At 40.8% G+C, this 71,882-nt stretch overlaps 4 protein-coding genes across 9 annotated transcripts in view; 1 reads left to right on the forward strand and 3 right to left on the reverse strand.

Moving 5' to 3' along the window:
* Positions 1 to 664: 664 nt before the first annotated feature.
* Positions 665 to 2,750, reverse strand: LOC129173618 (progranulin-like). Its single transcript, XM_054764674.1, has 5 exons — positions 2,607 to 2,750; positions 2,399 to 2,536; positions 2,145 to 2,327; positions 1,000 to 1,137; positions 665 to 884 (listed from the first exon to the last, which is right to left on the reverse strand). Exons 2-5 carry the CDS (start codon positions 2,534 to 2,536, stop codon positions 756 to 758), a joined length of 588 nt encoding a protein of 195 aa, XP_054620649.1. The 5' UTR covers positions 2,607 to 2,750; the 3' UTR covers positions 665 to 755.
* Positions 2,751 to 3,429: 679 nt separating this feature from the next.
* On the reverse strand, positions 3,430 to 9,855 carry fam133b (family with sequence similarity 133 member B). Of its 3 annotated transcripts, none has more exons than XM_054764673.1 (11): positions 9,677 to 9,853; positions 8,613 to 8,710; positions 8,396 to 8,474; positions 8,007 to 8,093; positions 7,899 to 7,931; positions 7,693 to 7,767; positions 5,342 to 5,440; positions 5,226 to 5,264; positions 5,048 to 5,134; positions 4,846 to 4,896; positions 3,430 to 3,577 (listed from the first exon to the last, which is right to left on the reverse strand). In XM_054764673.1, exons 1-11 carry the CDS (start codon positions 9,698 to 9,700, stop codon positions 3,485 to 3,487), a joined length of 765 nt encoding a protein of 254 aa, XP_054620648.1. In that variant the 5' UTR covers positions 9,701 to 9,853; the 3' UTR covers positions 3,430 to 3,484. The 3 variants fall into 3 exon arrangements, with proteins under 3 accessions (XP_054620648.1, XP_054620647.1, XP_054620646.1); XM_054764672.1 differs by having other exon boundaries at positions 5,226 to 5,267; XM_054764671.1 differs by having other exon boundaries at positions 5,226 to 5,267; positions 7,899 to 8,093; positions 9,677 to 9,855.
* Positions 9,856 to 11,315: 1,460 nt separating this feature from the next.
* On the reverse strand, positions 11,316 to 46,300 carry cdk6 (cyclin-dependent kinase 6). 3 transcript variants are annotated; one of them, XM_054764297.1, is made up of 8 exons: positions 46,006 to 46,300; positions 44,633 to 44,974; positions 39,830 to 39,965; positions 35,165 to 35,332; positions 21,850 to 21,959; positions 14,820 to 14,870; positions 14,613 to 14,748; positions 11,316 to 13,905 (listed from the first exon to the last, which is right to left on the reverse strand). In XM_054764297.1, the coding sequence occupies exons 2-8, from the start codon at positions 44,854 to 44,856 to the stop codon at positions 13,753 to 13,755; spliced, it is 978 nt and encodes a 325-aa protein (XP_054620272.1). In that variant the 5' UTR covers positions 44,857 to 44,974; positions 46,006 to 46,300; the 3' UTR covers positions 11,316 to 13,752. The 3 variants fall into 3 exon arrangements, with proteins under 3 accessions (XP_054620272.1, XP_054620270.1, XP_054620271.1); XM_054764295.1 differs by lacking the exon at positions 46,006 to 46,300 and adding an exon at positions 45,738 to 45,994; XM_054764296.1 differs by lacking the exon at positions 46,006 to 46,300 and having other exon boundaries at positions 44,633 to 45,706.
* A 17,969-nt stretch (positions 46,301 to 64,269) lies between these two features.
* The window catches only part of hepacam2 (HEPACAM family member 2), a 14,540-nt gene continuing 6,927 nt past the window's right edge, over positions 64,270 to 71,882 (forward strand). Inside the window, exons 1-2 of one of the 2 annotated variants that reach the window (XM_054764640.1) lie at positions 64,270 to 64,736; positions 71,729 to 71,848. In XM_054764640.1, the coding sequence (XP_054620615.1) occupies positions 64,679 to 64,736; positions 71,729 to 71,848 (178 nt within the window). In that variant the 5' untranslated portion in view covers positions 64,270 to 64,678. The remainder of the gene's footprint in view (positions 64,737 to 71,728; positions 71,849 to 71,882) is intronic. The other variant, XM_054764641.1, reaches the window with a different exon arrangement.

Raw genomic sequence — 71,882 nt, forward strand, 5'->3', positions numbered from 1 at the left:
AGTAGCGAGACATTTTAGTTCTGTGTATAATTTACCATATGTAAAATGTTTATGTAATTGAACTTGTTTTTAAATGTTAATTCAGACTGACATGAACCAATGAGTGAACATTACCGTTGATAGCTCCAAGAGGGCGCGCTAGGCTTGGGACAACAGAGGATGAAATATTCTATGGATTCAGTCATGTTGAACGAGATCAGGGGCTTGGTGAACTGGTTTACCGGTAAATCGCTTGTTGGACTCACTGGCTTGTTTTGTTAATTTAGCCTATTCAGCCCCCCAGGTAAGTTCTTTATGCTATTGTGTAGCTGAATAACTGTTACTGTGTTACGTTAACGTACCGGACACCTATTCAGCCTGCATTTTTTTCATTATCCAGACGACCAAAAATGTCAATGTTTTCGCGGAAGCCCCCGCGAAACCATACCGGAAGTATTCTATTTGGTAAAATGTCGCCGTTTTTTGCATTCAAGCGACAAGTTTGCTTTTCGTAAGTTGTTACCGTTTTTCCGACAGCACAGAATATTTCCGAAACAGCGTCAAGCCACTCGGACATAAATTCATTGAGCAAAGTACATGTATGTAACTACAGCACTACTATATACAAATTACTCTATTACAAATTGTAATAAGAGTCCCGTTGTTGCTAAATTAATAGACCAGATAGAGACAAAACACCTTTTTTTAAATACATCAAATGCTTCATGAAGGTTATTAGAAAGGCCAAGAAATAATTGTAGAAAAGAAATAAAGCGTTAGTCATTTTGAGCATTTTCCTGCATTGCTGGTGGAGTCATGGGGTTTCTTGGTTTGCACGACAAAGGGGAGATGTTGCATGTGTATCCATATTCGCAGCAGTGCTGACCATCCATACAACACTGGCCCTGAAATCAATGATAATCAGGTGTTAGGAAAATACACTCCTCAGTTGCAGTGTTACCGTGGTTAGTTGCCATGGGATAATACATTCATGCAAAACTGCACAAACAACATTTATACCAGCGGGTAGGGACAGCAATTCCAAGAGCCTGATGAAAGTCCTTTGCAGCAAGATGTGCCTTTCGGGCAGTAGAACTTAGAATTGCAGCGAATGACTTCAACCTCCTGCCCGCTACCACTGGCCTCTACTACAGGCGTCTGCAAAAAGATGGAACAAAAAGGTATACATTTAACAAGCTGTTATATTGTCTTACTAGTATATAAGAAAATGATACTTTTTGTAGCTCAAGTTCACCAAACTTTACTACACTGACATGCATCATAAACAATCATATGAGATGACAAGATGTCATTTAAATATCCTCACTCATTTGTCCCTAATGACAAAAAACTCCATCAGCTGCTCTTTTTTCCTACTTTAAATCAGTCACATTTAAAAATATATACATAAAATAATATTGCTGGCATTTTAATACTTCAAAAGGCTAGTGTGTTTTACATAGTGCCACAGTTTTTCTAATCCAAAACAAAAATAATTCAAAGTAAAATAATAACACACACTTCAACCTACACACCATTATCCATCATTAATAGCAATGCACGCATCATTTCAGTAACAAGACACCACTGCAAAAAAACTGAAATGTGTGAAATTTTGCTGCATGGGGAATGTGGAAAAGTAGCACCATGTGGAGGACAAATATAAAATTACACACAATTGGATATAAATAGTAATTCTCTATAAGGAGTCTGAATTGAAAACTTAATATAATAGGATTGCATTTTAATGTTTAAATAAAAATAGGATTAAAAAAAAATCATTTTCCAATAGGACATTTTTTCGTTGCTAGGAATGTTTTTTGTGTAGCTTTGTTTTTTCCTTAATTGAAGGAACAGATTTGACAATTCTAAACATCGTTTATCAACCTCTTTAACACGTGTTTGGAGGCGATAGGTTTAAAAATATAACTTTTTAGCCATCACAACCACTAACAAAGCTAGAAGCACTGTCGTTGTGGTGTTTAACATGTTTATTACTGTGGTTGTTATTAGTTTGTGCAGGTCCTCCGAATGTTCTGAACACGTTAAGTGCTTTAATCAATATTGTGACAAGGAAATATTACGATAACGCCAAAAATCGATCAATAGCTCAGACTTCTAGTTAGGTTGCCCCCTGCTGGTCATTAGAAATAATGAGCACTTACCTTTTTCAGGTTATTGGGGCGATACACTGGTAGAAGTGGGGTGGCCTGGGGCTCCGAAGCAGCTTTTCTTGTAAGTAATGGTGGGTTCTTCCATGAGTTAGTGCCTCGCTCACACTGTTGAGTGGTCAGGTTGCAGTGAAAACCTTGAGGGCAGCAGTGGGCCAAGTCGGGGCAACACACAGCCTAGAGAACACAACAATGTCGGATCAATGAAGCAGGAGCAACGCTTTCAACAACTTCATGTGTGAATTTACTTTAGGGTATGCACAGCAGCTGTATCCCTGCTCGGTCTCACAGCAGGTTGTGTGGTCAGAGCAGGTGCTTTTGTCAGGACATGTGAGTTTAGAGGTGACAAGGGCTCCAAATGAGAGCCACACAGAGAATCTCAGCATCTGGAGGACACAGCAGCCACATGTAATCTCACATGACAAAAAATTAGGCTACGCAACTTGCAATACTTACTGTGGTGCCTCTTCGTGCTTCTACAGGTTCCTTAATGAGCAAATCAGCACACTTCTGTAAATCGTCTCACGTCATCAAATTTTGAAACCAAATTTTACACCACACCCCCTGCATCCTGTGACTAGCAGGCATTAAACAAGCATATGTGGGAGTTTCACTTCACACTTCATTTTCATGTTGCTTCACCACCTCCTCAGGACATTTAAGAACATTATAAGCCAAAGTAGCAATATGTTCATTATTGAGGTAGGTTGCAAAAATGTAAACTCGAAGTTCATCCAACCAACATTTATCTACACGAGAGAAATAATAGAAAAACACTTCTTTACATGAGGCTAATTCTGCAAACACAATTAACATGTATAATCAGAAGACTGTAGCAGTTTAATTAAAAAACAGGGTAACAGTAAAAGCACACCAATGTAGGCGGAGGTAGTTGGGCTAATCTACTCGGAAGAAATAAACTGCACACTGTCAAAATGTTGTCCCTAAGTAACCGCACTGATGGCTAAAATGTGATTTTATTCATGGAGTTTCATACATTGCACTGCTGTTCTGCGACAAGGAACGGAGGTGTGTTTTATCTTACAAGTCCAACTTCAATATGAGGCTGGCGTGACATCAAGTTTTCGGCGTGCGGAGCAACTGGCAAAAAGGAAGCAGCAGCAGCAGCTAGGAAGCGAAGTGGAACTCCTCAAAAGGGACAGTTCAGTCAGTCAGATCCGTTCTGTCAGTTCTGTCACTCAATCAGCTACAAAAAAAAAAAAAAGAAAAAAAGATATGCACATGATTCAGCAAGCCGTATGAAAGTTGCCACTGATTTCATCCCATCGTGTCTTGTGTCCAAATCTGGTCGTCAAAAAGCAGAAGTTACACAGCTAGTCAAGCTCAGGGTCGGATTGAGACGCCGCCTTCTTCTTTTTCCTGCCGTGCTTCTTGTGCTTCTTTTTCCTCTTCTTCTTGGATCTGTCCTGTGTTTTTAGAATAATGTGTCAACCAAAGCAGATCGTTTCAATGTGCTGCTGCTTATGCCACCTTGACACTTGCATGAATTTCACAATACACACGTCGTGGCAATGCGTGTCATTTAGATGGTACAGTCGCCCCTCACTACATCGCGGTTCGAACACAGCTCCTGTGCTCCATTGCGGTTTTTCAAACATTAATTAATAAATGATTGCAGTTTCGTAGTTGTCTATGTCCTATTATTAGTCACTGGGCGTCCGTAATGTTACATTGATGAGACATTACCTTAATGCATGTAGTCAGCCGACATGATGATAAATACTAAAAAAAAGTTCTCCTCCCAATCCATGTGGAGGTGGTGCGTTTTTGACTTCTCACTTTGTCCTTCTTCCCCACTTTATTTGAAACACTTTTTATATATAATAATAATTTTGGGGGCTAACTAGTTAGCCCTCAAAATGGTGGTGGCCGTCACTTATGTCCTTGCAGTGATCCGTGGCCTGTGCATTAGTATTGCGCAATACGGTGTAAACAAAGAATAACAGGAGTGTAAAGGTGACTATAGGGGTGTTATTTCATGTCAACAGGGCTCTAATGATGGTAAAAAAAAACATTCAGAAAGTCAATTTCTATGCTCTAGCTACAAAAATATTTGAAAATATTCCCTTTATTAATATCGAATCATACTTTGAGGAAATTCATTTATCACGGCTGGGTTGGGAACCAATTAACCGCGTTAAACGAGGAGCAACTGTATTCCTGAAAAGCGTGAAGACTAGTTTGCGCGCTGTTTACAAACTTGGCATACAATTCGTGACTGAAAATGGTGCACATTGGCACAAAATGGCATGCTCCTGCACGACTCATTAACACTTAGGTCAAGCACTGTTGACATCTACAGTAGTGTACAACATAGTACGCGCAACGCGCAATGTTCCCGCATGGGTATGCATTGTCACCACCACTTCCCGCACCTGTGAAGCAGTCGTGGCATTATTTGGTCCCGCCTGACGTCCACTACAGCAGGCATCATCTCTACCTTCATTAATTCCTCTATTTGTGAGGCACCTACAAAATGTTGAACTCCAGAGAAGAAGCTTTCATTGCAGAAAAGAAAAGGTGTCTATATTACCTTGTAGCTGCAGTACTATCACTACTTACTGAAGACAAGGACAGTATGCAGAAAGAAGAAGGCATAACCCTAAGTAGAACACTGGGACAAAATCCGTGCAAGTGTCAAGGTGGCATTAGTTGATGCAATTCTAAATCTTACTGGGATTTTCTCCTTTTCTTCACTACTTCTCTTTTTCTTTTTGGCTTCAGCCTGAGTAGGTGACAGAGACAAATTAAACCATGGAAACAAGGAAGTCTTGCAATAAAGCAAAAAAACCCAAAAAACCCTTTATTTCACAAAAACAGAAATTCATAGTGCATGCCAAGTTTCTCAAACACACTTAAACAAAAAAATGACTTACAAACTCTTCTCCGCCCGACTCTGCAGAAGACTTGGAGGAGGAGTCTTTGCGCTCAGTTTTTATTTTCCTTCGACGGTTCTTGTCATCCTAGGCAACACAACATTCAGCACCTTTATCAATGAGGAAGCAACGACATTTCAAATTTACCTGCAAATGATGTGAACAATATTTTCATTACCTTATCATTATCATCCTCCTCTTTGATTCTTTTCTTTTTCTTCTTGACGGGAGAAAAAAAAGCATTCCCGAGTGAACTTAACGGTCTCTTGTTTATTTGATTAACAAGTACAAGACCTTTCTTTCTGCCTCCGATTCTGCTTCAGAGCCATCTGATGCTCTCCTGGCTGACGACCTCTTTCTTTTCCGTTTTTTCTTCACCGTCTTCTTCTCATCCTGTACAACAAATACACACAAAATGTTCAGATGAGGTTAGTGTTCAAAATGGTCAGGTTTCCCATTCATTTGTGCCATTCAAGCTAAAAAAAATTTTTTTTTAGAAAAATTGTATAACTTCCATGCATTAGACGTCACAAAAAAATGGCCAACAAAAAGAAAAAGTTACCACCTGGATTTAGTTAAGCAAATAGGGAAGATTCTCCCATTAGATAACTACTGCATCGGTCATTATGTCCAAAAATTGGGACAATTTTGTCATGAAAATGAGGTATTGGTTCGTATCTGTATAGTCTTTTTCTGCCGATAATGATGTGGGTGTACGAAGTGATGACATGCTCCACACAGTAACAAGCTTGCTAACTCAGTATGTCTGTGGTCTGGAATTACATCCATGTTTCACCTTTGGATTATAAATATGCAATTTGCAGTGAAAGTGCTGGTTACGCAATGAAAGTGCTGGTAAGGCGTCTTCCTTTAATACTTCTAATCTAATCTGTTTCATTCATGCTGCTTTCATGTGTGATGTGCTGAATGAGCCCCGTTATAACAATTTCGGTCACTGTATTAGTCCAGCGTTCCATACTTTGAACTTTACTTTGTTCTTATACGGCTGTTTGTGCCACATAGAAATGTGCAACGTTACAAATTGTATTGTTACCAGCATTATTGAATTGGATTCTTAATTGTGAATTTAAGATTAACTTGTTGTCTGGAGGAGAACATCTTATTTTAGTTCACTAGTCGTAGGTCTGTCACGATAATCAACAAATCAATTAACCCAACTTGATCATTTTGCCGGCCTCGATAAATTGACATGTGCATGTGTGTTTGTTTTCCTCCTTTATCTCTACCAAACAGGCTGGATGACAAGAGGGGTCACTCAAGGGTGCATCTGTGTCAACACCCGGGCGTGTTGGTTGTATGGTGGAATAAACGGAGTAAGTGAACCCTCCTGTCCTTCAGTCTCTTTGCTACGCACTAGCGAGTGTGTTGTGTGATACATGATCAAATACTTTCTTTGTGACCGTTGTGTATACCTAACTATTGGTCATTATTTTTAAATGACCATTTTGTTGAAACAAAAATAAATATGGCACTATTTCTATCACTTACAGTACACATTGAAGTATTTGCCTTATTTTGCACAAACTGTGTTTATCTGGGAAATGCATCCAGTGGCATCACAGTAAAAGAAGCGTACTAATGTGTTCATTACACAATTCATTTGCCTGACATGAGTTCGAGCACAGCCCTATCTGTACATCAGAGTCTATGTTGGTATCGGAAATGAAGTGCTGGACAATATTGGTATATCGGATATCGGTATTAAAAAAAATAATAAAAAAAAAAAGCCTATAACTGTTGCAGTGAGGTGCTTGTTAAACAACTATGTTGAAAGACACATGTTGTGGTCATGAAAAAAATTATTATCTGTTTAAGAAGGATCAATTTATTGGCAAAACATCTAATGAGATTGCGAAACTACTAAAAACTACTCCTGTCCAATATTATTAAAAAGTGGAAGAACATTGGGTAAACAGTGGTCCGAATCTACCGTTATCAATACAAGATATTGGTGAAAAATAAACACAACTCTGGACACAAATAAATGTTGTGGCATTGCAGACGTTTGTGGAGATTAGTGTGTGTTCTTTTGGCAAGGCAGTATATCATATACACCTATGTGCTGTGACTGCCCTCTACAGGCAAAGGTTATTACTGTAGTTCCCATCTTGCAGTGAGAGTCAAGCCTGGATTATGCTTGTGATGTGCAATTCTCTGTCTAAACGCTAGGGGGGGGGAGTGGTTTCCAGAAAGTGGGCTCTTTGAGCACCCACAACTCTTGTACACCATTCGCTTGTTAGTTTCCTTCGCCGCAAGTGAACAACGGTGATTAAAAAGAGAAAGGAAGTGTTACTGCAGCTGGAACTAATCGATATGTTACAACAATCATTTTTATTGCAAATGTTGATCTGAAATCGGGAGGTGAAGGGGTGGCTCTCAAGATGTACTGTATACACACAGGAAATAATGTGAAAAAAGTCGACCTAGCAAAGCCTTTACGGTCCAAATTGCTGCAACAAGTTAGATTTTTTTTGGAGGTGCACGACAAGCTCTGGAGCAAACGCTGGTACCTCGACGCAGGAGCATACATCTGGCTTCAGGGTTGCAGTGCATTCTACTATTCTTTAGATACATCATTTATTCACTCATTCATTATGAGTTATATTTAAAGGGCTGCGACTTACTTCATCTTCAGATTCTGAAGAGGAGCTGCTGGAGGAATCAGAACTCGATGAGGAGGAGGAAGAAGATGAAGAATGCTTGACCAAAACACAATGAAAGCAGGGTTCATTAGATTTGAGGGAACTTGCTTGTTTGGCTGAAAGTGTCACTACACAGAACAAAAATAGAAACAAGCGCAGTGACGAGGATACTGAAGGTCTCCCCTCACCCTACTGGACTTCTTCTTCTCCTTCTTCTTTTTCTGGAGACAACAAACCACAGCATGATTGATAAAGAATAATAAAGTGAGATGGTTGTCATGTGGCGCATCGCATACCTCGGTTGCCTTTTTGTCTTTTTCTTTGTCCTTGTCGCTGCCGCCCATCAGCTTTTCACGGTTCTTTGCCAGCTCTTTCTTCCATCTCTGTAAATGAGCACAAATTTCAACAACAGTTAATCTACAAGAAAAGACCAGCAACACTCTGATCCAACGGTAGCTTCTTTTTGACCGTACATAATCGCATATACTGTAACATATACTGTATGCTATTTTTCATATTCCCTATATAAACCTTTCCACATTTCAAACTCTCTTTTTTCTATACTGTTGCTGTAATTGCACCGTGGAAGGATGAAAAACATGATTTTGATGCTCTGTGCATCTTCGATGCATCGTGAATTGACAATAAAGATCTCAAACAGACGCAAAGAAAAGTGGACGCACACCTCATTCATTTTGTCCTCAAAGTCAGCTAAGGCTCGCGAGCCCTTCTTCTTCTTCTCCAGCTGCTCCTTTAACTCTTCCCTGATGAAAACACAATCAGTTATATCAACCGTGTTGTCATCTTTAATATACAAATACTTCACTACTTACTTCAATATTTAATTTGGCAAAAGTGTTACATCGAATACTTAAGAGTGGAAGTCTTTCACAAACACCCACCATGTTGGCCGAGGTCTGCTTAAATAATCCTGGATGGTTGGGCCAGAGTTCTGTACCGGGCCCCTGGATCGTGCAGCAGCAATAGGATTAACGTAAGCCTGGAATGGCCAAAACATCACACACTGAACATATCTTATTGAGGTAACAGAATATAAATACAAACGAGTGCATTGTTTTCTTATGACACAGTTGGCAATGGCAATGACAGTGGACTAGTGTTTAGCACTTAAGCCTCACAGTCTGGGAGATCCAGGTTTGAATTCCTGTTGGAGCATGTGTGGAGTTAGCATGGTCCTCACAAACCCCCAAAACATTCCTGTTTGGTTAATTGGTGACTCTCAATTGTCCATAGGCATGAATGGTTACTCGTTTATGTGTGCCCTGTGATTGACAGGTGACCAGTCCAGGGTGAAGCACGCCTCTTGCCCAAAGTCAGCTGCGATAGGCTCCAGCTCAGTGATGAAAAGCGGTATAGAAAATGAATGAACCATTCATACAGCTCGTAATAACGTACTCTGAGCTCTAAAATAAACACGTTTCAATACCATCACGCCTGAATTCAAATAGTATAACAGTAGCCTGAATTAGATGCAATTTGAGATTGACAGAAGAGACGCCCTGGTATTTATGGAGGGCCACGCCTGTCAGTGAAACAACACATGGCATACATTTACCAGTAACAATATCTTATTATGCTTGTTTATTTGCCAGTGTCTTGCAGGGGCTATGTACTGTATAGAGCACAAAGCTAAAAATATGGATGGTTATGACACGCGGTAAAGAACCCCACTGTACAAGACAGAAAGCTAATGTTAGCATCATCTGCAGCTATGCGCATCAGTGCTTGAGCAAGTACTCACATCAACATGCAACATTGCCATTACATGCTTAACAGCATGTTTAAAATCAAAAATAAAAGTTTAAATAGTTTCATTTCGATAAGGGCTGGCGGCATTTGGTTTCATTTATCGGGACAACGACTAGGCCGAGCATTAGCTAGCCAACTGCGGGGCTGTAGTGAGTTTAGCTCAGCTCATCATAGGCTAACTTATCCGGTAACTCACCACGCGATTGTCTCTCTTGCCCATTTTTGACTCATTTATGGGAAGTAAAACCAGTAAGGAAGAGAGTCATTTGTATTTTCCTCCTAATATCTGTCCACATCGAACAAGGGGTTTTTCTTTCTTCTTCTGAATCGAAAATGGACAAGCTCGAGGTCCTCAGTCAGGCACTGCTGCACCCGTCAGTTCAATTTTATACTGCAACCAGTAGATATACCGTAGATACAGTATACAGTATACAGTAGATATACAGTAGATATACAGTAGATATACCGTAGATACAGTATACAGTAGATATACAGTAGATATACAGTAGATAGGGGTGTCCAAACTGAAAATGAAAGAATGAAAGTACCACTTGCATATTTTGCACATATAGATACGCTAAGGTGTTCTATATATTTCAGGAGAAAACAGCATCTTAGCTTTGCGATATAGGTGAAAAAGCACATTATTAGTATGAACTGCCATTTTGGCCCTTTTTTCCCATTTTTGCTGTTTTTTTTTTTTTTTTTTTTTACATTTTCCAAATATTTAAACTTTCTTCCTATATAATCTTTGCAAATTTTCTTCTCGTAATATGATGATTTTATTTCCACAATATTATGACAGCCTTTTTCAACAACCTAATTTTCTAAAATAAAACAACTTTATTTTGTTTTGTTTGTTTCTCATATTATAACTTAAAAAAAAACATTTTTCTTTAATATTTCAACTCTACTAAAATGACATTATTTTTCCTCATAATTTTACAAGTTTACTGTTCATATTGTTTATCCTGTTAGAATACAATTTTTTTCTCTTAATATTTTGACTTTATTCTTATAAAATTACAGCTGTTTTCCACATTTGCAGTTGTTTTGGTTTTTTTTTTTTTAATTTTCCACTTATTTAAACTTTCTTCTTGTAATAGTATGACTTTATTCCCACAATATTTATAGCTTTTTACCCAACCTAATTTTATAAAATGTACAACTTTATTATGTTGTTTGTTTCTCATATTACAACTTTTTTTTAAACTTTTAAAAAAAGTTTTAATATGAGCAATAAACAAAGCAAAATAAAGTTGTACATTTTTTTAAATCTGTTTCTTTAACATTTCAACTTTACATTACTCGAATGACCTTATTTTTCTTCATAACATCATTCTCGTAAAATTATGACTTTGTCTCTTTCATGACAACTTTTTTCTCATAATAGTTTGACTTCATTCTTGTAAAATTACTACAGATTTTTACATTTTTTCTGCTCTTGTTGTTTTTCTAGTGACCTTGTTAAATTGTATTTTTAGAATGTGCCCCCGGGCCACACCTTGGACACCCTTGATATAGATAGATGACCTCACCGGACACTGTGTCACAATGCTGCCTGCAGATGATCATCATTGTACAAGCACAACATTCAATATGGTATTAAATTTAAACTCTGACCATAAGGTAAAAACTTCCCATTGTTATCTATTATTATCATCAGAGTAAAGGCAGATTTGTAACATAGGTCTTGTACTATAGTCGAGCAACAGTTTCATGCAACAAACCCACATTTTGTGTAGACCTTTTCCTACTCTTGTTTTCTTTGCACAGTGTTGGCTTCTTTTGTGCGTCATCTAGAATTCAAATCCAACATGTTAATAAAAAGCGGCTTTTTATTCAACTGGTGCAACACAATAATAAGACACCAATTCCTGCATTCATACAATTATAATACCATGATTGTTTTGTTCCTAGTCCCAATTTGATGTGCTAGAAAAAGTGACAAAGGAACATGTGTGTGATTTGAGTTACATGATGGACCAAGCCTGTTAGTTCCAAAACAGTGAAACCTCTAAAAGCTCAACCGTGGACTTCAGTTGTACATACATTTGAAATGTGATACTGTTACTGGCTAAAAAAATAATAAAAATACAGTGATTGTATCAAGTTTAAAAGACTAAAGCAGTCATTACCAAAAACTGTAAACGTCTATGCCTAAAATATTTTTGAGCTTTCATTGCATTGTCACCGACACCGGATATGAGTCTTTTCCAAAGAGAAAGTTCACACAGTGCTTTAGTCAAGCCGATAATGATTCGTGGATGTACATTATGGTATGCCACCATAGCAGTTAAATGTTGCTGCTGTGGCTAAACAGTTCATACAGGCAGTTATCTTCAGACAGTAATGACTACAGTAACATATCTGATAAATAGGAATGGCAGTAGAATATGATCAATGGCGTGATCATTGAACAGCTTTAAGAGAGAACCTGAAGAAGTTGTGATGTGGTCAGTTAGTAGCCAGAGGATGTGCAAACATGTGCGAAAGGTTTGGACATCCATACCAAGAACCTGAGAAAGTGTGTGTATATGTATGTGTGCTAGCAGCACTACCAGTTAAGAGAAAGTAAACCAGTGTTATATGTTACTGTTCTGCGAGAACTACTACATAGAAAAATACATCTCTGCTTTTCTTTTATGCTGGTGTAAAAAAATAAAATTGAATATGACGGGACATGCCTGCAAAATAATGGAGAAAAAAAAGTTTAAGATATTTGTGCATTATTAAAAAAAAAAACAAACACAAATTTGATAAAGGAAATTCAACAAGCACCCGCAAAACCCGCCAAAAATTTTCAACAGACAAAATACTCTTGCCATACAACATTCCACTGACCATCACTACGCTACAGCTATCCATTTTTCAAAATGACAATTCTATGGGCTTTTCTAGAATTACTGTTGCACTACAAAACAGTACAAAACAGTCATCTACCCTTTTATACATTCCTTACATTGTCAAACCATCCTTACACAGGTTCTGCAATCCTCTCGAGTTGGTGTAAGGATATTTCATGCCCCAGCATCTTAAAAATCAAGCACTCAACTTGATAAAAAAAACATGCATATAAGACTTATCAATAACATTAAAATTAAATACAGAATATTGGTAGAATATGTCTAAGCCAAATGTATTGATGAATCGTGCTGGTGGGACTCAAGCCACCTATTGCAAGCATATGCATTACTGAGAGTATTAATGATTATAACAGGCCTTAATGGCTGACTAACAGCATGTCAGGGACATCAAGGGAGTGGCAAGAACTTTTCCTGCTTGTCATCATTGCCTCAGCACCATGATGATGATGATAAGTGTGCTTGACCCCAAAGTAATTAGAGTTGCAAAAACCATTAGAATCCTGCTACTGGTCTGCAGTTGCTCAGCGCATCCTCTGGGTGGCAGTAAAAGAATTGTAAGAGCTGCAATGACGTTGGCAGTAAGTGGCAGTTAGTCATGACTCATTGTTTGGAGCATCAGTGGACACACTTGGTGTGTTCATATCTGTGACCACTGCTTGGGTTTCATAGCGGATCACAAGTTCAGGGTGCTGGTGAGATCCATGTTAAGCATCCAGGCTCCCGCATGGCCGCCGCTTCATGGAGTCGACAGTCTGTTCACTGATTCGTCCCAGTCAAATCTGAGACACAAGTGTCTTTGCATTGATAATGTAGTCAATCATCAACATTTTCAGAACCTAAAAGCAGCAATTTCAATCCATCAGTTCATGGAAGGAGGATAGCTTTTTGTGCATTTCCAAGGCGGGGTGTACTCTTTCCTAGCACTGCCTCTTTCCGAGCACACTCCGAGAATGGTTTGTGAAGTACACCCACCACCTGATCTTTCATGTTTAGTTCACATATACCGCAAGGAATCACAGTGAAAAAGTGACAATATAAAACACAAAATGATGCATCCAGACACCTGTAGGATGAAAAGTCAAGGTCACGGCAGAATTTGATGCAGTGATAAGTTAAGAAGCGACAGTGATCAAATACGGGTATTTCAGACTGCCATTATAATTTAGACTCTGTAGGCATTGGCGCTTTTAAAGGTACTTAAATCATGGTAGCTTGCATCATTTTGTGTTCTACAAGTATATTTCAATCCAACGCACTTTACAGGCAATTTCAATGTGCTACAAGCAAAAAAATATATAACTAAAGCACTTTCATTGTACAGTTAAGCATGATTAAGATCAAAGAGTGGCTGGGTGAATACTTTTTTTTTATGGACACGGGAAAGGAGACAGCGAGGACAGTCCTCTCAGGCAGTCCTCTCCTCAATAGTGGGTTTGTTGGTGGGGATAGGCTGCGCGGCATACACACTTCTACTGAGGCTGTCCACACTTTGAAAGTAAGGATGGGTAAGTGCGGCGAATGCAGATATCCTCCTGGAGGGGTTGAAGGCGAGGAATTGCTGCATGGAGACAAGAAGAGGGAAAATACTAACCTCAGCTTCTTCCTATTCAGACATGTGAAATAACGCAAGCGTAAACATGTGATGTTTCTTAATGTAATTTTGTTAAGCACTAAAGGCTCCACCCTATCATGGCTTTTCAAAAACCATTTCATTGGCCATGGGGCGCTGCAATGATTCATTCAGGCTCCCTCTGGTAATGCACGATGGGAAGCCGTTAAATGGTTGTTGTTTTTTATTCCAAACTCGTATTAGTACTTGTTTGAATGTTAAGTTGCTGTGTGATGATTTTAGCATTGTTTCTAAGAAGTCACCGTGAGTGGGTTTTCTCAAAGCTCATGATTGGCTCCTGACAAATAAATAGCGACCTGGTTCTCACAGACTTGTACTTGGACATGTGCGGTTTATAGTCCAGTGCAGCTTATATATGTACAAATCTGTTTTTCTCTCTTAATTTAGTGGGTGCGTCTTAAACGCCGGTGGAACTTATACAGCGGAAATTACGGTAAGCTTAATCACTACTGTTGTTTTGAACTGTGACATACTTGCATATAGCCAGATTGACGATGTATGTCCTCCATTTTTACAAACTACCATTTTCAGCATTAAATGAAAGTGTTGACAGTGCTGTTTCCACTTTGAAATGGAATTCAGGCTTTTTCAGTTAAGACTCGAGTGAAATTTTATGAATAGTACAAAGTACGCACCAATAAGAGGGCCCGCCCTTGCTCGTCGATGTCAGGAACCAAGTCTTCTATTGGCTTAGCAGGCCGTGGGGTGAAGGCACTCTGTGGTAGGGCCACCTCCTGAGGCCAGTCCTCTGCCGAAGGGACCCCAACAACACTGTGGGGATGATGGGGAATGTGACAAGCGTTCGCTCCTGTGGTCAATCAAACTAATGTGCAAATACTCACTCAAAGATTTTTCCAAGCTGATCAACATCTGAGTTACCACGAAACAGAGGTCTGGGAATGAGAAGAAGCAGTTTAGTGAGAAAAGTATAGATAGTCTATTTGTCATTATGTGTAGTTACACATACAAAGGTTCTTTATGTTCTGTATTTCTTGACCTCGTTTTAAACAGTGAAATTATGTACAAGTATATGCTGTGAATGAACAGATATAGGTTTTGTGCGAGTGGACATCCATGGTAGCCTCACATTTGCAGCTCATGCATTCAGCACTTTCAAGTAGAATTGGTAACAGAACCAAAAAAAGGGAGGAGAGCGGCAGCAAGACTGCTGGTGGTTCCTGTGGCTTTGGGCCGTCTTTGGAGGCTCGTGGGCGTCCATTGCCTGCTTTGGCACCAGGAGCAAATTCCACTAGTCAGCATCAGAACCCAACCTTTGGACAGGACGAAAAGAACCAACCCGTGTGTGCTTTCGCTTTCAATGTCAATGTTTGTAGGAAAATAGGAGGCGTGTGAATGAAACGTGTGATTATCCTACCTGAGAAAGACGAATGGGGAACTAGACCTTCCTGCTCATGGAAACAATGGGGGTATTGATGTAAAGGACTTCATTCTAACAATACCTGTTGTGTGCTACAAGATTATCTCACATCATGTGATACTTTCTGTGCTATATTTGATGAAGATCAGCCGCCACAGGTTGTCAATGTAAGGCAGGAAACATACTAGACATATGCATTAGTGTATGGTTGCTGTATGCAGGCCTTAAAACAGTTGAGGTTGCCCCCCAATTCAGATAGGACAATGGACCACCGTGTTTCCTGTCCTCTTCCATTGTAGTGTAGCATGCAAGACTAAGGCGCACAACCCAGACAGTGGCTTGGCACATTTTACAGTGATTGTCACATGCTTTAAATCAGTGCTTCTCAACTGGTTTGGCAGCAGGATCCACCATCACCACTTACTGACAAGCAGCGACCCAAATAGTGGAACATTTTTTACTCAGATTTTATATAGTATAGAGAGGTAAAGTTTTCCTTTTGTACTCCCGCTAACTTTTGGTCTCTACTAGCTCAGGAGTCTGATAACATGTTCGCAATAAAGACTCCAACTGATTTCTATTTCAAAAGCATTTACTTTAAAGCACTGAACATAACAGAAATAAAGCCAGTCACTTCTGACTTACATAAGGTACAAAATCGTTGCTCTGTCAGCGGGTTTTAAAATAACAGTACGGAGAGTTGTCGTCACCTTAAAAAGTATTAATAGATGACGCATCAAGCGCCAGTTGTGAATCACTACTTAATATGATCACCTCTGCATCAATACGAAATTTGTTGCAATTATCTATAACCACCAACTTCAATTAACAAGCATTTCAATCCTCTTGCACGGCTTCTTTGAACCTCTTGAAAGAAACCGCATGCATGCAGGATTTTGTACGACCATTTAAGATCACACCAAACCAGTTTTAAGCGTTGCAAAATTCACCTACAGCAAAATCATCACGCCAAAACAAGTAGGGTTGAAACCTGGAGTGGTTTGCTGTGCACATGTGCAGACAGCCATGAAAGTATACACAATGGGACACAATGGGGTTGTTTCTCTTTGTGAGATTTGCAAGTGCATATAGTGGACTTATGCACCCACACACACGCATGCCCAACCACCCACCCACCCACCCACCCACACACACACACACACACACACACACACACACACACACACACACACACACACACACACACACACACACACACACACACACACACACACACACACACGCACAATGGTTTGGGAGAGTCAGCTGAGTCATGCTTCCCCTTTGGTGCCAATACTGCTCTGTCCCACATTCCTCTGCAGCAACCTCTGGAATGCATGTGTGTGTGTGTATGTGTGGTTGCACGTGAGTGTCAATTTGGGTGGGAAATGGAGAGAAAAAGAATGTGCGTCCGTCTGATGTGGTGATGCCTTGTTTTTTTTATTACAAGTTTAAATATTACATACACGTGTGCAGGCTGTCTAACTGGCTAACTGTGAGAAAGTCAACATGGATGCGAGGCTTCTGCCGGACCATTAACACAACACGCTGGTCCTTTTAAGATTACAGGAATGTCAACAAGCAGGCGGCGTCTCTGCTCCATTCACTTGCTTCCATGACTCACCCTGACACTATCCCAGCCATGCAAATGCAGACTTGTATGATATTAAACTCAAATTCCTTTCATAACAATACAGTCATTAAACGAGGCATTAAACATTGCCATGTTTGACGATGAAAGGGAGAAAATGCCCCGAGGCGGACTTTTGATGTTTCACAAGTCTTCACGTTCTCTCAAAGGTATATTTTTATGACAGTGAGAACACGTGTTGCGTCACACGGCATCTTAAAATGTCAGGAACAAAGCTCATAGTGGTTAATCAAGAACAAAGTTCATCAATTTACTTCAAAATGTACATAAATAGCAAACAAGATCACACTTGCTGCAATCCAGCAAAATATTACAAGGGTAAGATAAAAATACATATGGACATCGTTTCCCACAGGACTGCAGTGTATCTGTGGTGTGGGTTGTTGGGGGGGAGGGGTGTCATTGTCTAATTTGTATAATAATGTTCCATGATCCAAAATTCGTGTGGGGACTGGTGAAATTGAGCCGTTTGGTTTGTGGTGGTTTCATTTAGTGCAGCGGTAGACGCGCATGCGTGCGCCTAATAACACACAGGGACGATTAGAAACACATTCATCATTCATGCAAGGATTTTACAGATAATGCAGCCGCCACTGTATGTCTAATATGTGACTATATTAATGAACACATGTGTTATAATGCGCAACCAAGTCACCTGTGGTAGTTTGTAACGGAGGCCAGCTAGCATGGTGAATGCCAACGCCTTAAGACACCAGAGACAGGAGGTTTACAGCCCGGGCTTTTGGCTCACTGGCTAAATGTGGGACCGAAAGAATGAGGAATTCTTTGGTTCTGGCAGCCACTGTTGCCACTGCTGAATAACTGTTTGTAATGTTGGTGTTGTATTTATTGTTTTTGTTTTTAATTTTGTATTTATTGTTGGCTTGTGGCCGCACGGTGGTCCAGCGGTTAGCATGTTGGCCACACAGTCAGGAGATCGGGAAGATCTGGGTTCGAATTGGGTGGAATTGCCGTCTCTGTGTGGAGTTTGCATGTTCTCCCGGTGTGTGGGTTTTCTCCGGGTACTCCCGTTTCCTCCCACATTCCAAAAACATGCATGTTAGATTAATTGGCGACTCTTAATTGTCCATAGGTATGAATGTGAGTGTGAATGATTGTCTATATGTGCCCTGTGATTGACTGGCGACCAGTGTAGCCCGCCTCTCGCCCGAAGTCAGCTGGGATAGGCTCCCGCATACCCGCGACCCTAGTGAGGATAAGGATAAAATGGATGGATGGATGTTGGTTTGTGTCTGTGTGATACTGCTGGCTGTAGAACAAAATGCACCTTGGGGATAAGAAAGTTTACCTTGACCTTGGCTAGCGCTGCTAAACTCTACTGTGGATGCTGGATCCAGCCCGAGCAGGGTGCAGGGCCGGTCCATGTTACATGTGCATATCAGGTGAAGCAGATTTATGAGTTATAATGACAAGCTACATAGCTTATTATAATGTGTCTGTGATTGAAATCTTAAAAAAAAAAAAAAAAAAAATCTTGAGCGGTCCAAATTTAATTGTGGTAGGCCACCACAAATAAATGTATGGGAAACACATACAGAACATATATATTATATATATTACAAATACATTTTGCCCAGCTTTTGTTCTTTCTTCATGCTTTTATCTTATTTACAATTTTAAAAAGTTGTACGCAGACTACACATTTCAGTATTTTGTGTATCAAGTGAACAGCTTCATGTCATGGGAATTTATAGTTGTTTTCAACTTAGCATTGACCTTGTTATAAAGGCAAGTTGTTTATAACATCATGTACAACAGCAGTTTCCAAGCGGGCCTGGAAGGGACCACTTTTTGTGTACATTTGTGTGTGCTGGGGGACGTCAAGCGCACATTGTTGCAATTAATTTTCAGTTGCAATCAAGTCATGTGTCACCCATTCTGATGGTCACTTAAAAGCACCAGAGGGGATGTCTGCTTAATTGTCAACAACTAGAATCCTTGATTTGCAAGGGAGCCGCCCACCCTACTCGCAAACAATAGTTTTCTCTGCCATTGTTCTGTACCACCTTTTACTGCGTCTCCCAGGTGCCCTTTAATCTCCAACAGGTGGCCTTTTAAGCGTGTGTGTGTGTGTGTGTGTGTGTGTGTATCCATCACAGTGTTCCGACTAGCTCGCACTCCTCAGGCACAGTTGGACAGGTGCCAGAACACACGCGCACACACGCGCACACACAAGCATGCTTTCATGTGTCATACTATAGAGAAAAAAGGAGAAATATATTGACTCACATGTGTCCGTAATGCAACAGTCTCATGTTTAAAGTGTTAAGGCAAAATGTTATGTGTTAATGTATGTGGAAAAAATGTTAAGTACAGAGTGCTATAAAAACTGACATGTCATAACTTTCTTTATACTGTAGTAGGCTACCAGACCTGTTCGACTACGGAAGAAGTCTGAATGTCAAAAGAAGGAATATACTGAATGCTTTCTTGGTAATGTAAGCACTTGATAATGGAAATGTCCTGTATTTTCCATAGTACAATTTCAACAATGCAGTAATCCCTCGTTTATGAAGGTTAATTGGTCCCAGACCCGACTGTGAATGGATTAAATGAAGTGAATTTACGCGAAGTAGGAATCATTTATAAAACAGATGTTTTCCCAATTAGAGCATAAAAACCTGTTTATGACCTGCTGAATACAGTTTTTTAACATTAGAGCCCTCTAGACATGAACTAACACCCCTACAGTCACCTCTACACTTGTATTACCCAATATAGTAGACATAAGAGTAAATAAGCCATTTTGGCACACTCGTGCTCGTGTGTGTGTTGCTATAAATATGTTCCCTGGGGGAGCTGAGTAGCGGGCGGACAGAAAGTGACATCGGGGGCTCAGAGTTGAGTTTAGCTTGGGCTTGTAGAATACTAATGATTATTCACAGCATCTTTGAATGAGTCTTCTGAATGCCTTATATTTGTATTTTAGTTCATTTAGCCATTTTTATGCAGGAAAATGCTTTTTTGCTTATTTTTTGACTAATAAAACATCACATTCAACTACGAAACAGCATGATTTATGAATATTAAAAACTGTGATAGAGTGAAGCCGCCAAAATCAAACCGCAAAGTGTCAAGGGGAAACTATATATGATAAGTGACTAACTGGCTGAAACCCATGTTTAACAAAGCATATCCCTTCCATGAACTGATGTTTTCGTCTTCAACGGCATTGAACCAGGAAATCTCTTGAACAAAGAGGAGCAACAGTGATGGTTCATTAAATGCTTTTCGATTCAGATTTCTTACAGTCTTAAGTCTTTGCCTGCCCACCACACCTCACGTGCACAGCGTGGGCCGACATGTGTGTGGCTGTGTGAGGACGGTTGGGGAAGGAAGCATGAGTTACAAGCAGGGCTGCTCCTCTTGGCTCAAGACGTTTCTTATCTAGGCTGGTGCAGACCACGACAAGCTGATGTGACCTCTCTCCTCACAGGAGAAGTCTTCATTGAACTAATTAAGATTATAGTGATGCTAAAATGAATGTGCTCATCCTAAACATCTTTCATGCCTTGAAGTAAGCCGTCAAGTTACTATTTTGCTTGGTCAAATGGTCTGTTATTAGCTTGGGCTGGTGTTTGTTGTGAAGTCAGTTAGACCACAAACTGACAAACACCTATACCAAGAGTCTTGACACGCGCTCTGCAACCACAGCCAGTCGCCTGTCATTACTGGAATAGTTTGATAAGCCAACCGAAATGACAGTGCTCGCTGCTCAGAATGCATCTGACAGGTGTCATTTTTGGAATAGCGCAAACCCCAATAACTGATTCTTGCTGTGTGTAAGCCAGGGCTGAACGATTTGGCAAAATAAAGTGATTGCTATTCCCCACCCCAAATGCATTTTGAATTGTTTTTAAAAAAATAAAATAAAATAAGACCCCTGTGACTTAGTCACAGAAAGAGAGTGCTGACATCGCATTCAAGATTTATGTACTCCACACATTTTCACGATTGGACGTTAATAGATGCATTCAATGGGGGAGTTTCTACGGGAAAATTATGTTGTCTTGCTGCAAATTACTCTCAAATGATTTCTTTGAATGGGGACACATTTTACTCAACACACTCACTGAAAATCTCAAGTATCTTCAAGTCATCAGACTAAAAGTCTGAATCAAGTCCCGAGTCATTGCTGTCAAAGTCCAAGTTAAGTTGCCAGTCTTGGACAATATTGTCAAGCCGAGTCCAAAGTCATTAAAATTGCAACAAGTCACGTTACCCGCGTCCACATCTCTGGTTAACGCTAATAGACGCTTTAGTATTGCTGGCTCGTCGCCTCCAAATGAAAAGAACTTCTTTAAAGCAAGATGATGGTGACTCTGACCATTTCCTGTGCCACAAAGCTTGCCACAAACGTTATTGGTCTTATTCCATGGCACCAGGTTTCAAATAGCACTAGAGCGTTGTCGCCACCTTAAGGGGTATTAATAGACACACAAAAAAAGTTCCCTCCAGAATATGTTGTATGATTTTTTTTTCTTATTGGCTCGCCAGTTGAGAATCACTGAACTAGACAGTAGTTATGTTTTGGCACGCTGTTTAGTGATAATGAGGAAGTTAATACTATAACACATGTCCTCATACACGGAACAATTTTCATAAAAATTATCCCTTTGGGTCTCAAAGGTTATGTCGAGAAAAGCAATTGACCGTGTACTGTATGTCAATTTAATTGTGCACTTTTTTTTAGTAATAACATCAACATGGTGGACCGGATTGGCGACATAATCAAGGCTGACTTAAGCGTGTTCCACTGTGCTTACATACTCTAGTTTGTGCAGAGTGGTGTTGTGTACCACATTTTGGATGACAATCTTACCTTCTCCTGAACATCTCAGCAAAGATGCAGCCGACGCTCCACAGGTCCACTGGGGTGGCGTAACTGGATTGCAGCAGCACCTCTGGAGCACGATACCACAGTGTCACCACCTAAAAAGCATTTACAGAAAACACTTTTCAGAAAAGTTGAGGATCATCAAAAAAAGCACAAAGTTCTAGGTGCAATTTTGATGCATCATCAAAATACACTGTGTGACCAGCAGCAAAATTAACAAGCCATTGCCCTATAATGCATGATAATGCATGTTGGTGACACAATCTAGCCATGTCCTGCAAAACTGGGAGCGACAAGCTACAACAGACTGCAACGCATCATAAATGTAATAAATAAACATAGCCGCATCCATTATTTAGACTTGGTTTAGAGATTTTAGTCGTCCGAGAAGTGGGGCATTGTTTTCGGTATCACCTCAAAACGAAATTAAACTAAATGTACTGCCTTCTGCATCGTTCTGCTTTTTACTGTCTATGGCCTGGCACTGTTGGAAATAAACTTTTAAACTTAAAATATTTTCTTTAGTTCACACTGGAGGTATGTTCTCTAATCAAATAATTCATTGCTTAATTGAAAAAAATGTGTACATTAACAAGTGTTGCAGGCTATTTTGTGCAATATGTTTTTATTTGAAATAACACTCAACTTGAAGAATTTTCTTCACCTAAAGTAGTCATGCCTAATACTTTGTATTTACCCAATTCACAGTATCCATTCCTTTATTCATGTTCTCTGCATTTTGGGTGCCATTTTAGAATCAAGGACTAAACGAGCTGCTTGTAGAGCCTTTTGAAAGCAACACAATACTGCTAGCTTTTTATTTTAAGTCTGCAGCTAGTACTTGAATGTTCTTGTATTTAAATGGGATCTACAACATCATGTTGTATAATTATAGTTTTGCACAATAAAATGTTCTCAAAACCATAGTCGTCCCTCGCCACTTGAGGCTTCTCTCTTCAAATCTTTGCGGTTGAATACAGCCTATTATTTGTCAAAAATATGCATATTTGAGCAAATTTGAGATATTTTTTGCCTGGTTTAACGAGGTAAAATACAAACGTATGGTATTCAGAAGACGCATTGTAGCATTCTATGCTGGTCACTAGGTGTAAGCCAGCACAACTGGCTTTTGTTGCAGGTTTTTACAGGCACAATAGTAACATGATAAGTCACAATGGTAATAACACTGGTCTTCAAATTAAAAAAAAAAAAAATCTCCTTCTAAGATAAAACAGATCAGTGGTCAATTTTGGGCTGCTGAACAAGAATATGACCATGAAAAAAATCGTATTGGCTAACATTTTACAGCTATGCGAGGTTCTTTATTACATAGTTACGTATAGGGAGTAATACACAATGTGATATGTTTCCGTACACTTTATGTGCATACAGTCACAAGATTATGAAGATTCAACTAGGCACTTCTTGTGAAGTGAATATAGGTTCTGTATTCAACATTATATGGCCTACTTTCATTGCCATTTGTGGGCATAAGGTATACCACATGCATGGTGTATCTTTAAAACAAGAGTTAATGAGCATTTTTAAACATCATTTTCTTACTCAGTGACCCAAAATTAGCCAAGAATGACTACTTTCATTTCAGTAGTATTTTGGGTGTAGACCAGTAAAATTGAAATATAATATGGGCTACTGTTACGGACGTAACCCAGCTACAGGTAAGCTAAAACTCAACTCTGAACCCATGACTTCACCTGTCCTCCACCCACTCATTTCCCCGAGCAACGCACTTGAGCACGAGTCTTATTTATGCCTCAAATGGCTTATTTTCTCTTATTATGTCTACTATATTGGTTAATGCGAGTGTAAAGGTGACTATAGGGGTGTTATTTCAAGTGTAGAGGGCTCTAATCAAGTATTCAGAAGGTTGTAAACAGCTTTTCTATGCTCCAACGATGAATATATTTGATTTATATATAAGGAATTCTACTTTGCCGAAATTCACTTATCACGGTTGGTTCTGAAAACCAATTAACCGTGATAAATGTGGGATTACTGTACTTGCTTTAGTACTGTACTGTACTTGCTTTAGGCCATAATGCCCTTCTGCTGCAAGCAATGATTATGCATGCGTGTGTGTGTGTGTGTGTGTGTGTGTGTGTGTGTGTGTGTGTGTGTGTGTGTGTAGCCGTGGCTTGCAGGAAAAGCAGCGACATTGTTACCAGCAACAGTAGGGAAAACCTCCAGATAAAACTCAGTGACCCCTAGTTACAGTGGAATGGTTCCAGGTGCTTTCCTAAACTCCAGGATTTAACATCAGCCTGTTGCTTTCGTTCCACCTCCTCAGGCACAGTAGCACCCTTATCAAAATCTTAAAAATGTGCGACTAAGGAAATGGCCACCTACAGTGTACAACACGTTGGACTAGCGACATCATTCTAAAGTCTTCTTTTTCATGCGTAGGCTGAACTGAAGGACCAAGCTAGCTCACTGGCCATAATTACATTACTGGATCCTTAAGTGAGGCAGATAAGGGAAATAAAAACAGATCAGTCACGTCTCTACTTGTAAACTGAATGACACTATTAATAGACTCGAGGGCAGCATTTTTCAGATGTGATACTCTCATCTCCTGCTTCCTGCTTTAGTGGAAATGAGGGGGGAAGCTGAGGCTGGTTGGATATGAAGGCCACTGAAGCCCCAAAGGTTGTACTACTTGGAAACAGATATTTTTTGGGGAAAAAAGTGCCTCAAAAGGTAAATAAAAAAACAGTCATTGTGCAGGGCACCATGAAAGATGTCACAGCAAGGGTGTTTTTTTTTATTTTTGGTGCCACCACAGAAGGGTATCAGTTAGTGGTGTGCAAGACCACAGATTTCCTTTTTGTTTCAATACTGAATAAGTTCATGGTCGTATCAGCGATACGGGTACGTTGTGCCAATACACCTGTATATGTCTGGTGAGTTTTTAAAAGTCGTGTATTTCAAATCACAGCATAGCTCATCGCAAAAAGAACACAAGACATCAGAGTAATTTTATTTACTTATTTTAAACTCTGAAGTATATTGAGATAGTGAGGCAATATACAACAAAATGACAAAAATCATATAAAATGTATGAAAATTGTGTTTTAAACCATCCACCCATTTTCTATACCGCTTCATCCTCATTAGGGTCGCGGGGGCATGCTGGAGCCTATCCCAGCTGACTTCGGGCGACAGGCGGGGTACACCCTGGACTGGTCGCCAATCGCAGGGCACATATAGACACACAAACAACCATTCACACTGACATTCATACCTATGGGCAGATTTGTTTTTTGGGAATGTGGGAGGAAGCCGGAGTGCCCGGAGAAAACCCACGCGCACACAGGGAGAACATGCAAACTCCACACAGAAATGCCCAGGGGAGAATCAAACCCAGGTCATCCCGAATCTCCAGGCTGTTCCTGTATTGGCCAACGTGCTAACCACTAGACCACCGTGCGGCCCCGTGTTTTAAACTATAAAAAAAGAAAATAAGTAAAATAACAAAAGCCTCATAATCACTTATTAATGATTAAGAACTACTCCGTTTATGATCGGCCATCGTTTCAACAGACTGAGACTGAGCATTGTACCCAGGTGGAGGAAAAAGTACTTCCCACCAATGGTGTATCATTTAGAGACGATATCACTTTCGATATTACTTTCTACTGTGTTCCTGCTAATGATATACATTACCTCAAATGACTGACATACCAAGGGATCAATATTTTTATGTGACTATCAATTTAAGAGCATACAGATCTGGTATGGATATTTCATATCAATCCGCATGTCACTAGTATCAGCAATGGCAAAGATGACACAAAGGTAGCGTGACAGAGAAAGAGCATCTCTGTCCTGGCTGCTCAGCACAAAATGGCAGTAAATCCAGGGTGTAAGTCAGCTGGGTTTAGTGCCCTGTCCACATGGAAACTTTCCTGGAATTTTTTTTTGGGCGGGCTGAAAAAAATCCGCACTGAGCAAACAGAACCATGTGACACCAAAACTATAAAAGAAGAACGAACGCTTGTGCATAAAGTCTGTTGTCTTCCGCTTTCCAGTGCTTGTCTATACTGACGACGACGTGGAATTACTTCTGCTAGTCATTTTGGAGTATAAAATCAAAAATATCAGGAGTGTGTCGACTGGGGTGAGTCATGCCAGTCGAAGCATTCGATATTTTGTCGGCTTGTCACTTCTGGTCAGTTGATGTCATTGTTTTCAGAAAGTAGCAGTTGGCTTGTCTACGCAGCAACAACAACAACAACAACAACAACAAGCCGGCATGATGTTCAGATGTTCCTGCTCTAGAAGCCATTTAAAAAAAATAGTTTCAGGGCAACCAGAACGCCGTTGCCGTGTGGATGAAAGGCTGAAACGATAAAATACTTTGCCGTTTTGAGCTGACAAGGTTTCTGGGTGGACAGCCCCTTAATGTGAAGACACTCACCACCTCCCTCTTTTGTTACCTCATCACTCAACTCATGAAGTTATAAGAGGTTTTACGATGGCGCACTTTGCAACAGATCATTTCGGCTTTAATTGTTTCCTGTGAGAAACAAAATGTGAACAGATTGTGCTGGACTATTAAGGTTCCTGTGTACTAAGAATGAACAGACGGAATTGATCGTTCAACGTTTGAGAACACTAAAACCAGATATAAAACTATTCTAAACGATTGATTCTTAAAAAACCTAGTCACTTGCAGATTTAGAAAATGTGTGATTTTGGTGTACTGCATTAAACATGCAACCCTGCAGAATTAAAAGCAGTATGACAATATGCACGCATGGAGCCTTCTAAGAAGAACCACAGACCTATAAGCTCGCAGTATATCCGCTGCAGTGCAATACAGTTATTCGAAAACCTGGCCACGAGTGCAGATATAAACACTTACATCACTCATACACTCGCACACACGGATACACACAGGAAGAGAGGTGTGGTGACACACAGTGACAAAATTGTTGGACGCCATTTTTTGTAGAAGTCACTCTATGGCAGCGTGGTCCCTCGCTATGCTTCTGAATTGCATAACAGTACAAGTAGTTCTTTGACAGCAGTTCTTTGGTAAGACCCCAAACCAACCCTGCGGTAGTACCAGTCAACTTTTTCAGACCTCTGTGCTCCCATTTACTTCAACTGTGCAGTACATTTCATTTGACACTGTCGGCCTAACCCCAAAGCTCACATCTGTTTACAAAAAAAAAAACAAAAGCGCACATCATTCTCCAATTACGCGTCGTTTTCCTCTGACAAGCACGTTCAGTTTGATACAAGACAGTTGCAAAGTGGTTCTCCCTTCCTCCTGACAACAGTCTACTTCATCTGTGCATTTTGCATTAAGAAACATACATGGAGAGAAGGAAGGAAGGAAGGAAGGAAGGAAGGAAGACCCACTGTGTCATATTACAGTGTTGTGCCTCTTAGGTCAGCTGTTCTATGTTGTCAATCTGTCTATTAGCTGATTTCTTCCCTTCTTCCACATGGTAACAAACACCAGAGGGGGGTCAAATAAAGCTGAGGGAGACGAACGTTAAAAGTTAGCCAGTGTGTGTGCATGTGTGGTGTGAGGCTGACTTCAGATTAAAGGACAGCATTCTGAGAATTCCTTTCAGTTGAGACCATCCTCCCCCTCACCACCACCAACACTGTCTTCCACTCTCACTGCTGAGCTCTCCTCCCCGCTCCGCCTCAGAGAGGAAATGGCTCCTTCTGCCCCAAAGGACCTCCAGACCTCCTGGGTCAGACCTCCGTGGCTGTGCGACTTGCAATGCCTGGACCTGTGCCACCGGCGTGCTGTGCAAGCACAGTGGAAGAGGACAATAGGGCGCATGCATGCCAGCGTGTGGGCGTTTGTTAGCGAACGTGGGAGTGGTTGCACGTGACCGAGTGAGCACCTGCTTTTGCCTGAATTAATATGTGTGTGGCTACAAATGTATCCAAGTTATCGACTGCATGCGTCTGATGTTACAAAAGCTAATTAGGGTTTATTATCTAACATGCCCGTAGGTAAATCAACATTAAACATACTCAGGTAATTCATAGAAGATATGCAATGAATGTCTGTCATACTGACAGAACCATTCATTTCCCTTAAACCCATTGACAACTCTGTTGTTTACAATGGGCACATCTCACCACAAATATTTACACAAAAAAGGCACCAAAGAGCATATATTAAACCAGGGGTGTCCAAAGTGCGGCCTGAGGGCACTGACCAGCTGTTTAAAAAACAAGAATAATGTCAATATTAAAAAGAGGAAAAAGTTCAGTTGTAATATTATGAGGAACAAATATATATATATATATATTTCATTACGAGGATATTGAAAGAGTGAAAGAAAATACATTTTTAGGGATCATAATAGACGTAAAATTGAGTTGGAAATCTCATATCAAAAATATACAACAAAAGGTGGCGAGAAATACTTCAATACTGAGTAAAGCAAAATTAGTTCTTGATCAAAAATCGCTCTACACTCTTTACTGTTCTTTGGTATTACCATATTATTGTGTGGAGATATGGGGTAATAATTATAAAAGCAATCTTCACTCACTCAATGTACTGCAAAAAAGATTGGTGACGATAATTCATAATGCCGCGTATAGAGAACACGCAAACCTTTTATTTTTAAAATCACAGACATTATAATTTGCTGATTTAGGACATTTTCAACTGCTAAAATAATGCATAAAGCTAACAATAACCTGATACCCAAAAACGTCATACAGTATTTCTCTATAAGAGAGGAGAAATATGATCTTAGAGGAAAATTCAACTTAAAACACGACCCACAGCATTTCAGTATGCGGAATTAAATTATGGAACGGCTTGAGCAAGAAACTCAAACAATGTACCGAGATGAGCGAATTCAAAAAACAATACAAGCAGTTGATGTTTGCTAAATACAAGGCAGAAGAGTCTTGATTATTATATTTATTCTTCTGTTATGCATGTTTTTATTTTTTATTATTTATTTATTATTACACTGATTATTATATGGAATAACAGGAAGCGAATAATATGTACTACACAAGATGTGGAACGGATGGGGGGTATAGGATTAAATAAGCTTTGCTTCTTCCTACTCCTTTTGGACATGTGGAACTGTGGAATGATTCATGAGATGTATTCCATTGTAACCTGCATGCATGTTCGAATAAAATTAAATCAAACCAAACCAAACAAAACAAAATAAAGTTGTCATTTTTGAAAGGTATTTCAAATTAGGGTGGGGAAAAGTTCTAATATTATGGGAATAAAGTCATAATATTACGAGAAGTAAATTTACGAAAATTATTTAAGAAGAAAATTGAAATATTTAGAAAAAAAACTGGGAACAAATGGAGACCTATATCACAAGGCTGACATGCAGTTTTTTCATGAAATACATATAACTTCTTAGCATATGTACATGTGCTGGTTTACAAAATATCTAAGTCCGACGAGCATTCTTTCATTTTTCAGTATGTCGCCCTGCGTGGAAAGTTTGGACACCCCAGCATTAAAAGTTTAATTAAAAGCTAGAATTGAATTCATCCAACCCAGAAAAACTGCAGTAAAAGTTTCTCAACTTTGGCACGTTATCATTAGGTCAGAATGTGATTACATTCCTGAGAGCAATTCAGCACAAATTAAAGTGAATCTCAGAGGAAAAGGGGATAACGGGTGTGTAGAGTGTGTGTAGGCAGGCCACATATTGGAAAAAGAAGAGCAGATGCAAAAGTTATAATTAGAGTATGACAAAACGATACATGCTAAGTGGTCTCAGTGCGAGATGTTGTCACCTATGAAGCTCACTTCCGGTCCTCCGGCAACACTATAGCATGACTCACTCGCAACGTCCCCCTCTCATTCTGCAGTTTACAACAATCATGCTGCACCTGGCCAAGAAAGGCAATAATAGAGAGATTAAAAGAGAGATTGATATATACAGGAAAAGTGCTAGAGCAGCAGACATACTGTTGCCAAAGTATGCAAAGCATACAGGAATGCAGCATGGGGCCCTCGGCAAGTGAAACAAAGACAGCACAGTCAGTGGCTCTCTCTCCCCTGTGCTACCACATCCGCACATCATTAGCTGGAAAATTCCAGATATATGCCGTCATTTTTTTCTCTCCCCCCCCCCCTCCTCCTGCTGCTACGGACACAGCTCCCATATCCCACTGCTCTTTTGTGTGCGCGCGCACATGCACGACAACCGCTGTTAAGAATTCCCACTTTGCGACCTGGAGCAATGCCAAAGAAAGGCGACAACTATTATAGTTAAAGGCAAGGGGGGAGTACCAGTGTGTGTTGCTGGTGAGATGCTCCTGTTGCTACGTATATGGCGCACGTGACAAAAAGACGCACCATGCACATACGGGCATGTACGGACATATGTTATGTTTGTTCGTATGCTGCATGTGTGTGTGTGTGTGAATGTACAGAACTATGTGTGCTAGCGAATGTTGTGGGACACCTCCTTTGCTCATGCGGGCTTCAGTCAAAGCAAAGAGGACTGCTTTTCCTTTTTTCCCATGTGGAGCTGTTTGGGAAGATATCTAAACAATCCCAGAGTGAGCTACACGTGCTCTCCTGCGTGCTCTGCAAGGGTTTTCCCCCTCTCCCTGGTGCCTTGCCTGTTCTTCTTTGTTTCCGTCGGCAAATAGCAAAAATGCATTGAACCACAGTACATCTATTCACAGACTGTGATTACTAGATAGACATTAGTGTTGTCGCGCTACTGGATATCGAACATGGCTCATGCATGTCAGGTAGTGTTTTGATAATAACTGGAGAATGGGCTCTTGAAAAAACACTTACATTGTTTTGTAAGAAGCTGTGTTCTGTTTTGAGTGCAGGAAATCTGGTTTCAATTTGTTTAATGTCGCCTAAGATATGGGTGTCTTATTTTTGTAATTGCCGGGGGAGGGTTTTGAAGTAGAGGGAACGAGGGAATAGCTGTGAAAATTCCTTTAATGAAGAAAAACAGCGATTCCTCTGCTTTCATAGGTTGAATCATTTTGATCATGAGAAGACATTTCCTACAAAGCTAGTAAAGTAGTAAAGTCGATGAGACACAAACTCAACAGCAAGACAAAGGCACGCATGTCCCAGCGCTAACTATTAAATACAGCGACCCCCAGGACATGTTGGACCGGAAGGAGAAAAAACGTTAAGCCTGACAATAAATGTTTTGTTAAATCTGGTGGCATTCCCCTTGAGTCCAATTTGACACGCAACGACATGCACATGACCATCCTGTCATCTTTATATTACTATGGCAACCCGCGTATGAATGATCATAACACCAAGAGGCTGGCACTCCTGACTGACCAGTTTAGAAATGGTACTAAAGAAACTTAAGGAGTTCGGGGTTGAGGCCGGAGACCATTTCACCTGCAGATCCCACAGAATTGGCACCAACACTTTCCTGACAGTCGACGCCACATGCAATCATCTGTGCATTTCACACAGAACACACTGAAGCACTACCATAACCGAATGTGTTCAAACTGCGGATTGGAATTCCACTATCGGATATACATGCATTACATGCATGACAACGTGCCAGCATCTTGTGTGGCTTATGAAATAGTGACGGTGACAGTTGCTTTCAACACAACAGAGTAGTAGAAGTGAGTCTCGGGTGTATAACTTCACGTCCAGTCCTGGGTGTGAGGAGGGGACTATACTCATAAAATTTCTGAAATAAAAAGGTTGGCAGTTCTGTTAGTGTCTGTATTCATGCTTGAACCTCTTTCTGGTGCCAGCAACTCATACAGTGGTTTGTATAGATAAATAAATATCAGGTTCTTGGTATTTAGTATAATAGCATAGTATGGTGTTTAGTATTTCAACTCAGGGGGCGACGTGAGTAGAAACAGGATATTTTTGCAAATATCAAAATGCTCCCCATTCACATAGACATAGAAAAATAACTAAATAGTTGGTGAAAGCATTTTGAGACCCGTTTTCAAAACTTTTGCATTTTCAGTTTACAAAACACCATTGTTCTGTAAAAGAAAAACCAAAACGACAGTTTTATCTGACTTCAGTTTAAAAAAAAAAAAGTCCCCAGGGTTTCCGGCATTGTTCTTGCAGAGGTGACAACCAAAACAATCCTCTGGGTTAGGATTCTTATCCATGACCTTTTTTTTTTTTAAACCAGAGGCCTAAGTGGGGGTTTAAAGTTGCATTGTGAGTGCTTTTAGGTTAGCATTTATCAAGATGAAGCCAAACTGTTTCACTATACCCTTTGGCATGAATGGCACATCAATGGTCTATCTAAAAAAAAAATAAGAATAATAAATAAAAAAGAGCTAGCTTTTTAGCTTTGGTATGTCAGATTAACCCATCAGTTTTACCCATCCGCCTGTCACTCAAGGCAGTTCAATGAAGCTGTAGCCAGACTGGGTCATTAAAATACCATTAACAAAGCAACTGCCCCCCAGGGACTACCAGAGGCAGCCTAATCGAGGGCTCTGTACCAACCCAATGGGTGGTCTCCCTTACTCTCTTTCTCTCTCTCAGGGAGGGCCAAAATATGCGAAACATGGTAGAATGGTGATGTATATGAGGCCGTCAGTCACATGCAACCATGCATATCCACTATTATAAAACAATGAACTTTTATTAATGTATTGTACCAAAGGGGCACTCAAGTACATTTACCTCAGTGATTTTAACATGGAGGGTTATAACTTTATAAATACATCAAGAGAAACTTGACTGAGAAGCCATCTTCTTCATTTCCAGTTGACTTGATGAACACGCCCACGTATCCCTGCAGTAGCTGAGGTGGCACGCAGAGGGTGCAATCACACACTCTGCACTTCCTACCGGACTTGGACCCAAGTCACTGCAAACCGAAATCAATCGTGGTATACTTCCCTGCCCCGAGAAGAGGTGGACATGTAGTACAGTCACTCACGCGTCTTGCCAGGTAGGTTTGACGTGCTTCAACACATCAGCCACCTCAAACGCCAGCATTGCTACGACACCCGAGGCTTGTTACTATCATAACAACGTTTGGAAAGTGAAAAAAGTTTGCCAGAGATGACCCGAGAGCTAAAGTGATATGTGAATTCATCATGGAAATGATGCCGCTGGATGACCAGCCCTTTACAATCGTTGAAGAATACCAGATTTTGACGGCTAGAGCCATGGTTTGTACTTCAAAGTCATCGCTATTATTTTTATGTTTTGTTAATAGTAGTCATGGCATAATGTTTGGTTGGGACAAATCTACAGGTACAGTATAGTCAAATCCACCTTTGTTTGAGTTGTTCTTACCTCCAGGTGTGTACAAACTAAAGTTACATCTTATTTTAAATCTCTTATTTTAAAATAATACATATAAACAGGTTATTGGTTATCGGTCTCGGTCTTGAGAGGTAGGAAGTTGTCGGTATCGGCTTGAGAAAAAAAAATCATGCATCCTTATAAATTAACTTTTTAGCTCAGACGCTCCTGACCTTCCTGCATCGTTTCTTTTGGCGGACGTTTTGGCGCTTCCTCGAGAGGGAAGAACCGGGAATGATGTACACAAAAAAGCTGACCAATCACGGCTGTGCGCTCCGTGTCGCCATTGATTCAAAGTTTGAATTTTTGGAGGTGCACGTCAAGCTCCGCCGGAGTGTTTGGAGGGGGCTGAGCCAGCCGGCGTACAGCAGTGTGACTACAAGCCCGGTATTCCAGAACTGTGCGCCCTGCAGCAAGTCAAAGAATGTCAGCCCATTTGCATGGAAAAGGTTAAGTGTTATCAGAAATCTGTTCACACTATTCAAGTAATAACAAGCAGAGTGTTAACGTTTGTGAGAGTGAGACAAAGCAAGTGGTGGGGGGATTTCTTAACAACTATATGCAAATGATCATACCGGTCATGATGTCATTATGGAAGTGCAAAATTAATCATTCGAGAGAGAAGTGTCTTGTTCCCTTAAGCAACAGCAGTTCTCTACAGCCCATCTGTCTGCCAATAACGGCAGCATTAGGTGACTAAATAAGTAACTGCTGCTCTGTGTTGGGCAAGGCTGAAGATCCTCTTAAATGTTGTGAGGTGTTTTGCACATGTACGCCACCAGTGGTGTAGATTATCTGCTCTTATTAGACAGAGGAAGCTCAGAATAGCTGAATGATGGTTGTGTGTTTTGGGAGAACTAACAGGGGGATTTCAAACACAAGAACATTCATCTGCAACCCAAGACTAAGTGCTACACTACTCCACTCTCACACTGTTTGATTTTTGTGTCCTTCGCTGTATAATCAAGGAAGGAATGAGTGTGTGGTTTAAATAAGCTTACAAGTTAAATGCCTTTGCGTGTGCAAAATATTTCAGTGACTCAACATCTGTCGCGAAGGGTGAATTCCCTTCAGGTATGAAAGTGTCCCCTGCCAGTAAGCAATGACTAGACCCCCAATGCATATAATGAACAATGCACCTTTTCGAGCATCTTGAACAGTAAATGTGAAAGTTAAACTTCGTCTACCAGTACTGTATATTATCATCAGAATCCAACCGAACGCCGACATGCTTTATCTGAAAAACTAACAATGTCATCACTTTCAAGTTAAGCAGCTGGACTAAGGTTCAGCAAATCCTTCCTGGCACTTACCGAAACATTTATGCGCAAATCTAAATAGTGAAGATTAAAAACAAATAACTAAAACATGCTATAAATGATTTATGATGTTGCGACAACAAACAGCAATTACTACTAAAACAAAAAAACTCAATATAAATATACCTTTCCAGACAGAGACAGAGTTAATCTGTTAAATGAAAGCTAAGAACTTTTTTTTTAAAGCAGGGCAGATAAGTTAAACATCCCTAGACAAATAACTAAAACGAAGTGAGTTACATCTGCTAACTCTCTGAATCTTTAAAGTCTCAACTCTCCTTAAATTCAATGCCTTCCAAAGAGTCTTTCAGTCTCTATATTATCTGGTCATCAGAGCCCAGAAGCTCAGCAGTGGGACATCAAAGTGCCGACAGCGGGAAAGGGAGGGGTCCGTGCGTCTCCTCATCTGTTCCATCCCTGTCCACCGTTGCCACTGAGGGATTCTTAAGAAGTCTCTAAACTCTCACTTTACACTGCGAAATTCTATCATTGCAGCTTGATGCCCTGTGAGCGCCCGCTTGATGCTTTTCATCTAACTCCCACGGGATGGGAGGGGATATGAAGGCAGTGTGTCTGCGTCTTTATTAAAAAAGCTAATTCCCTTTGCTTATTAGCTTAAAAATACAAGTGAAAAAACACTAATTAAAAAAAAAAAATCACAACAGTGTTTTTGTTTGGCATCATTTTAGATTGCTGGACTTACCACCGACGTGAGCGCCATTTGGAAGCTGTAGATGCGAGCTAGACCAAAGTCGGCGAGTTTGATCTGTCCTCCGCTGGTGACCAGGATATTTTGTGGTTTTAGGTCACGGTGAACCACGCGGTGCGAGTGCAGGAAGTCCAGCCCCTGGAGCAGCTGATACATCATATCCTGTAAGTAAAAAAAAACAACAAAAAAACATTTTTTAAATGTTCAAGCATTTTATACATTTCACCTGACATACATGCAGTGTACTGCATATGGATAAACATGTAGAATGTGATGCAGATTGTTTGAAGAATCACTTCTTGGATTTTGTTCGACTGTGCAGGTGCACCGATTGTGGTTTTTGGCGAGTGTATATTTTAAAAAGGAATGAAAATGACAAGAATCATTCACATCAATGGCACCATCGTCATTAGCCTAACTCCGGTGGCAGCCACACTTCAGTAGTGAAGGAGTTAATGGAGGAGGCCTGTGTCTTTTCTTGTCGACTGTGGCAGATGTTTGATAACTGACACACACACAAATGATAGAGGGAGGCCCCGTTCTATACAAGCATGGAGCTCTGTTTCATAGCAGCTGCTCCGCTGGAGTTAATTGGTGCTCCCTCTCATTTTATGACCACAGGCTGACCTCAGAAATGGCCATAGGTGCTGCATCAATAACACTAGAGCTAAAGTAAACCGGCGCGGGGAGAAAGAAACTATGTCGGACCAGCTTAGACTTGTTCCTTTCAAACTGAAATACTCCCAAAACAGGTCTTGCACCTGTAAACAAGTAAAGAGCCATTGATGAGGGAGCAGTGTTTTTTTGGCTCAAGAATAAAGCTCATTCTAAAAAGGCCAGAACTCTGGTATTGGATGGTTTTATGGTATTCCAATAAAAGACCAGCTGACATATCCCAATGCAGCAGGGAAGCTTGGATGTATACTTAATGAAAGCCAGTTAAAAATGCTCAGACTTTAGGGTCGCTGGGTCTTATCCCAGCCTTTACATACACTCTCTCCTGTAAATACACACATGCCCCCTAGCCCACCATCACCCCCCTCCCTCCTCAACCTCAGCCAAGACCTCACAAGTGACATGGACCTGAGCCCACAGCTCTATTCACTGGCTGACCAGCTGGTGAGTGAGTCAAAGAGGCCTGCACACTCAAGCAGAAAACATTAGCAAGCGGCGCGGGGCTGGCTGCTGTGCAGCGTAGAAGACGGGACGCCCCACCGTGTACTGTGGACACGAGGAGCTGAGAGTGTGCTTGTTTGTATACACACAAACTGCGTGTTCCCCTGGCCCCGTGTTCACATACACGGAGCACAACGCATTCCTATTTGTGTGCACCTCACCATGTCCAGGTCAAAGTTTATGTGTGTGTATGTGTGTGTAGTAGGGGGCGTTAGGAGTGGGAGTGGGGGATCCTGACCAAGGGCAGGCAGGATGCATAAACAGACCTTCCTTTCTACATCTCCATCCAGCCATGACCTAGTGAGGAGGGCAGCAGACAGACAGGGTCATAGAACAGAGGGAGGCAGTTGGTTATTTTACGTGTGTGTGCGTGTGTTTATGTGTGTGTAGGCTGACACAATAGCAACCCCCCCCAGTCAGTTCCTCCCTGCTTTAAATAACCATTTCACCGTGCTTCCTTTCAGCAGGATTTGCTAGTAAACACTAATTACCTCAGAAGTGTGACTCCTGGACAAACACACAAACAATGGTGGCCCCTTTGGCCTGGGTACCTTCCTCGCTGACGTATCAATTTCCACAACGGCTGAGTAATGAAAAATATTACAATGACCATGACAACCAACACAAAAAAAATGTCTGTGTTGGAGAACTAAATTTGACATGATGCGTGTTTAATTTGAAACTAATAAAAAGAAAAGTAAAAAGGTAACCAATATGAAGTACCAGTGGGCATCAGAATTCACAAAAAAAACTTTGCAAACTTAACAACTTACTCAAAATAGACAATATCACACAAAAAGGCAACAGGTTTGATCTCCAAAAATAAGCACGAGGAGCAAGAATAAGGGAGTAAGCCCTCTGCAAGATGCAGTCGCAACATGGCTTTCTGAGCATGCCTCCTTTTCTAATGCAAATGTACCAAAGGCAGCCATATTGTTTATTGTAGCCAAGCACAATATGAGACATCTGCCGGTTAGCGTTAGTGTAATTCCCTCCCCATGCTTCATTAACCTCCCCCTTTATGGGCTCAGAGAATAGAGCTGTGGATGCTGGGACGATGGCGGCGGAGAAGGGTGGGAGACACCCTACAAGCCCTGGCCGAGCTGAGGATCACCAGGCCTGGGCTAGCTCGGCTGCTTGATGTCCTTCCAGCTCATTTAATTCCTGGAGGAGGGCCTCTTTCATCAATGAGCATGTGGTGGGTCTTGAGGCCGAGTGGTCGGTGGGGGGTGGGGGCAGAGGTGGACAGGCTGGCAAGGGAGTGGGGCGTCTGGTTGTATGCTGACTATGGACCATTTTTTAACATCTAGGAGATTTAATGGTGACCCACCAGGAAACACCAAATGGGCATAGGTGTACCAAATTTGAGGTTTCTTGATGCAGACGCCAATCTTGTTGCAGAAGTAGAGGAGGCATTTTGCGGGGGTTAGTAACTGTGCAGTGTCCACTGTCCTAGAAATAACAGGGGATGGAGCCAGTGTCATGTTGCCACTCCATCATTGTCCTTTTGTCTTCCAATGGCTCTAGCTGCATGGATGTTAAGGGAAAGCAAAGGGAGGAGGAGCAGCGAAGCCTCCAACCAACTCAACAGGTGGTTGAACCACCACTGATCTTATGATGGAATTAATGCAATACTGGAGAACGTTTTTAATCAATGATTCGTTTGTTCATTATTTCCCCAATCAATCCTTTTATTTTGTCTTTCGGCTTTTCCCCATCAGAGCTCGACACAGTGAGTCAATCGCATGTTTGATTTGGCTTAGTTTTTACACTGCACACCTTCCCATTTATCCCGGCTTGGGACCAGTACTGGAAAACGTCAATAGCTAGGTGTTGGGCGGTCGCCCGGGAATCGAACCCGTGCCTGTCTGCACAAAAGGCATTAAACACTACACCACCAGGGTGAATCATTTAGTCTGTAAAAATCCAAAAGATAACCACGTGTCCAAAGACAAGTACAGAAAGAAAAATATTTAGCATTTGTATTTATCACAATCAGTTTAGCTCATTCTATTATTAACTTGCCAGTTGTTTAAGAAATGCTAGTAATACTATTAATTTTAAGAAACTATCAAGTGTCAAACATTTATTTATTTTATTCTTTTAAAACAGGACCGTCCAAAATGCGGCCCGGGGGCCATCTGCAGCTTGTAATTTGTTTGGTAACATTCTAAAAACACAATTAAATATGAAAAATGAAAAAAAATCCATAAAAGAAGAGAAAGAGAAGACATTTAACTACTAAAACTTATAATACTATTTGTCATCTATAAAATAAATCTGAGTTTGTAGTGTAGTTCTTATAGTGTAGTTCTTTCAGCCACAAATTAGCCATATCATTGTTTAAGACGAAGGGTGAAAAAAGTAGCAGCTTATAGTCTGGAACTAATGGTATTAGTCTGTTAAAAATTGTGTTAAAAAGTATTTTTTTAAGCAAAAATGTGTGTATATCTAATAGACACCAATAAAATAATAGGATACATACATACATACATAATCTATAGCGTTTGTATCGATTGTAGTATTAATGGATGCTTCCATATTGCTACAGCATGGAAACGCAGAATCACAACAATTAACAACAAGAAGAAATTACAGTGCCAGACGCCAGATTGTCTTTAGCTAAAAGGCCTCAGGTCAGATCCACCTGCTTCGTCTACGCTTACACAGTATCTCATCAATACTGCAGTTTGGCAGAGAACTTTCGCACGTAAACCTGGCCCTGGGGTGCCAAAAAAATCTATGGATACACTAGCTTCCACAATGTCTCCATTTCAAAAGTGACACTTAAAACTTTGAGGCCAAAAAATGGAGACATGCCCCTTCGGTATTGTACACGATAAATATTGGGACCTCGGGGTGAAACACGATTAAGAGATCTAAAAAAAGACGTTTGTGGGAAAGATTAAAATACAAGAAGGCAGTCACAGAGAAAGGGTTAATGGCGCGTCCAGTTCCGACCTTTGGGCAAATTGTAAGTGAACACTTAGAGTGGATTTTATCAAGTGAAACCGATGAAGAGACTTCCTTATGTTCAGAACGACTGGTGAGTATAACTGCTACAACTAAAAAATAACATTACCATTAATTCACACAAACACAACACTCATTTTCTCAGATGACATTCTTGCCCAGGGGGAAGACCAAGTGAAAACAAGGAGCCTTTAATTTGGAGGCCATTTGCCACATGTGCTGGCCTTTAAAAACACCCTGGTAGTGGCGATGTTGCAGAGAACTGCAGAGAAATGCCTTGGTCAGTGTTACACAGACGTGGCTGTGGTCATGCAAGGCCACAGAGGATTAGCAAATATCTCCTTTTATATTTAAAATAGAACATGGAGTACCAACTCAACAGTTGACTTTGCCTCAGTTCAACTCGAGTGGTTTGATATACGTCATTCACATAAGAATACATTGCACAATACAAACTACAGATACAAACTACTGAAGCAGCACTGAAAGTTACAGGTTGGTCGCAATTACCTTAATGGTTTCTGGCGGGACGCCGGGGTCAGGGGCCTTCTCTAAGTAGGTGGTCAGGTCTTGATCCACATGCTCAAAGACCAGTGTGAGTTTGGTTTCACGGTTAGTCCGAGACACTGTGCACACATCAAAGAGCCTGGAACAAGAGGGACAGGAGCGATCAATACAACTGATTGTGCTTAGCAAACAAAACAAGACAACAGCTAATGAAACAAAATGGTTTCTCTTTGCAGTCATGACTACATTCCCTTAATACCTACAAAGATGTGCCTAGTTGTGACTTCATTTATTCAGTTTCTTCATAGTAAATCCACCATGAAAAAAAAACCTAAATGTAGCATTGGACATTATGACATGCTGCCAATTAGTGCAACCTCCAAGAATTAATGCCTAAAAAATATTTTTAAAAATCAGTTGAACCTAGATTTTCAGGAAAAACTGTCAAAATGTGTCACGTCAGCATGCATGTGTCCTTTTGTATCTTTTTGCAACACTTTTTCTGAAAGAAGCTGGTGGTAAGAGAAGACGTATGAGTAAAGAAGAAGTTAATATGAAGTAAGCAGACTCATTTAGAGCAGCAAGACTGATGCTGTCTAAGCGCTTTTGTCCAGAGTGTGTTCCCTTTCGCATTGGCTTGATAGAACTCTCAACTGGCATTAACAGTTTTTGTGAACAAATGACTTTGATTCTGTGGCTGGTGTTGACTAAGGGATGGGTACCGAATTTGGTACTTTTATAGGTAACAACCAAATTTGGTCGGTACTACCTACAGTAAACGCAACTTGACTGTGAGGGAGTGCACGAGTTGGTGACAGCTGCACTCGTTGCACTTGAAAGGCAAACAGGATCACGTTAGTGACCAACAACAACAAAAAATGTATACTGAAATGAATTCAATTTGTGCATTACAAAAAAAAAAAACAATGCATAGTTGGGATGTCACGATCCACATTTTTTGGCTTCTGATTTGATCAAATTTTTTTTTATAGTCTCGCTGATGCGACCCCTTTTTTTTAATAAGCTTTTGTGGCAAACATGAACTTGTGGAATTGAATATGGTTATGAAAATAGCTCTTCAAAGCTTTAAAAATAATGCAACCAAAGTGTTGCTGCGAATATTATTGGGGAACCCTAGTTACGAGCAGAGGTGGGAGAGAGTCAGTGTTCTGCAAGTCTCAAGTAAAGCGTAGGTCACAACCGGATTAAAAAAAAAAAGTGTACAAATTTTTTGGCTGTGCGATTTTTGGTGTTCCCCAAATCGCTGCGTTAATTTTTCCTGGTGAACATAGATGTGGTGACCATGAAGGAGTAAGATCTCGACATGTGTGGAGGACGTACGAAATATATGAACATGCGTTGGCCGTACCAATTATGTATGTGGCAAGTCCGCAAGTGCGACATACAAAAAAAAATGACATTTTGCCCAAACCTGATGCCAGCAAAATGCACGAAAGCCACACGTTGGCCATACTGACGACGTACAAAGTACATAAGCATAAGTTTGTCTTGCAACCTGACAAAAACGCAAGCACCCGTGGAGTTTGAAATGACAAAGAACCCGTTTACGGCTCAAAAATCAGCATGTCACACATGCGCCCTCTGCGCATTTCTTGCGTTTTTTTTTTTGCATGTAGACCGGCCGTAGGAACCCATATGATCGGTTGTGACCTAGGCTTTAGTCTCAAATCTTTAATCCCAAATAAAAACGTTCATGTCCAAGTAAAGTCTCAAGTTAAGACAAGAAAGTTCCAAGTCACAAGCTTGAAATTTGAGTCCTTACAAGTCATAAGCATTGTTTAGTATGCACTAGGCATGGGCCAGTTACTCCTGTGTGAGCTTTGACGACAAGCCAACATAATATTTGAATATTTTGACCGACAGCACTCGCCCCAGTCAGTATTCTCCTGATATTTTGTTATCTGATTCTCCAAAATGACTCGTGGAAACCAGAAGTGCCTTACAATGTGCTTTGTTGCACAATTTTTCCCATTTTGCTGTTTTTTTTTTTTTTTATTTTTATTTCTACAATGTGTTGCGGGCCCTCAATAAAAAATGAGCTACGGGCCACCCGTTGGACACCCCTATAGCTGCCTATCTGTTAGCTATTAGCTGCCTAATGCTTGTCAATTGTAATCACAAGTGTCATATTTGATCATTTTACATTACATTAGCTGTGGATTTTACTGTATACTTGTGACACAAGATCATGTTAAAAAAATGACATCTGTGAAATTTCTTCCTCATTAAAAGTTAAGACTAGCTTCTCCTTATAACCCGTATGACACTGAATAAAACATTGCAAAGTCAACCCAATCTGACGGGCTGTACATTTCTTACCACTGTACCAAATTAGGACTAATAAATGCAATGCTTTTTTTTGCCATTTAAGGCCATCAAATGCAAGACATCAGTGTTTATTGTTGTGCCAAACTAGGCAACAAACCAAGGCCAGGAATCCAGATTATGTCAGCAGACCTGCCAAAGTGGGGTTTAGTGAAAAGCTAAAAAAAAAAAAAACATCTATGGAGTGTGTCCTCTTCAAAGAGATGGAGAGCACAAACAGCATTCCTCAAGCAGCGCTATGACAACTCCTGATGCTCTTTGGGAGCTTTTGGGGAGCTGCTCAGTAGCTGCAGCAATGGGCAGCATCTTCCATCATCAGAGTAGCTCTGCACAACAAGACTGATTGGTTCCAGTCATCACATGACCTTGTAAAAAAAAAAGTATATCCGGCATAGTCTTTTTAAATTCACATCAAATATTTGCTCAGGGCATGTGGATGATTAAATATTACTTTGTAGCCAGCAAAAATGACAGAAAGGCTACAAAATATGCTTTTCTTCCTAATCTCATTATGACAAATGAGATTCAAGGAAATATTATAATTAAGGAGGACCCTACTGTGTCACATTAGTCGGCCATTTAAAGTGGTAGCATGTAAAGAAAAGCCTAAATGTCTCTTATTCAGTCCTCTACAGCAAGCCATCAGGTGTCCATGCCAACACTCTTGTAAGCAAAGGACTTGGTCAGTGCTACCATGAAAGAGAGGTGATTCGTTCAAGGTATTAGTGCCGTATGTGATGTCACAGAATAGATGACGGTGGCGCCCTCCTCTTGAAGCGTCGGGGTTAAACGCCCCTCACAGCTCGATTGTCGACCTACAATGGGGGCTCTCAGCAGACACTGAACATATGGAATGAATAATGGAGCTCATTACAAACATCCAGGGGTTGCCTGGAGTCTCACAGAAGGCCCACAATGCACCCTTCCTAGCTTGAGCTTCTTGGCTATGTCGTTTTGGCTAAACCGGGGAGGGGGGGATTAGGTTCCGCCATCAGTTCAAAGAGCTTTAAATGATTGCAACAAACACTTTAAACTCCTGCTTTCACAGTGGCGGATTTAACCACTAAATAAAATTGACCTGGGACCTTTTTAAATCTCTTGCATGATTGTGGCCAAGCAAAAATAGAATCCATTGTGATTTCAATAAGACAAAGTAATTATCCTCCATTAGTCATTGAGGCATCGGGGAGTTATTGTTAGAGGCAACAATGTGCATGCCATGCGTCTGAAATGTCTGTTTAGAATTCCCCCCATACATAATACGGACAAATAACTAACGGTTCTCTGAAACAAAATGGCCTCAGGCGTTGCAATTTAGTCCAAAATTGTTCGTACATTGGCAAAAAGTTTAGTCAAAGTTAATTTTTATTTGGTGAATTGGTATTTCCAAAAAAAAAAAAAAAACATGCATGTTAGGTTAATTGGTGGCTCTAAATTGTCCATAGGTATTAATGTGAGTGTGAATGATTGTTTGTCTATATGTGCCCTGCGATTGGCTGTACCCCGCCTCTCGCCCGAAGTCAGCTGGGATAGGCTCCAGTATACCCGCGACTCTAGTGAGGATAAGCGGCATAGAAAATTGATGGATGAATGGGTATTTCTTAGGATATGTGCCTGACACCTGGTGACCAGTGTAGAATACTACATATCATCACAACATCTTTGAATGCGTCTTCTGAATGCCTCATATTTATATTTTAGTTCATTTAAACATTTTTATGCTTGAAAAGGCTTAATTTAGGCAAGGATACATCAAATTTGCTTAGATATAAATATTTTCTGACTAATACTAGATCTTACTGAACAGCATGATTAATTGGAAGCACAAAGTGGCGAGGGATTACTGTATATTGTTATATTGTTCAGAAACAAAAACTCACCTTAGGGAATAAGTTCATAGACACAAGTGGGCTTTCGGGGCAAAACATTTTTTTTTATGTGAGCCAAGAGTAGTTTTTGCTTTTGTGTACTTATTTTTGCAACTATTGAGTTTATTCTGCTCAAACAACTGTACGTAACAAAAGGGGATAAGGGAATCATTTTAGCATTTTGTTGATATTGTTACATTTTCTTATGTGTTGTATTTATATATTGTTAAATTGTTCACAAATGAGTTTGTTGCTATTTTTTGTTTGCCACAAACCTTTGTCTTGTGTTTTATTCTGATTAGAATCGCAATCAACAAAATAAAGGCAAAATCACAAAATCATTCAAGGATCTTGGAAACATTTCAAATAAAAAGTATTGGTATCAGCAATACTGGCCCTGTATTTACTTGGAATCGGATTGATACCAAAATTTGCAGTATTGCCCATCCCCAGTGAACATGCTTGATTTTGTGCATGTGACAGTGGACATGGTCAGCAGCACACATATAAATGCATGCATGAGAGCAGGTTCTTGTTGAGTGTTTAGGTCACACACACACTAGGCCCCCCAGCTTTTCACCCCCTCACTTACCTGACAACATTAGGATGCTCAAAGGCCTCAAGCTGCCTCAGTACCGCCACCTCCCGGATGGTCGACAGTGGCATCCCCTCTTCCTCAGTCTGAACACGAACTCTTTTGAGGGCTACAAAGCGCCCCCCGTTCTTCAGATCTCTCGCCTTGTACACTTTTCCATAAGCTCCTTCTCCAATCTCAGCCACGGGTTCATACTGCGTACCAACAGCTTCTTTGTCCATTTTTGCTTATTTTTCCTCGTCTCTTGTCGAAAATATCGCGGGGATTCCCAGCGAGGGTGACGGAGCCAGTCTTTCTCACCAAGCCATAGTCAGAGCAAGAAGTTGGCACATGCCATGCCTAGATGACAGAGAGACACAGATGGAGTTAGACACCATCTTTGTCAGAGTTGGTCAAACTGTGCTCCAGGTAGCAATTACACGACTGTCATCTTGTTTTATTCCGACTATCAATACAAAAGCCTCGCTGCTGCTGCTGCCTCCCAACTTCCACTCCTCCTCCTCCTCCTGTTACGCTTAACAACGTGTCTTCCTCCTCACAAAATAATTTAAAAATATTTCATTCATCATTAGCATTTGTAAGCTAGCGTTAAAGAGACGGTCTGGTGCGTTCAATGACTCAACGCACATGCAAATGCTCCTGGATATAGGCTGTCTTAAAAAGAAATTAAGCAGAATGTAAAGAGAACAAGTGAAAATAAAGTACCGACCCCCTGCAAAAACTCGTTTGGATGAAGCAAACTAGCTGCTTCCTCTGTCCATTTTTAGCTAAGTTTCTTACTGAGGCCACACAAACTTAGCGACCACATGGCTGTCTACTGGCTGCATTGTCTTCAACTTTCCAATTTAAAACGCTGCAAAACTCGCCTATCAAGCACCGAATATCCCTTTATCATTTTAAATATTGCAGGAGTGAGGTTTTAATGATACTTTCATTCGCATAAACAGCTCTGGATATTTTTAGCACATTTTAATTGACACAAATTAAAATAAGTTCCAACGCATGGCTTTTGCCTGGTCAACGTCACCGGGCTCTACGATAACACATTTTTAGTACCACATTGATCACAAAACACCCTCCCACACACACTTTTAGTGTTTACCTCGTTTTGTGTTGTCAATAATGTGTCGCAACGTCGGCATGTCCGATAAACGTGAGGAGGCACTCGTGTCTCCGACAAAAATGTGGTCGCTCAAACGCATCCCTGTCCACTGTCCTCCATGCGGGGGCCACACAGGTAGTTGGACGGTGCATGCTCTAACCCCCCATCCCTCAAACTGCACCAGCTCAGGCAGGGACACTCAAACTGGAGGAGGAGGAGGGTTGTACGAAGCACACACACACACATGCATGCATGCATACATACACACCGCTACAACTGGAGGGGATGGGGGTGTGGGGTACGCAGGACAAAGGCAAACGCGTGATACAAGCCCTCCAAAGCCACGCTCCTCTTTAGATTTCCCCCCGTCTTTTCTCCCATATATCCCCAAACAGGCCCATGCAGCAGCAGCCCCGCTCCGCCGTGTGAGCTCCGTCTCCGCCTGGCTTTCCCACGCCGGCTGAATGTGGCCTGACCCCCTTCAGAGAGGTTTGACACGGAGCGGGGACATTTCCGCATTCCTCCCCGACTACAAAGGCACACCGCCTCCTCTCTGCTCTCCCTCGGCCTCCTCGGTGTTTTACCATTCATAGTCCTCCACGCCGCCGGGTTTTGTCTCCCGTGTCCAACTCGGGAGCACCGCAGGGGTCGGGGAGGGGAGAGTGGAGGTTTATTGGATGGACGGCCACACTATCTCCTCGCACAGGCCATTCAGGGGATCCTGGGGCAACAAAGACCAAGCTCTGGGGGCTCAATGTGGAGAGCTCAACCTGGATGGTCCTAAAGGGGTCAGGTTCAAGGCCCGGGGGCTTGAACTGTGACATCAGCGCCGGTGGTCATTTGGACTTGCATCCTGCAACAGGCCACAATATTAGGTACATGTGCACCATTCCAATTAATCCATGAATTCAGTTTTAAGAATACGTTTATAATAGTTTGTTTATTTAACAAGTAACATTAAGACAGCGATTCCCGACAAGTACGACTGCGGCACATCACATAATTAAGCGTGCGTCAAGAAATGATCCAATTTCACTTAAAGTGACTGTTTGCAACTCCAAATGACATGTTTTTAAACCAAAAGGATATGTTACCAGTGGTTTAAAAGAACAGATTGAACAACCAAAAATGTTGTTTGGCCCAAATAAGGCGACTGGCGGTTATGGCTGTCACTCACGGCTGTCTAGTATACGTACATGCGCTCAAGTATATGCCCGTCGCATGGCCACATCCACAAAAGCAAGAGAAGCGACCAACAATCTGGAACCATTCTCTTGTCATAATAGGCTACACATTCAATGGTAGCTAACATTAGGAGGTAAACTTGGCCAAATCGCTATCATTAGTATATTAGTCCCGTATTATTCAAATACGACAAATTCTGTGTCTTTGTTGTTCTATCAATGCTGGCAATGTATAGTAACACCAGATGGCAGAAAGTAGATAATTAACCTGTGTAGCCACCTCAGTGGCGCACGTGCATGTAATTTGCATGGATGCTCTGGGAGACAAAAAGTGAGCAAAAAAAAAAAAAATTAAAGCAAAACAAATATGTTTAGAAATACAAATGAACTTTTTCTAGTCACTTCTTTTTGTGTTTTCTTTAAATGTCGCAGGCTTTTAAATGGTTATAAATGGCTCGGGGTGAGGGGTTGGTGGTGTGGCACGGCAGGATCCAGGTAAAACCACAAAAAGTTGCTAGATTTATCGCTCGTTGCTTTAAAAAAAAAAAAAAAGACAATCTGCAAGGGTGTGAATACTTGCTGAATGTGGTGACAAAGTTGCAAAGTTGGCAACACTGATCCCTCCGACCAGATCTTCTTATCCTGTGGCAGACCACGTCCGCGTGAGGTGTGTTAAGAAGTAGAGTTGTGATGCCATCTACTGTGCGGAGTTAGAACTACAAGCTACATACAGTCCCATTATAATGTGTCCATGAGCCAGGTAACACTAAATCTATTAGTGGAGGTCCAAATTTATACATTGCGGGCTGCCACAAATAAAGAATGTATGGGAAACACTGCACCTGTTGCCATTTATATAACATTTTGTTTGGCGGTGTGCCGTGAGATTTTGCTTACGTAAAATATGTACCTTGGCTCAGTAAAGGTTGCATTAAGGAACAGCGTCTACAAGTTTACACTTTAAACATGTCCAAAAAGGAGTACGAAGAAGCCGAGCTTATTTAATTCTACCCTTCTCCAAGTCTCACCAACTACTGATGTTTTTCTGCTTCCTGTGTTTACATATTATTATTTTCTAATCTGGAAAGAAAAAATATTTATCTATACTGTATATATCGTAAACAACAATGAAGATGACAGTACAACTTTTGCATCATTTCACAACCAGGATTGTAACTTCATCGATGCGATTTAATTGTTAATGTTGTCAAAGGGCATTACAGACAGTTTTAGTATGTTAATGCTCATTTATTTCTATTGTTTTATTATTCAAGAAGTTTGTACCACCTATTTCTTCTCTTGATGGACAAAGTTGAGAATTGACAAGACCTGATGTGAGATTATCTCAATAAAAAGGCCAGCTAGAGGCGTGTAAGTTGCATTATAACAGCTACTGGGAGGCTTGTACTATGTGAGAAGATAACAGGAAAGGAGACATTTGTCCTATGTTGCGGTTAAAGTTAGTCTACACATGACTATCTTCGCTACCCAACTTTTTCGGCGATCTCCAACCATTTGCATTACAAAGGACACAAAGCAAACAATGTCCCCAATTACTGTAAATGTGGGCATTTACATTTTTTTGTCATCATTGTTCCTGTGAAATCCGCTCTGAGAGCCATTTGCCTGGATTGAATACATTTGCATGGGGGCTTTGGGGGGGGGTGCTGGAAAACAATTATACAGTATGTGTGCGGTAAAGAGATGTGACCCACACACCTCAAAACATTCACACAAACACAATCTCAAAGTGAGTGCTAGATGTGAATTTAAAAATAAAATGTCATTGTCTGACAACGTAATACATCAAATTTGCTTCAAGTTCCTACAGCGTGTTTATCATGTTGAAGAGTACTCATCTAGATGGAAGAGCAGGGCTGTTATTTGGGAATAATGTCTTTTTAATATTAAATATCACCATATTAATGCTTGCCGAAGATGACTTTCTGATACAGGCTGCAATGTAAAATCAATCAAAAGCCAACTCATGCGGAACGGTGATCGGTCAGTTCAAATTGCATCCAAATCTAAAAAAAAACAAAACACTCCCATTTATGAATCACAAGGCATGTTGCTGCAAAGCCTCATCTGGCAAATTAGCCCATGTGTTGTGAGAATCTGCCACCGGCGTCCCTTCGTGTGGAGGAATGCTGCTTGACAGAGCCACTCCTTCAGATTTTATATGAAATGTCATTGAAAAATTTGCTGTGTGGACATTTTCACTCAGTCAGCATTGCGTTAAATATCTTTGGACAGTCCCTCATGTTGGGTTTTTCGGCATGCCTTATTGTGTTTGTAATGCAATATCTTTAAAGTAGACATTTCCAACAAGAAAACAGACGGCTGCGGCAAAGTGGAGACTGTGGCGTGTGTACTGCAGAGTACAGAGCTAAGTTGTTATTTTCACATCATACTGTATTCCTAACTAACTGCCTAGCCTGAAAAACAATACTTCTTGCTTTTGCACTTAGCAATAAAAAGCCACGTCACTTGAGTTCAAATGAGCCAATGCCTCTGGTTTGAGTAATTTATGAAAAACAGTGACTAAAGAAAAGTTTAATCAGCACGGAGACACACTTTATTAGTGTCTCTGTATGTGTCTGAGTGTTTTTGTGGCTCCTGGCCACAGAGTTGACAGATTTTAATTCAAGAGGAGACTGAGGGCAGCAGGAAAACGGACCGCTGCAGCAAAGTGGAGACTGTAGAGTGTAATATTGCAGAGTCCGGCGAAAAGTTGTTTTTTCGTTGATGCTTTCTTCTGAATGATCAAATCAGCTGGAGCAAAGTGGAGACTATGGAATATTGAATCTTATAATAAGTAAACCAGACAACCAATGATTATCATAACAAAAGACGTTAAATGATTCTGCAAATATACTATGCTGGTGTCTCTGTACATCTTTGATTGTATCTGTGTGTGATTTAGTGGCTGCTGGCCATAGTGCAGACACATTCAATTGGAGAGGAGACTGAGGGCAGCAAGGAAACAGACTGCTCATGCATCATAGAGACTGTGGCTTGGCAAAGGTAATACAAAGTGACTTTACTTGAATTCAAATGTGCTAATGTCTCTCATTTGAGTAATGTGTGAAACACAGCGGACATATTTTTTTGGAGAGGAGACTGAGGGCAGGCCTGTGCCTCAAACTGGAGACTGTGGAGCGTAATACTGCAACATTCAGAGCTAAGATGTTGTTTTTGCTGTAATAAAAAGTGAGGTTACTTATAGAGCTCAAATGCGCTCGTGCCTCTGCAAGGTGCATATATATTTATGTCTCTGAATGTGTGCGATTGTATCCTTGTGTGTTTTTGTGTGCGTGCGTGTGGCAGCTGCTCATCAGCCCAGCCAAGAGAGAATTACAAGCCTCCCATGGGGGACAAGAGAGGCCAACAAGGGGCAGGTGACTCACAGTCGCTCCCAGATCTCCTTACACACACACACACACACACACACACACACATGCATAGAGACAATTCAAGAGATTGATTGTGGGGCCTGTCTAAACTAAAAGGGGGGGCGGGGTGTCCATGCCACAGGTATAACAATAAAAGCCAGAGGTCTCTAATCAGACAGCTGTCACACCTGAGGGAGGAATAAATCCAGTGCAGATTACTTTTCAAGTGGTCAGGATCAAATAGTGCACTGTGATCCGCATCACCAAAATTGAGTTGAAGCACACACGACACGATGCCAGCCGACAATTAAAGCCTTTTTGTTTTTGCGTGTGTGTTTCATTTGATTTCCTCTCTTCTTCTTTCTTGTCAAGCCAGACTCGAGTCCCGAGTGTGCGGCGCACGTAAAGCCCCTTCACTCTTCTTCCCCTGTCGTCCTCTTCGTCTCCTCCCCGACGCAGGCCCCCAGAAACAAGCCTCTTTCTGTTGGGCCATCGCCATGACAACCAAGCCACTAGCTTGAGGAGGCGACATAAAAACCTGCTCTTTTCAGGGGACACAGGAACACCTGCTGCCTCCAGAGATGGAGACGGCCAGGGTGGACGCACAACTGCATGCACACATGCACACACATACACACACACGCACACACACGCATACAAATCCATGTGGCCAATGCTCCCAAAAAAAGGTAAAGAGAGATGTTGAATTTCACAAGTTACTTTGCCTTCTGATAACATCATAGCTGGCTCTTATCAATGACTTGTATAGTTAAAAGGGAGCTGAATATGACATGAGCAAACGATCCAATACAGATCTGGTTTGTCAGGTTGTAGCATCAGGCAAAAATAACACCGTTCGTTGACTGCTGCAGCATGGTTTTAAAACATTGTGGCATTTTGGAAAACAAAACTTGCTTGTAGTCTTCAGCAACTATCTTAAATGTGTGATCCCATGACAATAAAGCAGGATTTGCGAGTTGTGCGGTGGTGTTGTGAAAGTACTTTGTTCTCTAGCTGGCTAGATCACCATGGTAATCCATGCTGTAACCCAAACAATCACTGGACGCTTCATTCGGTACAACTTCCCCTAAAATAGATTTTTTTTTAAGGACTCAGTAATGAGTAGCTGTGCCATTCTTGTTAATCACTTCAAAAATGTGTTTTGCACGCTTGATGCCAGTGTTTCCAGGAGGGGAACAAAGTGAGAATGTTGCTCCAGGTGGTGAAGATGGCTTCACGGAGGGCATCCTCTGTCTGAAACTGATGTCCATTTTTGTAAACTTCCCTTACAATCCAGCCTCAAATGTTCTCATTTGGATTTAGATCAGGGGAACACACATGATGGTCCAAAAGAGTGAGGTTATTCCTTTGGAAAAAGTCCTTTGTCAGTCCCTTTCATTACCACAGTCATGAGGGATGCCCCCTGCAACATCTCCACATAGCCATTGCCGTTTGACGCCCCTGCACTACCTAAAGCTCCATTGTTCCATTGAACGAAAAAGCACCACAGATCATGATGGCGCCGTGTGGAAAACATCTAAGGTGGGATCTCCTTGTCATGCCAGTAGGGTTACATTTTTCCTCATCAGATCATAAAACTTTCTTCCACCTTTCAATGTCCCATGTTTGCTGCTCTTGTTCCAATACATTTGCTCACTTTTGCCGGCGTCTTTATTTCCTTGTCGTAAAGATGATGTCATCTTCAATATTTTGTCCAGTTCCTTGATGTGTTTGACAACAAGCACCAACGAGTGCAACCTGGCTCCTTTCTAAGGAAATGAAACGCATCAAAAATAATGAAAGATTTTCATCTTGCTCCATGTCAGTCTGTCCTCATTATTTCAATGTGAACTGGTGCAACATCATTCAAACAAACAGCAGCTTAACAAGTCATCAATACATGTTCATGTAACAAACTTTGAGGTTGCTGGCTGGTGTCCTCCTGTTCCGGGCGGAATATTCTGGAGAGGCAGGCGAAAAAACTTGTAGTGCCTTAGCTGCTGTTCATTAAGAGTATTAATGATTAACTGAGAGTGCAATTGTCCCTTCGGGTCCAGCTGTCCTTCCTCTGTCGCTGATCCACTTGGATGCCTCTGGGCCACTGAGCTGGCTCTATTCGTGTGTTTAAGTGACAGCTGTTCCTCACTAGTGTGTACATGCAGTCACCTGCAGATGCGGACAAACAATGAAAGACCAAATTAATGCACTGATTTATAATTCCCATCCCTCGCTGTCATTTGTGTGTGAGTTCTAGATCTCAAGAAGTAACTGAAGGAATCCACCCATTTTTCACAGTCAGCCAACCATGTTTTCGTTCACACCTGCAACTGATTACATCACCACCGTGGATGCTTGTGGATAGAGCTTTCAAAAACAAGAATGTCTCTGTTGATGATTTTGCCGTGAGATAGACCCCACAACCAGATGTCCAAGTCTCCTTATCCACACATCTCGTCCTTTTCTTACAGGAACAATGGTATCTCCAATCTGCACATTGTACTGATGTATGGGAACTAGGGGTGGGCAGATTGATCCAAATATTGATGATATCTGTGTAACGGGTGCCGTCCAGTGTGGCCGTGTGGATGCACGTCGGTAAACCCCACTCCCTGAGACCTTAAAAGTTACACTGGAAGTCAAGTTGGGCTTTTAGCGAGACAACCAGCGCTTATTCTGCAACCTTGGTTCAAATATGGGGTTGGATGAAGCAGGCAGGTTCGATAGATAGGTAGGTAGATCGTTAGATTGATTGATACTTTATTTATGTCACATCAATACCAAGGGTAGTATCTTGTTTGTTGTTATCAGTTAAACTCCAGCATATTCAGACTCGGCTCCACTCTGCAAGAGCGACAAATTTAGTTGTTTCTTGAACTTTTTTCCCCATTATGATGGACTATCTTGGTCATAACCTTTTTCTGAAATCTCCATTTGAACAGTTCCCCATGTGAGAACAGCGCATGTATGTGGCGGTTTCTCTCTGGCTTCACTCGACGCCTAGCTATTCTTGACGACTGCAACCGGATGTGATGTCACGTGTAAACCAACAATACTGGCCCTGTATTTATTTGCTATTAGATTAATACCACAATTTGCAGTGTAATGGGAACCGCTGAGACACATCTGGGGAAACCTCCAGGTGTGATGTGAGGGAAGGAGGGTGTACTGTGCATTACTTGCACGCTTGTCCGACAGGTACAGTATATGCATATGCCAGCGGTTGAGTGACGAAAAGCATTAGCATGCCCCATGACTGGAAATGTACGATTTCTTTACTGTTTGTGTTTATGTGTGTTTAACTTCCATAGCAATCTAGTTCACTCTTGTTGACTCAAAGGTGGTCAAGTGTTGTTTTCCCTTATCCCACGTTTTACGACGGTGTGAAGCATAAAGGACAAGGGAGCACTGACTCTCAGCCTTGGATGGCAATGTGTCTTAGCGGCCAGTTTATTGCAGGAGCGAACATAGAGGTGGCTGTGTCCATTCAACTCTTTATGCATGCACGTGCAAGCAGCCACACAAACACATGCCCTCAGACACCAGTTGTGGCATTCGCGCTGAGGTAAACATCCAGATTTTCAGAGATGTGTGCGTCTGTGTGTGTGTGTGTGTTGCACGAAAGGCATTTAGCATTTCTCAATCTGCAGGGAAATTAATGAGTCCATGCTGCGATGGAATAAATGTTCACTTTCATTTCTATGCCCTTGGTAAATATTAACTAAGACATTCTACACCGACGTGTCTGCAGTTGACTAATTTCACATTTAAAGGCTTTGCTGTTTTCTCATTTGCTCCACATGTATCAAAAAAGCAACCAGGCATTACACCTGAGCATTTGTTTTTTGTCATTTCTTCAGTGAACCTTCATACCTCGCTAATCTAATCTGATCCCTCGCTGCTTTGCGCTTTGAATTTCACGGCTTCACTTTCACTCCATCATCTTTTTTTCCAAAAAATATTAATTAATAAACCATGCTGTTTCGTGGTTGATTATTAGTCCAAAAATATGCATATTTAAGCAAATTTTACTTTTTTTTTGGGCTAAATGAAGAATGTTCAAGCATGGCTAAATGAACTAATATACAAATATAAGGCTGTGATTCAAAGATGTTATGGTAATATGTAGTATTGTACACTGGTCACGAGGTGTCCATAATGTTACTGTAATGTTCGGTGAGACACATCAGACTTGTTCGCCGAAACAACAGGCTTTTATTGCAGGTGTGAGTTATCTCACGACAAGTACAGTAACCCCTAACATGAGCGACTGTTATGGCCATAACCCACGGCAAGCTAAAAGTCACTTCCTGTCCATCCCTACACATTTACAGCAACACACACCGGCACAAGTCTTAAATTTTCTGTTCTCATGTCTTAAGTGTTCTGTTCTCATACCTACTATATTGGGTAATACGAGTGTAAAGGTGACTACAGTCGTCCCTCGCTGTATTGCGATTCGAATATCTCTCCCTCACTCTATCGCAGTTTTTCAAAAATAATTATTTATTGCTGTTTTGTGGTTGACTATGGCCCATTATTAGTCAAAAATATTGAAACACAAGTTATACATAGTTTTCTGGCCACTAGGCGTCAACATTGATGAGACATGATGTTACATCACATGACCTAACACTGCATGTAGTCATCATCCATGGCATGTTCGTCATGATCGAGTGAAAAAAAGTTATCCTCCTAATCTGAGTGGAAGTGGTAAATTTTTGGCTTCTTACTTTTTCTTTCTTCCCCGTGCCACTTTCTTAGGTTTAGAATAAATAAATTGGAGGCTAATTAGTTAGCCCGCTAGCATGCTATGCAACCGTGGCCGTCTCTTGTGTTTCTTTAGTGATCCAATAGCCCGCGCATTAGCAATGTGGCGTAAACAAAGAATAAAAGGAGTGTAAAGGTGACTATAGGGGTGCTATTTCATGTCTACATGGCTCTAATAATGGTAAAAAACTTAATAAGAAAGTCATAAACAGGTTTTCTATGCTGTAGCTACGGAAATATTCCATTTATTGACATTGAATCCTACTTTGCAGAAATTAATAATGTGGGAGGACTGTACAGTATAGGTGTGTTATTTCATGTCTAGAGGACTCTAATAATGTTAAAAAAAACATATTTAGAAGGCCGTCAACAGGTTTTCTACTCCGAAAATAAGTCATTTTTTGTACATAAGCAGTCCTACTTCAAAAATTCAATTATCACGTTCCGGTCTGGAACCAATCAACCGCGATAAAAAAAGGGAGGACTGTTTAGGGGTGTTATTTCATGTCTAGAGGACTCTAACAATGTTAAAAGCCGTATTTAGAAGGTCGTCAACAGGTTTCCTACTACGAAAATAAGTCATTTATACATAAGCAGTCCTACTTCAAAAATTCACTAATCATGTTCGGGTCTGGAACCAATTAACTGCAATAAACGACTGCAACAGGACACTGATAAAATGTGCATTTTGTCAGTGCTAACACCCACCATTAAGGCACACTTTGAGGCAATTCTTCAATGGGGCTAACAGCGACAGGCTTGTTGACAGCGCAACCCTCCCTTACATTGAGAAATGTGCTTGTCTGACTGGAGGCAGAAGAGGATCTGGGTTAGACAGACAGCAGGATTTGACTTTGGCTTACTTCCTGTCATTGACTGCGGGTCACATGCGTTAGTGCGTGGGCGAAAGATAATGGAATGCGTTAAAAGGGTTAGGCTCCTTCCAGCAGATACTCTGTCACATGTATACAAACACACACTAATGCTTGGGTGCATGCGCGTGTATTCAAGAAACTGCTATTTGTTTGGAACCGCCGCGCAGATGCACACACACATGCACGCACACAATCTTTCACGCTGTTATGAATGAAGTTAACGGTTCCTGTCAGGCACCAAAGGAGCCGCCGCGTCTGAAAGAGATACAAAGGTTGAATGGCGCAGCTGTGAGCAAAGTGTGCAAACTCAAGTGCAGCACATGTACATGCATACACCCACACACTGCGCAACATGTGCGTCCAACATTTCGGTTTCCTTCTGTTATAAATCTTAGCGCGCGAATGGCAGCTTGTCATCCAATCGACTCGCTCGCAGGCAAACGTCCCGCCCCTTTTCTACGCGGCCCAACTGCTTCTGTTAAACCTTTCTCTGTGTGAGTTATAGGGTAACGTTTGTGCACGTGAAGCCAAAAAGCGTTTTAAGTTGCATGACATCAGAAGCATGATATCCGCTCGTCAGGAGGCACTCAAGAAGTACAGATTGACCGTGGAGGTAGAATCGAGGGTGCATGTCTTCAAAATGTATTGTAACCTTTATCTTCTACACCACTTGTCAGAAAGAGCAAAGATAGATATGTGAGCGCCATGTGGCCCCACTGTAAAGACCGCACCACACACACACATATAAAGTACACGTGCCAATGGAGTGGCCTTGATGTGGGCTGCTGTGCTGTGTCTGCTCTGACTGCCTGCAGATGGAGGCCAAGGCTTCCAGCGAGCAGGAAGGGCAGAGAGGGAGAAGACAAGAAGAAAACTGCAATACGTTAGAAAGAAATTCTAATGCAAACGTGTGGATCAGTACCTATTTGCACACCTATTAGTCCAAAGGTACGGTGCGCAATTGTAACGGCGAGAGTCACTCCCTGACGTCTTAAGAGTCACGTTGGACACCGAGTTGACAGCTCGGGCTTTTAGCTCAATGGCTAACGCTCGCAATTCTCGTTCCGTGGACCAGACAGGTTACACCAGGTGGTGTAGCTGTACGATAGTACGCTTAAGTCTCTCCCAGATGTTTTAAGAGCTGCGCTGGTCTGTGGCTTGAAAGCCTGCGCTTTTAGCCTACTGGCTTGCGTGCTTGACTATCAGTCATTAGGGATGTGAGATTGTGAGATTGAGCCGGATGGTGCGGGATGACCACTCGGTACATTCCCATGCACTAAATTAGTCAAATTACCGAAATATAGTCGTCCCTTTTGCTGCAATGCGGTTTGATTTGAACATCGCCCCCTTGCTCTATCACAAATTAGTTAATTATTTAATGATCGCTGTTTTGTGGTTGACTATACATATTTTTAGTCCCTAGGGGTCAGTAATGTCCCACTGATGAGACATTGCCTTACGTTACATTACATGTAGTCAGCCATGACATGATAGAGTGAAAGTTCTCCTCCCATTCCGTGTGGAAGTGGTAAGTTTTTGGCTTCTTACTTTGTCCTTCTTCCCCACTCCGTTTGAAACACTTTTTTTTTTTTTTAAACCTGACCCGTTCAGCAGCTTAGTCATGCAGTATGAGCGAACTTTATGATTGTTTTACCACAACAGTTTTGCTTTACAAGAGGTGAGTCTGGATAACTCCTCCTGTTCCAATTGCTTAGCAAATGTATTGTTAAGACTACCAAAACATGGTTAGAGGGATGACAGACAAAGAAGAAAGAGAGAGAAGAAAGAAAAGACTGCATTAAGTCTTATGTCACATGATTTTGTAGCCTACGCATTAGTGTTGCACAATGTGGTGTAAACAAAGAATAATAGGAGTGTAAAGGTGACTATAGGGGTGTTATTTCACATCTACAGGGCTAATCTAATTTTACCATAATCTAATAATGGTAAAAAACGTATTTAGAAAGTCCTAAACAGACTTTCAAAAAATTAATTTTGTTTATTAACATTGAATCTTACTTTGTGGGAATTAATTCGGTCTGGAACACATTAACTGCGATAAAGAAGGGACGACTAATTTGGTTTCTACATTTTTCACACCTTAGTGTGACGTCCGTGTTTACAAGCATCTTCACTGCATTTGTTGGCCGTACGCTGTGTGCCTCCCAAAACGCTTATGGCGCTTATATTCCTCTCAGCGTGAGCAAAGCTTTGGCTTTTCTGGCTGACCTGTTACGTCACATATAAAGAAAGCAATTCGGCCAGAGTTATCAGGTTTGCTTTTTTATAAGCGACTGTGGGCTTGTTTTTTGTAAAGATGCTTACAACTTCCCAAGTTTCTTGTTGTTTTGGGTTTTTTTTTTTTGTAAAGTCGCTTGTAAATTCCTAAGTTCCCTGTTGTTTCTGGCTTGTTTTCAGAGAGCTCGTCGCTCGTTTCTCTCGCAAGTCCTGGCAACACTGTCTCGGCTGCAAATATGCACGAGGAAGACCACTACGTCTCTGCTGAAATAAAAACACCTACCTGCCAGACACAACTGTGGCCCTCTATTCAATTAATGACAAGCATCTTGCCCCGGATGGCTAGCAATTTGCACAGAAACAATACAGGTCGCCGCAGTGCCATGGCTACTTTTTTTACATCACAATGTAGGATCGTTTGGCTTCCTCCATTCATATGTACTGTCCTTTATGTCTTCTATAACCACTGATGGTACAGTTGTCTGTTTTTCTCCACATTCGTGAGCTACAGTTACAACCAACGAACATGGGCACCTATTAGCTTGAACAGCTACAAGCAACAACCACTGAACATTGGCACATATTAACTTGAACAGCTAGTAGCAATGTGCATACAGCAAACATTTAGCAATTTCTACACAATTATGACCCACTTGGCCACAATTAATTCGGAGTTCTGTCCAGCCACGGAGACTGGCCCGTGCGCAGAATGCTGTCTTTGCTCCTGTAGCACACACATGCAAGAGAGAGAATTACTTTCCAATCACATAATCTAGGTGGCCGCGTGGTTACCGTGTTGGCCACACATGGAAGATCTGAGTTCGAATTGCCGTTGGACATCTCTGTGTGGAGTTTGCATGTTCTCCCCCAGCGTGGGGTTTCTCCGGGTACTCCAGTTTCCTCCCACATTCCAAAAATATGCACATTAGGTGAATTGGCGACTCTAAAATGTCCATAGGTATGAATGTGATTCTCAATGGTTGTGTGTCTATATGTGCCCTGCGATTGACGGGTGACCAGGCCAGGGTGTACCCCGCCTGTCGCCCAAAGTCAGCTGGGATAGGCTCCAGCTCACCTGTCACCCAGAGCATGAATGACTGACTATGTATATTATTTGATTTATTTACTTATTTTTTTAGCTTTTGGTGCAAAACTGCATTGCATCATTCTAATATTTTGGTTAGCTCATTTAGTTACCTGGCTGAGTCAAAATATTGGACACGGCTCCCGGTATGATGCAGCGCACTGCGAACGACAACCACAATAATAAATGAATAAAGTTTGTCAAATAAATAACTCATTAAAAACGAGCACTATTATCTTTGTAAAGTCAGAATTTGCATTTACGTGGAAGTGTGTATAATGTTGTGGATCAATTAGATGCTGTTTATTGGACCACTGAAAATGAAATCATGCACATGAGCATACAGTTCGTGCAAAACGGTTTAGCTGTCCTTTTACTTAACAAACAGCGAGGAAAACATTCTCCTCAGTAATAACACACAGGGCAATAAATCTGCAGTTTATCCACGTCAAAGTAAATGTTATACCACAAGTACAAGAAGGACATGACGGGGTAATGAAAATGAAGATGCATGATGCTTGCAACCCAGTGAAGTGAAGCAGCGGTGTAATGTGGCAGCAGACCGGGAGACTGAAAATGGAAAATGTGACATTTTCGAGCACGGCGAAAGTGCCCCCATTTGAGGTGGTGTCGCGTGCGTGTGACTCAGCTCTTGTGCCCTTGTTCTTGGAAGGCAGTCATTCCAGGTCATGGTGAGCTTTGTCTGATCAAACACGCACGCAAATTGTATATTTAAGGCGCGTGTTTCCTTCATCATCAATTAATGGAGGGTAGAGTTTTTTCACACTGAGGCAACACTCTAAATATAGCCTGTCATGTTATTATTTTGACCTTTTTAACCAGAGATTGTACCACTTCTTAAAGTTGTCACTCACTAGTGCTAAAGTCAAAAAGCTCGCAGCCTGAAGCTCCCACTTGTGTTTCTCAATATCCTCCTTGTCTTATGACAGCACAGTTTGTCCTTTGTTAAACAAGAACTATACAAACTGTGCATTTCACATGGTATACAACATATACTGTGATGTGCGTCTTCTTTTAGGAATCATGTCTCTTTAGTTACGGCAATTCTTCAGTCTCAGTTTGTTTCCATAGCCAACTTGCAATATTTCACTCTTGAATGTATTTCTTGCCATTTCCAAAAGGGAAAGACAAATAAAATCACCGTCACATGTCCCAAACATAGCAAAGCCTTACAGCGGTAATATCTCAAGAGATCACAAGATGAAGTAGACATAAAAAAAATCATCAATTTTGTTAATTTTCCCAGTTGTTATTGTGTCAGACAACCCATTCATAGCTGCAAAAGCAATGCAACTAAGTCACAACTGGAAACAGGACATAATTCTGACCAGGGACTGGAATAAAACTTTAAAAAGTTTACAGCCTCACAAACCAGTAGGGTTGGGAAGTGGTGCCATAGAAGCATGCATCATATAAATAGTTGGCCTAGCGTGAAATGAGCTAACCCTGTTGAAGTGCTGCAAAGATGACTGTGTTTGCAGAGAGATGGTGCACTGACTCCATCTAAAGGACAAGTTGAAACTAGCAGTTAAAAAAAAAAATTTTTTTTTGTATTAATAGCAGTGCTGTGCAGTCCGGGCCAGCAAGACCTTCCCTGCTGGCCTAAACACTATCGGAAGCACTGATCTACTTTTACAAATTAAATTCCAGTATTCGTATGATTAAACTGCATTAATTTATTCCCAACTGTCTATTATGTTCATTTAGTGGCGTGTCTCTTGGCTGCACTGCTTCCAGTAGTGTATATGCATGTTAGATTTTTGTTTGTCCAATCAGATGTCAGCTCTTATGTGTTGCCGTATGAATGTAATCTGCCCAGGGCCTTGATAATCACAAGTGATAACCCCACAGCACATAAACACTATTAGCAACGGGGCTGTTTTTGGGTTTTTTTTTTTAATCAGATTTCTGTTTTGCCTCATAGAGCCAGCTACCACAGTGACATCAGCATTTTTAATGAAAGCAAAACCATTCAACAAGCCAAATTACGCCCACAATGGCTGACTTAGGAGGAGTAACTGACATCTCTACTTAAAATGTTCATGTTTTTGTCAAGTTTTTAGATAAATATTGCTTGTGAACTGCTCCAGATGATATTTTAGCGCAGAGTGTCAAACTCAGGCACACTGCAATTTCATCCGGCCCGCGGAACTGTTTGGGAAATAGCAAAAGAACCTGCCCGCATCGCAGACGTTAACAAGCAATGTGCGTGCAATGATCTGCACTATCAAGTGTTTCAACTCTTCCTATGGCGTCACTGTACTTAAGTGGCCACAGTATTATTTAATATCACCAACTGCACAATCATTTTTTACTAAAGGTGCTAGATTCACGCTCAAAGTAGCAATAGTTTAACCGCACATGACTAGAAACGGCACCGCGTTAAAGCTATTGCATCCTGCCTGTACAAAATAACACCTTAAAGAGGCATAAGACTGATCATTTTAACTACAACAAAACATGCTGGGAAACGCCATCTTCCACTCCCTTTTCCTGGCTCATCCAACCAGCAGGACACATTTAATGCACATTTCCCCCACTCCGATGTAAAAAAAAAAGTAAACACATGAGTGATGTTAAAAAAAAAAGTATGTCCACATAAAAAGACATTCCCCTGCTGTCATGCACATTTTGTTCGAGCCTGAAAACGTAACCACAGCTGCCTGGCGCATTATATTGGTATGCAAAGTTGTTATGTTCCAATCCCGGCACTACGCACGGGGAACCGGGATAAAAGGTATGTGGGCTGCTTATCTATTTGCCAGTGCTGATGTGGCATTTTCTCAAAATCTGACCAAACTAAATACTATTTTTTGGGCCTGGATTATTGGGGCCTGTCCGTTCATGTTTGCAACGTCAGTCATCTATCTGTATGTGTGTTCACTGATGATGCGTACGTGCTACATTAATTATTACCAACCAATAATGTTGGTTAGAAAGATTGTTTTTTAACAGAAATTCTGTCCGGTTAAGTCCCCACTGAACTGTACCAAATGTACCGAACCAGCCACCACAGATTAATAGTCATGTCGCTAAACATTATGGCAGAAAGGCAGCTAGGATAGGCTCAAGCCTTCCACAACCATTTACAGTAGAAGGATGTTGATTATGAATGGGTGGTTATGACTTACAATCATGCTCACTTTATGACTCCACTTAATTAGATACACATGCACAATATGTTGTGATTCAATACAAGACCTCACATCCTATTGTGATGACTGCAAACCATAATCATTACGCATTTCTATGTTTTTGTGATTGACTGCACTACTCCAGTATACTATTGCATCCGAACACTCCACTTATATGGATGGGGCAGAGGTGGTATCATGTGATGTCATAAAAACCTGAAACCGTGGAGCAAACGAGTGAGGTAGCGTTTTCGAATCATTTTTGAAATATTACTTATTTTAGCAGGCGTACCTGTTGGTAATGTGAGTGTTGTGTGTGTGTGTGTTATAAAACTGCACTATTGCTCCTTCTTTTTTTCCCCCACCATGGTACCATCACCAAGGAGGCACTCATTTACACTGTCAACAACAATGCCTTAATTCACTGAAAGTACACCATTCATGGATCCACACTCTTTATCACCATTTACTGCACATTAGAAATACTGTACATCAGGGGTGTCCAAAAAAGGATGTTGACGCTGTTCCGATATTTTTTAAACATTTCCTAAAAAGGGTAATCCAAAGCAGATATGCTAAGAAGTGAGCCTGCATGTCAGCTTTGTGTTGCAGGTGACACAGCCTGTTGTTATTATGAGTATCAACATTTTTGTTTTCTCGTTTCATTGGATTTTAAGTAAGGCTGTCAAATGATTACAAATTTTAATCAGATTAATCACAGTTTTTAAATTAATAAATCAACAACTACGTCTGAAATATGCCAATTTTTACTGTATTTAATTAACAGAAAGATAAATGACAGAAAAGGATTATATATATTTGTATGTGCTAACAGCCCCAAATGAACTGAATATGTCAGTCAAGCTAAAAGATACCACGCAAGTCTAAAAATCTATTTGTCTAACACTAGTCTCTTTAATAGTAGCGGAACATTTGAATCACACTTTAAACCGCATTATTATGAGTAATGAGGGGCTGCGTTCAAAGACATCACGTAATTTATGGTAAATTTAGTAGTTTCAGTGTATTTTCCAGCATATTTAAATGTAGCAAAATGTACATCCGAATTAAGAGCTACTGAGTGAGTGATAAGAATATCCACTTCATGTTTTTTTCTTATCTTCCTGTTTGTTTACACACACACACACACACACACACACACACACACACACACGCATTATAAAGCCGTTTTTTATGATGTTTGGAGTGTCCCTGAATGCATCTCGCGTGTAATGACAATGAGGAAGTGTCGTTTCCAGCATGAACGGACTAGAGACGTACATACAGTATATGGTGTTGGAATTGTACTGCTGTTGATGTGTTCAGGTCAGAATGAAGTTATAAAAGAGCGGCAGATTTTGTGTGACTGTGTGGGGGCGTCGCTCCACTCTGCTGCCGTCACAACAGAGAGGAGTGCTTTCTCTGGTGCGCATGCGTTAATTACACTAAAAACTGTAACGGAATTAATTAAATAAATTAGTTACCGCCGTTAACACGTTATTTTTGACCGCCATTTTTTTTAATGTGCCGCGGGCCAAGAAATAACAAGCAGTCTGTCGCAAATGGGCCCCGGGACGCATTTTAGACACCCCTGCTGTAGTCTCTTTCGGACTATGGGTATTTTTTCAGTTCCTGGGGGTTGAAAATGATATAAAAATGCTGTCAAGCTGCATATCTCTTTCAATATGGTGAGTATCTCCCTTCAGGGCAGCTTATAGGTCAGTGACGCGAATGCAGTGTGGTTGTTAACACATTGTGACCACTTTGTAGTCGAAACCAAATGTATTAACTTGTAAGCTTACTGTCTGTCTATTATTTTTTTCTGTCTCTTTTCTCCGACCCTGAGGGGTTGAAGAAGACAGCTGGCGTTATAATGTCAAGAATCGGCTTCCATTCTCAACTATTCCTTTACACTTTCATGTCTCAGTTTCTCTTTGACCAAATGAAACCCTCAACCTCAGGGCAACTATCGACGTGCGCGCGCGTGTGTGTGTGTGTGTATGTGTACAGTCTTGTCACTCAGCCAGGTGGGCCTCTTCTTCGTCTTCTTCCATCTGATGTCACATGGGAGGGGCCGTGGTGGCTGAAGCTAGCTCCTCTCATTTCCCTGGCAAATGTAGTCACCAAAACCAGCTCACACAGCTCCCCTCCCTCCTCCTCCTCTCGCCATTACCACTACACCGCCTCCTTCGTTCATCCCTCACACCTCACAAGTCCCACGTATCCCAAGAGGATAAGATGCCATGGAGGCCACAGGGAGAATGGTGCTTTACGTCTACTGGCTTCTGGTCCTCCTAACAGGTAAGCATTGTGTTGACCTACTGGGGCTTGGGTGACTTATAGATGATTTATTGTTTGGGTTTGGAGTCAGGAGGCAAATGGAGGTTAGTGGAGGGAGTTTTGTTGTGGTTTCCATTACAAAATGACAATATTCCTGTAGTTCAGAGATGCATTGAACAATACTCCAAGTGTGGCCCGCAAATAGAGCAAAAAGGCAGAACATAAAGAGAAAATGCTGAAATGTTGATACTAATAATAACAATGTTTTTTCTTAGCCTTTCCCAAAAAAAAGTGCAACTTGTTAGTGTCAGAGTTTTAAAATCAAACCAAATAAAAAGGAAACGGTTACAGGTCAAAACAAACGAGAATGAACTGAAAAAGTAGCATGTTATTGTAAAGGTATTGTTTGAAATGATGTTTGGCTTGATTTAATATGCTTCAACTTGCAGCCTCCTTGTAGTCTTGTCGGACATCCTTTCCACAATAATGTCTGTGTAACTTCGCCTTTTGAGTCCCCGTCGGCTATAAATTCATAAAAAAGTCTGTGGAAATGGGAAGTGAGTAACAGGACTGCATTGTGACTCATTTTATATCTCACAGGAGCACAATATCTAAATAAAAATAAACGACTTTAGAGTTGTATTTAACTTATTATTATTATTATTATCATTTTTTATTCAGATTTTTTGTATTTAATATTTTAGCTACTGATTATTTAACTTTTTAAAATTATTATTATTTTTTTTACTTTAAAAATGATTTTTTTCCCCCATTTTCATTCATTCTTTACCCATTCTTTATTCTTTCTCTGGTAACAGGTGAAGATTTAAACACATAAAGTGAACAAACTATCAGTCAGTGATGATACATGGAGGAGGGGTAGGATTAAACAAGCTCTGCTTCTTCCTACTCCTTTTCGGACATGTTGAATGTTATAAATGTGTAAAAATGCGTTTGAAACCATTAGCATTATCATTAAAGGGATGTGTTTGTCTCCTTAAGAGGGCTGAGGATGGTGGTACACTTGCATTTAGACATGCATCGTGTGACTTTATTTAGTATCCAAACAACTTCCATGGCAGTGTGGGTGATAAGAGGCAGGTGTCTTCACTTGCGGTTGTTTGAAAGTGTATGTACGCTCCTCATTACCTCAAGTGATTGTGTGTACGTGTGTGTGTGTGTGTGTGTGTCACACTAATCTCCACCATCACTGCAGCGTATGACCACAACAATGACCATGTTGTTTGGGGACAACAGTTAAGCAGTGGGCTTGGCACACTTTGCCTCATTTTGTCTTTTCAGTGCGTCCCCAGCTGGTGTAAACGAAGGCGCACGCCTGCTTGTGACAACACACACACACACACACACACGCGTATTGACACTCACACACACAGAAACTCGCCTGCAGGCCTGTGAGAGTGGAACGTGTCGCAGCGGTGTCGGCGCTGCGTGTATTATTTAGCACATAACGGCTAGCAGACAGTGAAGTCATTGTGATAAGGAGCATGGAGGCATGGCGGACACCAGCTGGAAGTCCAAGAGGAATAAGTTAGCAGGTCAAAATTGGATTAGAGGTGCTCTAATTAATATAATGTTAATTAATATGACATTTAAAGTGGTGGGAAAAAGTGTTTGCCCCCTTCCTGATTTCTTATTTATTTCATGTTTGTCACACTTAAATGTTTCAGAACATCAAACAAATTTCAATATTTCTCAATGACAACACAACTGAACACAAAATGCAGTTTCTTAAAATAAAAGTTGTTATCATTAAGGGAGAAAAAAAATCCAAAGCTACATGGCCCTGTGTGAAAAAGTGATTGCCCCCAAACCCAATGACTGGTTGGGCCACGCTTAGCAGCAACAACTCCAATCAAGCATTTGTGATAACTTGCGATGAGTCTCTTACAGCGCTGTGGAGGAATTTTGGCCTCCTAATTTTTGCAGAATTGTTGTAATTCAGTCACACTGAAGCATGAAGCACCATTTTAAGGTCATGCCACAGCATTTCAATAGGATTCAGGTCAGGACTTTGACTAGGCCACTCCAAAGTCTTCATTTTGTGTTTCTTCAGCCATTCAGAGGTGGACTTGCTGGTGTGTTTTGGATCATTGTCCTGCTGCAGAACCTAAGTTCCTTTCAGCTTGAGGTCACGTACAGATGGCTGGACATTCTCCTTCAGGATTTTTTGGTAGACAGCAAAATTCATGTCTCCATTTATCACAGCAAGTCTTTTAGGTCCTGAAGCAGCAAAACAGCCCCAGAACATCACACTACCACCACCATATTTTACTGTTGGTGTGATGTTCTTTTTCTGAAATGTGGCGTTAATTTTACGCCAGACGTAATGGGGCACACACCTTCCAAAAAGTTAAACTTTTGTCGCGTCAGAGTATTTTCCCAAAGGTCTTGTGGATCATCAAGATATTTTCTGGCAAAACTGAGATGAGCCTTAATGTTCTTTTTGTTCAGCAGTGCTTTTTGTCTTGGAACTCTGCCATGCAGGCCGTTTTTTCCCAGTGTCTTTCTTATGGTGGAGTCATGAACACTGACCTTAACTGAGGAAAGTGAGGCCTGCAGTTCTTTTGCTGTTGTTGTGGAGTCTTTTGTGACCTCTTGGATGAGTTGTCGCTACGCTCCTGGGGTCATTTCAGCTGGCCGGCCATTCCTGGGAAGGTTCACCACTGTTCCATGTTTTCGGCATTTGTGAAAAATGGCTCTCACTGTGGTTCGCTGGAGTCCCAAAGCTTTACAAATGGCTTTATAACCTTTTCCAGACTGATAGATCTCAATTAATCTCAGTTATGTTTTAACAGTATGTTTTCACTTTTTCACACTGGGCCATGTAGGTTTTTTTTCCTCCTTTAATAATAAAAAGTTTCATTTAAAAACTGCATTTTGTGTTCAGTTGTGTTGTCATTGACTAATATTGAAATTTTGTTTGATGATTGGAAACATTTAATTGTGATAAACATGCAAAAAAATAAGAAATCAGCAAGGTGGCAAAGACTTTTTCACACCACTGAATATAATTCACAAGCTATTACAGTATAGCGAGGATTTATTTTGGTTGACTCGTGTGTTTGACGTTAAACAAATAATGATACAAATGCATCTTGAGTTTGTTTCCTTTTGGGTCCATTTCAAACTTTACTCTAGTGAGTCTAAACAAAACATATTACAAGCTAATATGATGAAATTCGTTCCATATCACATCAGGATGAAGCTTATTAGACAATATAGCTTCTAACACAAGAAGCACAAACTAAATTCTGTTCAAAACTGGTCACATTTGACAAATAAAAAATTATTTTCTGTTTTTTACACGTTACAGGGACTTTACAAAGATTCTATAATATAATCCTAAATATATCATAATGAAAACATACTTGGAAGAATGTCTGCTTATCAAAAAAGTCAAATATTGTTTTAAATACGAAAAATATATTTATATATTTGAGGGCATAAGACTGTTTATCCTGGCACCACGTCATTATTATAATTATATAATAATTCTGGGGGCATTCCAAATAACTCAGCAAAATAAACCCTGACTCAGGTTACTAATTTTATGTGAATTTGCACAACATAACTTATCCAAATGAAGCTTGTGTAACATTATAGCTTCTAACTCTATGTATACTTTTGTGTTTTTTTTAGAATATTACCACAGAAAATTAATAGGAACATCCTTGTGTGAATCTCCCCACAAAAAAGCCAAAGTAAATATATATAAGATATATAAATATGCAAAATACATTCATATTATTTGGCATGGACACATTTGTTTATTCTACCCAGTGTCAAGCGAAATTATTATAATTATATTCAAATTCTACATCTTAAAACTCAGCAAATGAAACACTAACTCATGTTAATATTTCTATGTCGACTTGTACCACATCATTGTGTATTTTGGTGGTTACAAACAAAAAAATTACATAAAATCCAGATGAAGCTGGTGTAACATTACAGCTTTTAACCGTACGTCTGGCATATGCTAAAGTCTTTTTTTTTTTTTTTGCCGGTTATGGAGGATTTAAAAAAAAAAAAGTATTTTCAACAATATTGTCATAGAAAATGAATAGGAACCTCCTTTGAAGAATGTTTCCCCAAATACAGTATATGAAAGATTATATTAAATATACAAATCCTATCAATACACAGTATATTTTGGAGAGGAGCGATGTCAATTTAAATTATAATCATTATATCTTAATGATAAAATAAATAATTATAAATACATTGCCCATAGGAACTAATGTAAATCTAAGATACCTACAAATATGAACAAAAAATAAATTTTATCGAGAATAATTATAGTTTTACCTGCAGAAAACAATGCAAAATAATTATTAATGATGAGCAGCTGAAGCTTATTCTTGATGCAAACTTCCGATACATCCTGACGAGATCGAACTGAACAGTGTTTCTCACCTTCTTGAAATTGCTGGCACTCGCAACTTTCTTTGGCCCCATGGTGGGTTATTTAGCAGTTGCACTCACTTAAAAAAAATGCACGGACAGTGAGTCAGCAGCGCGTAGGGTGCTTTGATTGGACACTCAATTAATACAGGGTAAACGGACTAGTTTGTTACGTGCAATATTGTGCAAAAGCCGCGGCAAAATTTTTGCAAAACTTTTAGCAAAACTTTTAGACCAAAAAACGAATCATATGAAGACTCGGGCGTACAAAAAGTGTGGTTTGATCGTACTGATAATTTGTTCATAGGTTGCCATTTTCCAAAAGAAGATAAAGTTGAAGTGAAAATATGTATTTTTTCTTGTGAAAAGAAACGTGAAAAGGACAGTAGGAAGATCTCAATGTGAGCAACTAGTGAGAGGCTTTTAGTAAGTTTGCATCACAGTCCCACCGCCGCCCACTCACATGCTGCTTGCTTCTTGGCTCAGCCTGGCATCCAAAGAAACAAACAAAAATCTACTTCACTCCACTTTTTCAACTTACCAGACAAAAAAAAAAAGCGCAGAGACAGCAATCAGAAGTTGTGAAGAATTGTCCTGCCAGAGGAAATATTAATGGTGCTTATGTAACACAATGAAGGACAAAGCAACCAAGAACTTACAATAAATGGCAGATTCGAACAACAATTGTGGTCGTGATGTGTTGTTAGGTACATATTGTGTGGTCGCTCTGTTACCTGCACACAAGCTTCCCTGGAAACCACCTTCAAAAGACAATGAAATGCCACGCATCAACAGTTTGACTTTAGACAGCCGGCGTGTTTGTTTTGTGTGGCGTTAGCTTGAAAGACAGGTCTTGGCCTTGCCTGACAACACTGACAGCAGTGAGCTGAGTCAATATTAACTCATTACAGTTTGAGGATCTGGACAACTTGGGGAAGAGGATGCGGAGAGCAGTTCTCTGCAACTTCTAGTATTGTTGATCAGCGGTGGGTTGTTGTTCATGAAGTACCACACAGGCGTTTTAAAATGAGGGGAACTCCAGCACATTAAGTAAGATAACCAGTACTGCCAAAAGATTGCTGCGATACCGGCACTCTATTGGTAATTACAGAGGCTCTCCAGTGGTCTTCCAGCGGTCATCAGCAGTACACCAGTGAAAAAGCTACACTACAACATCATCTGAAGCAGTTCTCAACCAATATTTATCTAATAATGTGACAAAAATATGAGGGGTGTCAAATGATTAAAAATAATCACAGTTTTTAAATGAATTAATCATGATTAAGCCCCATTATCTATTATGTCTGAAATATGCCAATTTCTACTGTATTTAATGAAGAGAAAGCTAAATAACAGGACAGGATTATATATCTTTGTATGTATTAACAGCTCCAAATGAACTGAATATGTCATTCACGCTAAAAGATACCACAAAAGTCTCAAAATCTATTTGTCTAACAATAGTCTCTAACAGAACATTTGAATCACACTTTGTACAGTGTTGTTATGAGCAATCAGGGGTTGCGTTCAAAGACATTATGTAATTTAAGGTACATTTATGTGTTTTCAGTCTATTTTCCAGCATACTTAAATGTTGAAAATTGTACATCCAAATTAAGAGTTACGAAGTGAGTGAAAAGAATATCCACTTCATGTTTGTCGTTATCTTCCTGTTTATTGACACACACACACACACACACACACACACACACGCACACACGCGCGTGCGCGCGCGCACACACGCACGCACACGCACACACTATAAAGTTGTTTTTATGATTTTCGGAGTGTCCCTAAATGCATCTCGCTTTCCTGTAATGAGAATGAGGAAGTGTCATTCCCAGGATGAATGGACCAGAGTCGTGTGTGAGATGGAGGTACATACAGTATATGGTGTTGGAATTGTACTGCTGTTGATGTGTTCAGGTCAGAATGAAGTTATAAAACAGTGTCAGACTCTGCGTGACTGTGTGGGGACGCTCAAAACTCCCGTCTCCTATCATAAGAGGGGTGTTTGATCAGGTGCGCATGCGTTACTAAAAATTTAAACGTAATGAAATAAATTAGCTACCGCCATTAATACATTCTTTTTGACAGCCGTAAAAAAAACCTTGTAAACCTAAAACCTTGTAAATAAAATACATCTACTCACCAGAGGTGTCAATTTACTCCTCTGCAGTGAGCCATTGTTGCCACTACTTTCTTGCTGAACAGTTTTGCTGGGACCAACCAATCAGGACTGGGTCCTGCAAGCTGGCCCTGAGAGTCAAATCAGAAGACGGATTGGCTAAAAAAAAATGGCTGCTGCTGAGCATACATTTTTACATTGAATGTCATTGTTTTTGTTATAAATAGCCTATTTTGATACAAAATCAGCCTAATTTGTGTTAATAAGGAATTAAAAATGATGTGTGTGTTTAACAGAAGATCTATACTTACGCAAGACAGCGGCACGTACACACAGTGAAGCCCAACGTCTCTTCCATATTTGCAGTTTTGTAGTTATTATTTTGCTGCTCTGTTCATACAAAGCGGCTTTGGCTTAACATCGTATACCCTTCAAGAGCTTTGGACATTGGATTTTGCAGTGCCAACGTTTTTATCAGCGATGTTCGACTCATCCCTGAGATCTCCAGAGTACTGGAGTCTACACACACCACCCAGCCGGGCGGAAGTGCTCGCAGGCGACGTTGAGAACGTAAACAAAGGCGAGGAAGGCGCGGAGGAATACGTGCTAAGCTG

The sequence above is a fragment of the Dunckerocampus dactyliophorus genome, chromosome 20 (assembly GCF_027744805.1).
Source record: "Dunckerocampus dactyliophorus isolate RoL2022-P2 chromosome 20, RoL_Ddac_1.1, whole genome shotgun sequence".
Classification (NCBI taxonomy): Eukaryota; Metazoa; Chordata; class Actinopteri; order Syngnathiformes; family Syngnathidae; genus Dunckerocampus; species Dunckerocampus dactyliophorus.

Excerpts from the sequence above, each read along its gene's own strand:
- fam133b (XM_054764671.1), bottom strand. The coding sequence starts at position 9,700 with ATGGGCAAGAGAGACAATCGCGTG. Across the intron at positions 5,135-5,225 it reads AGGAGGATGATAATGATAAG|GATGACAAGAACCGTCGAAG; the intron begins GTAATGAAAATA and ends TGTGTTGCCTAG. Across the intron at positions 4,897-5,047 it reads AGTCGGGCGGAGAAGAGTTT|GCTGAAGCCAAAAAGAAAAA; the intron begins GTAAGTCATTTT and ends TCACCTACTCAG.
- cdk6 (XM_054764297.1), bottom strand. The coding sequence starts at position 44,856 with ATGGACAAAGAAGCTGTTGGTACGCAGTATGAACCCGTGGCTGAGATT. Across the intron at positions 35,333-39,829 it reads TCCCGCCAGAAACCATTAAG|GATATGATGTATCAGCTGCT; the intron begins GTAATTGCGACC and ends TTTTACTTACAG. Across the intron at positions 14,749-14,819 it reads CAGCTTGGAAAAATCTTTGA|TGTTGTTGGGGTCCCTTCGG; the intron begins GTGAGTATTTGC and ends TCATCCCCACAG.
- LOC129173618 (XM_054764674.1), bottom strand. The coding sequence starts at position 2,536 with ATGCTGAGATTCTCTGTGTGGCTCTCATTTGGAGCCCTTGTCACCTCT. Across the intron at positions 2,328-2,398 it reads GCTGCTGTGCATACCCTAAA|GCTGTGTGTTGCCCCGACTT; the intron begins GTAAATTCACAC and ends TGTGTTCTCTAG. Across the intron at positions 1,138-2,144 it reads GCCCCAATAACCTGAAAAAG|ACGCCTGTAGTAGAGGCCAG; the intron begins GTAAGTGCTCAT and ends ATCTTTTTGCAG.